The sequence below is a fragment of the Stenella coeruleoalba genome, assembly GCF_951394435.1.
Source record: "Stenella coeruleoalba genome assembly, chromosome: 5".
Taxonomy (NCBI): Eukaryota; Metazoa; Chordata; class Mammalia; order Artiodactyla; family Delphinidae; genus Stenella; species Stenella coeruleoalba.
In genome coordinates this window covers 27641192-27695892 of record NC_137150.1, presented here as the reverse complement: position 1 = coordinate 27695892, position 54701 = coordinate 27641192, and the positions used below count along the sequence as shown (strand labels likewise).

The 54701-nt window shown below is 46.3% G+C and overlaps 1 protein-coding gene across 1 annotated transcript; it reads right to left on the bottom strand.

Moving 5' to 3' along the window:
- Positions 1-30400: 30400 nt before the first annotated feature.
- On the bottom strand, positions 30401-54450 carry RBP1 (retinol binding protein 1). The gene is made up of 4 exons (XM_079922490.1): positions 53986-54450; positions 53276-53454; positions 33309-33410; positions 30401-30637 (listed from the first exon to the last, which is right to left on the bottom strand). Exons 1-4 carry the CDS (start codon positions 54056-54058, stop codon positions 30584-30586), a joined length of 408 nt encoding a protein of 135 aa, XP_079778616.1. The 5' UTR covers positions 54059-54450; the 3' UTR covers positions 30401-30583.
- Positions 54451-54701: the final 251 nt, after the last annotated feature.

Sequence of the window (54701 nt, the reverse complement as noted above, 5' to 3'; positions counted from 1 at the left end):
TGCAGATGACATGATACTACACATAGAGAATCCTAAAGATGCTACCAGAAAGCTACTAGAGCTAATCAATGAATTTGGTAAAGTAGCAGGATACAAAATTAATGCACAGAAATCTCCAGCATTCCTATATACTAATGTTGAAAAATCTGAAAGAGAAACACTCCCATTTACCATTGCAACAAAAAGAATAAAATACCTAGGAATAAACCTACCTAGGGAGACAAAAGACCTGTATGCAGAAAACTATAAAACACTGATGAAAGAAATTAAAGATGGTACAAACAGATGGAGAGATATACCATGTTCTTGGATTGGAAGAATCAACAGTGTGCAAATGACTCTACTACCCAAAGCAATCTACAGATTCAATGCAATCCCTATCAAGCTACCAATGACATTTTTCACAGAACTAGAACACAAATTTCACAATTTGTATGGAAACACAAAAGACCCTGAATAGTCAAAGCAATCTTGAGAAAGAAAAATGGAGCTGGAGGAATCAGGCTCCCTGACTTCAGACTATACTACAAAGCTACAGTAATCAAGACAGTATGGTACTGGCACAAAAACAGAAATATAGATCAATGGAACAGGATAGCAAGCCCAGAGATAAACCCACGCACATATGGTCACCTTATCATTGATAAAGGAGGCAAGAGTATACAATGGCGAAAAGACATCCTCTTCAATAAGTGGTGCTGGGAAAACTGGACAGCTACACAAAAGAATGAAATTAGAACACTTTCTAACACCATATACAGAAATAAACTCAAAATGGATTAAAGACCTAAATGTAAGGCCAGATACTATAAAACTCTTAGAAGAAAACAGAGACAGAATACTCTATGACATAAATCACAGCAAGATCCTTTTTGACACACCTCCTAGAGAAATGGAAATAAAAACAAAAATAAACAAATGGGGCCTAATGAAACTTAAAGGCTTTTGCACAGCAAAGGAAACCATAAACAAGATGAAAAGACAACCCTCAGAATGGGAGAAAATATTTGCAAATGAAGCAACTGACAAAGGATTAATCTCCAAAATTTACAAGCAGCTCATGCAGCTCAATATCAAAAAAACAAACAACCCAATCCAAAAATGGGCAGAAGACCTAAATAGACTTTTCTCCAAAGAAGATATACAGACTGCCAATAAACACATGAAAGGATGCTCAACATCACTAATCATTAGAGAAACGCAAATTAAAACTACCATGAGGGGCTTCCCTGGTGGCGCAGTGGTTGAGAGTGTGCCTGCCGATGCAGGGGACACGGGTTCGTGCCCCGGTCCGGGAAGATCCCACATGCCGCGGAGCCACTGGGCCCGTGAGCCGTGGACGCTGAGCCTGCGTGTCCAGAGCCTGTGCTCCTCAACGGGAGAGGCCACAACAGTGAGAGGCCCATGTACTGCAAAAAAAAAAACACAACAAAACAAACAAACAAAAAACTACAATGAGGTATCACCTCACACCAGTCAGAATGACCGTCATCAAAAAATTTACAAACAATAAGTGCAGGAGAGTGTGTGGAGAAAAGAGAACCCTCTTGCACTATTGGTGGGAATGTAAATTGGTACAGCTACTATGGAGAACAGTATGGAGGTTCCTTAAAAGACTAAAAATAGAACTACCCTACGAGCCAGCAATCCCGCTACTGGGCATATACCCTGAGAAAACTGTAAGTCAAAAAGAGTCATGTACCACAATGTTCATTACAGCACTATTTACAATAGCCAGGACATGGAAGCAACCTAAGTGTGCATCGACAGATGAATGGATAAAGAAGATGTGGCACATATATACAATGGAATATATACACATATACTCAGCCATAAAAAGAAACGAAGTTGAGTTATTTGTAGTGGATGGACCTAGAGTCCGTCATACAAAGTGAAGTAAGTCAGAAAGAGAAAAACAAATACCGTATGCTAACACATATATATGGAATCTAAAAAAAAAAAACGGTTCTGAAGAACCTAGGGGCAGGACAGGAATAAAGACGCAGACGTAGAGCATGGACTTGAGCACACGGGGAGGGAAGGGTAAGCTGGGAGAAAGTGAGAGAGTGGCATGGACATATATACACTATCAAATGTAAAGTAGATAGCTAGTGGGAAGCAGCCACATAGCACAGGGAGATCAGCTCTGTGCTTTGTGACCACCTAGAGAGGTGGGTTAGGGACAGTAGAAGGTAGACGCAAGAGGGAGGAGATTTAGGGATGTATGTATATGTATAGCTGATTCACTTTGTTATAGAGCAGAAACTAACACACCATTGTAAAGCAATTATACTCCAATAAAGATGTTAAAAATAAAAGAAATGTAAGTTTAAATATCTTAAAAACTTCTGAGAAACCTGTACAGCAGTGGTTCTCAAACTCTAACAAGCATTATATTCATTTGGGGGGCTTATGAAAACAGAGATTGTTGGATACTACACCTAGAATTTGATTTAAAGGGTCTGGGGTGGGACTGAAGAATTTACATTTCTAATAAGTTCCCTGGTGGCGATAATGTTGCTGGTCCACGACCATGATTTGAGAACTACTGTCAGAGAGTAATGGAAATAAAAAAGGAAACCAATGGAAAAATAAAATCTTAAAAAAATTTTGGAGCTGGACACACGCAGTTTTGAATCCAGTTTCACTACTTCCTAGCAGTGGGATCCTTGGACACCTATCTTGTTTGAGTTTCAGATTCAGTTTTGGAGTCTTGGGGTCTTGGTAGGGATTAAAGGAGATCACAAACATGAAGCTGTTGGCAGAGTCCCTGACCCAGAGCACACATTTATTCCAAGGTAGCGGCAGTGGTAGGTGTCGTAGCTCAGGCTCCTAGCGATGCTTGACATATGTCCTCAACAGAACACAGCTTTGGCACACTCTTCCATCTCAGATCGTGTGTGTAGAGGGTGGCGTGGGCAGGGGAGGGCTCTAAGGGGAAAAAGTGAGGGACAGTGGATGAAAGAAGACAATTGTCACTCAACAACTCAGCCAGTATTGTCCCCTACACCTTCTATTCAAGGAGGACCACTCATTTTAGAATTGGCAGCAAGAGCCCAAGTTTCAAAAGTTCTGTCCTAGGGCCCCTTAACTCTCCACTCGTACTAACAAATCGCATGCCAAATGTTCCATTTTCTCAGGCACCTGGTGTCTCCACTTCTGAATTTATGTACCTGACTCTTTGTGGAATCCCTCAGGTGACTCTTAAGACTGGGAAAACTCATCGGTCATAAACTAAATCTTTCTAGGTTGCAAGAAGCTTTCTGGAGACCACACTAAAAACTGAAGATGTGGACCTGTCAAGAAGCTTGGGTCTGAGATAGATCAGTCAGCTAAGAGCAAACACAACCAAGATCCCGAGGCGTTTACCGGAGGTCCTGTGGACCATCTGACTGTGGTCAGCTGGGCTCCTGGAAACCAGACGACCCCTCCAGCCCAGGCCTGCTTAGCTCCGCCCTCTCTCCTTCTCTTGAGGTGAGAAGGCGATTCCTTAGAAGACAAATGGCATCAGTTGGGTACTCACTGAGCTTCTCTGCATGGCCCACTCCTTCCCTTCCCATTGAGCAACGCCCTTTCGACTTGCATATCTGGTCCAACTGAATGTGCTTGTTATGGGAACTAGACATTCCATAAATTTGTCTTCATCTGGAGACCCAGGAGGAAGGGGACCTGGGACTTTCTCCAGCCACCATGCAGCACTGGGCCTTGATTTAGTTTTATGTAAATTGTGCTGCTTTTCCACTTTTGCCCCCAGAAGAGAGTAGGAGGTCACAAGCCCTCATCCCTCTCTTGGCCACAGGGATCAAATTGCTCTGGCCCAGGAAGGGGTCCATTTGCGATCCTCTTCTCCTCCACCCTCCCCACAGCCCGGAGGAGGTAAGGAGCTGGCCGGGGTCACCCCCAGACCACCTCTTCCCAAGGGGGCTGTTCCTGCCTTTCCTCCGAGGATTCTTGGACTGCCCTTGGCAGTCACACCTGGTAGAAACTTGTTCCCACTGACCTTTTCTTCCACCAGACCTAAGGAATGTCTCACATTTCCCAGGTTAGGCACAATCTGTTTATTTACTGTTTCTCTCCCTGAGACTAGGGGTCATTTTCTCTTTGGTTCACCACCATATCCCCAGTGCCTGGCACGTGGCAGATGAGAAATAAACAAATGTTTGTGGAGTGAACACTGCTTGTCTTGAGTGTGAGTAGGGGAGGGTCTTTCCACAGCAGAAAGCCCCAATTGTCTGCATATTCTGTGGAAGGAAGGGCAGAAAGACTTTGACTACCAGTGGTGCTATGAGCTACTAGCAATCTTTCTTTTCAAGACTTCAAATTAAATGAAAGCATTGGTGAGTTAATCGATAATATATTGGTCCATATACTCTCCCATCATTTATCAAATGCCATTTGATGTGTTAAAAACAATGAAGATGTACCCATTCAAAAACTGTTATTACATAGTGTTTTGTTTCCAATAAGTGGTTTGAGCCATGATTAGAAAAAGAGTGTGACTTTTCGTTGTGAGTGCTGAGCACTTGTCCCGGCTTGTTTCTTTTAACTCTCTTAGCAACCCTTTAAGAGAGGGGGATGTTACTGTAAGGACGACGAAGATGAGGTTCAGAGAGGTTAGGTGCCTTCCCAATGGTCACACAGCTAGTAAGAAGACAGTGGATTTGAACCCAGACACTTTTCTATCTGGCCTATTAGGTCTTATTTTCTAATTGAGGAACATAGTAGTTACCTCTTAAAGCAGGGTTGGGGCTTAAATTAGATGTCTGAAAGATTTAGTGCAGTGGTTCTCCAACTTTGGTCCTATCGGAATCACCTGGTGAACTTGGTGAACACACAGAGGTCAGGCCCTATGCTACTTTAAGGATCCTGAGCCTCTGTGTGCCTTATTCCTCCCCCAGGTGAGTCTGATACCTGCCAAAGTGGGAGAACCATTGATAGAGTACATTATATACACTAAAACACGGGGAGAGAGAGAAAACAAACAAGCAAATATAAAATTCCCAAGAGGTCAGGTATAAAGAGAAAAGAGGGTAGCCAAAGATGTTGGGCCAGAAAAACCACCAGATTTTGATAGTCCCCTCAGTGCCCTGCTTTCTGGAGGCTCTGCCCCCTGGACTTGGGAGAGCCAGGCCTCAGGAACAGGTATTGGTAATGGCTATGGCCATGGCCGCGGCCATCCTTGTGCCCACAGTGTCCTCAAGACAGCCACTGGGAGCATGGAAGTGTGTTTGGATCAATGCTGGGCTGGTGAGGAGAATCTCGTCATGCTGCCCTTGGCTGGGCAGACTGCCCACCTCAGCCATGGACGTGAATCAGATCGAATGTTTCCCGAAGAAGCCACTGGATTTGTCTTCACCTGGAGACCCAGGAGGAAGGGGACCTGGGACTTCCTTCAGCCACCAGGCAGCAGTGGGCCTTGCTTTAGTTTTATATAAATTGTGCTGCTTCTCCACTTTTGCTCCCAGAAGGCAGGACAGGAGAGCAGGAGTCATAAAGCCTCATTTTGGGATCAGATTTCTCTGACCCAGGAAGGGACCCATTTGCAGTTCTCTTGTCCTCCACCCTCCCCATCCCCTTACTCAGGAGGAGGTAGAGAGCTGGCAGGGGTCACCCTAGACCACCTTTTCCCAGGGGGACTCTTCCTGCCTCTCGAGGAATCCCTGAACTGCCCTTGGCAGTCACACCTGATGGAAACTTCTTCCCACTGACCTTTCCTTCCACCAGACCTAAGGAGTATCTGACATTTCCATTTAATATATCTTGGAAATCTTTTCAAATCAGCACATGTGATCTACTTCATTCTTATTTATTTATCTATTCATATTTTATTGAATTTTTGAACAGGTAACATTCACATGGTTAGAAATTCAAGTAGTATGAAAAAATATATCAAAAAAGTGAAAATTCTGGGTCACCTGTGTTCAGGTCCCACTGCTGCTACTGCCAAATACGAAACCATTTGTATTAATTGCTTGTGTATCTTTTCAGGGTTTCTTTATGCACAGAAAGCCAATTTTCTCCCTCTTTCCTGTTTATCCAGAAAGGAAAATACAACAAACTTGGATCTGCATTTTTCCCTTTACTTATCTTGGCAAACTTTCCATATCAATACAGAGACTTTTCTCATTCTTTCTGACTGTCGTATAGTATCCTATTGATTACAAGCACCATAATTAATTTAGCCTGTCCTGAGTTGAAGGTCATTGTGTTGTTACCATTACTTGCAATTACAAACTGTGCTGTTCTGATCTATCGTGTACATATGTTTTTGTGCAAATTATAGAAAATGTCAAAGTGGTTTTCAAGTAGGTTGTCCCAGTGTATGAGAGTTCTTATTTCATCACATTCTTGGCAACCCAGTGTATGAGCAAATAATTTTAAAAAACTTTGTCATTCAGATAGATTTTTAAAAATGTATTTTGTTGTTTTAAAATAGATTCTTGGGCTTCCCTGGTGGGGCAGTGGTTGAGAGTCCGCCTGCCGATGCTGGGGACATGGGTTCGCGCCCCGGTCTGGGAAGATCCCACAGGCCAAGGAGCGGCTGGGCCCGTGAGCCATGGCCGCTGAGCCTGCGCGTCCGGAGCCTGTGCTCTGCAACGGGAGACGCCACAACAGTGAGAGGCCCACGTACCGCAGAAAAAAAAAGAAAAAATAGACTCTTTATTATAAGTACAGTTGAACGTATTTTCAAATATTTGTGAACCTTTTTTCTTTTTCTATGAGCTGCCTTTTCATGTCCTTTGTTCATTTTAAATTTGGTTGTTAGTCTTTTTTATTGATTTAAAGAGTTTTTTGTATATTAATGAAATTAATCTTATTATATAACTGTTACAATTATTTCTCTCAGTTGCTTTTACCTTTGTTGCACCGTTTTTTTTATTTTCTACTTTTCTCAAAACAGTGCATGCAGATATTACAAAAATCAAACTAGTACAAGGCTTATAATAAATGGAGAAGTTTTTCATATGACTCAGTAATTCCACTCCTGGGTATATGTCCAAAAAAACCAAAATCACTAATTCAGAAAGATACATGCATCCTAATGTTCATAGCCTCATTATTTTCAATTGCCAAGATATGGAAGCAACATAAGTGTCCATCAACAAATGAATGAATAAAGTAGATGTGGTATATATATATATAATGGAATATTACTCAGCCATCAAAAAGAATGAAATTTTGCTATTTGCAGCAACATGGATGGACTTACAGTGTATTATGCTTAGTGAAATAAGTCAGACAGAGAAAGAAAATTATGTATGATATCACTTATATGTGGAATCTAAAAAATAAAGCAGACTAGTGAACATAACAGAAAAGAAACAGACTTGAAGATGTAGAGAACAAGCTAGTGGTTACCAGTGGGGAGAGGAAAAGGAGAGGGGCAAGATAGCAGTAGGGAATTGAGATATAAACTACTGTGTATAAAATAAGCTACAATGATATGGTATACAGCACAGAGAATATAGTCAATATATTATAATAACTATAAATGAAGTATAACTTTAAAAATTGTGAATCACTGTGTTGTACACCTGAAAGTTATATAATATTGTACATCATCTATACCTCAATAAAAAAAATTTTTTTAAACATAGAAGTCTTTTATCCCATCCCTACTCACTAACTTCCTACTTCCCAGAAGCAACCCTTTTACCACTTTTAGCTGTTTTGCTGGCCCTTGCCTCTGCATTTCTAAAGAAAATTACATCACTTTAAAAATTATATCAATTTTAAACATTTTCTATTGACTTCTGTCAATGGATGTTGAAGAGGTAGCACTCACACCAGCTCCTCCTTCCCTTCCCACATATACATTTATGTCCTCTATTTGCTCTGTCTCTTTTATATATATATATATATATATATATATATATATATATATATATATAGTCCAGTAGAGAATATAAATCTCTGTAAGTCAAATCCTCATTTGAACCAGTTGCAACATCTTACTGTTTCCCTCATTAATTAATGAGTTAATTTAAAATCTTTGCTAAGTGTTCATTTTATGTTTGCATGAGAGTTATGATTTCATCTTTTTAAAAAATCATCTTTTAACAGTTTTGGAGTTCTTACTGAGATGCACAATACATTCACCTTGACAGAGTCAGGTAGTCTCTGTGCCCAGAGAATCCTTCATGAACAGCTGAAGCCACAGCATAGTTTTTTCTTGGCTCCTAGAGATGAGTCCCAAGTGTCAATAGAACTTTAACTTCGCCAACTCTATATTCTCTGGGTTTTTTCCAACTCTCAATTAATTTTCTGTGTTGGTTTGGGTTTACTTAGAGCCCATAAGTTATACCTCATTGGTGACAGCAATGACTGGGAATTTGGTTTAACGGTCTGACCGTTTGGGGATTTCTGTAGATGAATGATAGGTATCTATTCTCTGCTGGGTGAGCGATAACAGAGAACCTGGCTATTTATTTATGTTTGCTTATGTGTTTGACTACAAATTAGTTAAAAAATTCACGCCCACTGGGAAAGAGAACAGTTCTTTTGGATATATGAAATGGTAAAAAAATTTTTTTGACTAAAATTAAAGCTGTAAGCTCTCTGTCTATAATTTGGAAAGGCCTTACCTTTCTTCTTTTTTAAAAAAATATTTATTATTTATTTATTTGGCTGCGTTGGGTCTTTGCTGCTGCCTGCGGGCTTTTCTCTAGTTGTTGCGAGCAGGGGCTACATTTCGTTGCGGTGCGCGGGCTTCTCATTGCAGCGGCTTCTCTTGTTGCGGAGCACGGGCTCTAGGCACGCGGGCTTCTGTAGTTGTGGCACGTGGGCTCAGTAGTTGTGGCTCACGGGCTCTAGAGCGCAGGCTCAGTAGTTGTGGCACACGGGCTTAGTTGCTCCGCGGCATGTGGGATCTTCCTGGACCGGGGTCGAACCCGTGTCCCCTGAACCGGCAGACGGATTCTTAACCACTGCGCCACCAGGGAAGTCTGGAAAGGCCTTTACCTTTCAATGTGTGTGTGTGTATTTTCCTATCTCTGGAGGGTGTAAATGAATTAAATTACAAAGTCTTTTAAATTAAAGGAGCTATGTCCTGATTGGTTTATGGAATAAATAAGTGCTAACATAAAATCCTGAAAAATAAGATAAGTAAACTTCTAATACTTTAAATGTGCTATAAAAATGTGCCCAGAATTGTTCTTTGTGCAGCTCACTCAGAAACATTTTAAGAATCCAAATTCACATAATTAAAGTAAATGTTCGGCAAACAAGACCAGTTTACTAATGTGGGTTTAACGAAAACAACTTTGTCTTCCTCTAATTTATCACTGTGAAGTATACAGCTGATCCTTGAACAACACAGGTTTGAATTGTGTGGATCCACTTATACACAGATGTTTTCACTAAATAATTTTTTTCGTTACACAATCCACAATTGGTTGACTCCACAGATGCTGAACTGTGGACAGGAAGAGCTGATTGTAAAGTTCCATGGGGATTTTCAGTTGTGTGGAGGCTTGGTGCTCCTAACCTTCCTGCTGTTCAAGGGTCAACTGTAATATAAGCAAACAGTTTTTTCTAATTGGGTATATTTTCCCCAAACATTATAACAGGTTTGCTGATTGAATTAGCTCGCTTTACTCCTCCATAATGTTTAAGATGATGAAAAATGTAAATTTATGTCTGACTCAATCGAATCTTGATTCTGACAAACTTAATTTCAACAGTAATTGTGTTTTGTAGTATGTCAGCTTGAAGATCATTTGCAAGATCTCTTGGTAACTTAAAATTTTAAGCTGATATTAAATTAAATTAATCATGTAATCAATGGATATCTAGGCACTTTCTAAGTAGCCTGGAACACCGACACATTGATTACTAAGCCTAATTTTTCTTATTTGTATGTGCTATAAGTAATAACCACAAGTCATGTTAGTGAATGTGCTCATTTTTGCCACACAGGAATGCGTGTGACTGTAAAAAGTTATATTATAAACTTCGCTAATCTGCTAAAATGCTTCAGTGTGACAGAAAGTTCTCAGTGATCTGCTCTCTAGTTTTCTCTGTGAAATAGAAGTTAATTACTTTAGTGAAAAGTCATAATTAATGTGAGTGGTTGCAACTGCAATAATCAGAGAAATACAACTGAGAATATGCTTTTGCTTTTCCATAAGCAGTGGTTCTTGGGATTTTTGTTCTTCAAACTACTTCGCACGTATCGAGGGACACAAAGAGTTTTTATTTATGTGGTTACAACTATTTGTGTTTACTCTATTAAAAATCAAAACTAAGAAATACTTAGAATATTCATTTATCCATTTGAAGATGGCCATAATGAATGCATAGCATGCTAATGGAAATAGCATCTAAATACTGTTATGAAATTAGAGTTGAACATGTGGACCCCTTGAGATCTGTGTTAGAATAAAAGTGTCACCAGAGTATAAAAGAGGATAAAATAGTATAATAGAGGATAAAAAGTATAATAGTATAATAGAGGATAAAAAAAGTATAATAGAGGATAAAAAAAAGTATAATAGAGGATAAAACTTGGATTTGTCCTGAGTCAAACAAGTGAATTTTACTTGTCCTGGTTTATAATACTAAATCTCACAAGCTACTAAATGTGTTAAAATTTTTGCAAAGTTCTCAATCTTGATGGACTTGTTCCCTTGGTTTTCTGATTAATGTCTTCAGCTACAGTGTGAATGGTTACTCTTTCTAGGGTGATCCACCTTTCTGATTGGCCTGGGACTATGGGGTTTCCGGGGATGTGGAATTTTCAGTGCTAAAACCAGGAGAGTCTTGGGGGAACCAAGTGGATGGTTACCTTATTTACTCTCTGTGTAATCTGCCTACAAAGCAAAGATTCTGTGATTTACCCGAATAATTTTGCATGCTGTATGTTGATTTTACACTCTTAAATATAAAAAAGACGAGGAGGAGGAGGAAAAAGAGGAGGAAAAAGATTCCTTGTTTATGAAAATATTAAGGTTCTTGTTTATTTTTAAATGTTTTATTCTCCCTTTGATTCAATAAGTAACCAAGTATTGTTTCACAGGTACTCATGAGCCTGTCTTAATCAAGTGTCCAAATCTCCTCTGACAACACTTTTGATTTTTGCCTTCCAAAAATCAGGTCTGCAAAATAGAAGAAAATAAAACTTGCCAGACATCTTATACACCTAAAATAGTCTTAGAGATTTCCCATAGGGTTCCTGGAAAAAAATCAGGAAAATGTGTCTTTTTACCTTACAAAAAGGGATGCTAGAAGTAATCAGGTTTGGTGAGTTGCATGGGAAGAGTTGTCAAATCAGAAGAGATGCTCACCCTTCCATAGGTTAAATTTGTATAGGTAAGATGTTATTAATAAAAACATTTCAGAAACTTTATGCTTTATGGGAAGCCCCTGGAGATTTTTCAATGCCTCACTTTCTGTATATGTTTTAATTTCAAGGAAAACACATTGAAAGTCTTATAAAATTGTTCTGTTGAATTTCCCCCTATTTATCTGAGCCCTGGTAGTGTTTTACCTGATGATATTGAGCAACAATATATTTCAATTATTATTTAAAATGTTGATTGCCACTCTTTTTTCTTTTTTTTTTTTTTTTTTTTTTTTTTTTTTTTTGCGGTACACGGGCCTCTCACTGTTGTGGCCTCTCCCATTGCGGGGCACAGGCTCCGGACGCGCAGGCTCAGCGGCCATGGCTCACGGGCCCAGCCGCTCCGCGGCATGTGGGATCCTCCCGGACCGGGGCACGAACCCGTGTCCCCTGCATCGGCAGGCGGACTCTCAACCGCTGCGCCACCAGGGAAGCCCTCTTTTTTCTTTTTTAAAAGACTTTGAACCAAGTCATTTTTAGGCCAGTGGTTCTCAATGCATATCAGACCTAATCATGAAGTTTTACAGCAATACAGATATCTAGGCCCTACTTCAGATTTATTGATTCTCTTTACTCAATAGTCTAGGTATATTATATACATATCACATCAAAGGATTATCATGTTATATCTCAAGATTCTTTTCCTCTATAAAATCCAACTTTATAAATCAGATGCAGCATTCACTGGCTTCTTAGAAAGTAGACTTCATCATTGAGCTAAGAGACATTTGTTTAAAATTTTTTCTTGGAGAATGGGTTTATTATCTTTGTTTTGCATGTCACCAACCAAACACCCATATATCCTTGTCAGTTGTATTATTCTTGCATTATATTTATTATAAACTCTCATCAGTCCTTCCACACTTGAAATTTTTCAGTAATAAAATAACCACAGCTTTGTCATTTATAAATAGTTTGTGTTTTACTCTAATGCCTGCTGAGGTCTCTCTTAGCAACAGCAAGCCAGAGTTTGTGTCTTCAAAAAGAAGGAAAATTTCAGAGCCTTGTGGAAAGAGGTACTTCAAAATATTGACCTTTCAAAGAATCAAGCCTTGGATAGAAGTATCTGAGCTGGAATCACTTAGGCAACTTTCAGACCATATCAGTGGACTGATTTAGGATTTCCAGAACTCTTTTTAGTTGAGAAACAGATGGCTTCATGAGACTACTAACGCAAGATCCAGTGGAACAAGAATTAATTATATAGAACTGAATGAATCAATGAGCAAAATTTTATCGTGGTTATTTAGTTGGAATATTGCTAATGTTGTTTTGATGTACTATTTTCTAGATCTATAAGGAAGCCCTTTCTGTTTCTTCTCATGCTCTCTGTAACCTATAGCAATTTGGTGGACTCTGCTTTTTTAAGCTAAAGTGAAACATTTAAAAGTGATATCTAGTTGTACCAACTCCCTAGAGTTCAGAAACTCTGAGTCTCCTTTTCATGGCAATATAATTATTTGCATAAGTTGAATAAGAATCTGTCTTTCTACCAGAACATAATTAAACGAACTGATTAAACATCCAGGGCCTTCCTGCAGTATCATATTTGAGTACGATGCTCTTTTAATCAGGCTTGACAAGTCACACTTAAGGAACAAAGTCTGGTAGTACTTAAAGAGACATTGCGTATTATGACCTCCCAGGACAACTGGCCTGGGTGCCTCGTTTACAGGGTCCAGTCTCACAGGTAGTAAGGGAGGTCACTTCCTGGTGGACCAAGAGACCTAAGTTATTTTGGGAACCTTGAGAAAAGAAGAATTCATCGAACTTTGCAAGTAGAATCTGGTAGAGAGAGTTTCTTGGGCTTATTTCTTAGCCTTGGGATGACAAATAATAGACGTTTTCATTTTATTTATTTATTTATTTATTTATTTATTGGCTGCGTTGGGTCTTCGTTGCTGCATGCAGGCTTTTTCTCTCTAGTTGTGGAGAGCAGGGGCTATTCTTCATTGTGGTGTGCAGGCTTCTCATTGCGGTGGCTTCTCTTGTTGTGGAACACGGGCTCTAGGCGTGTGGGCTTAGTAGTTGTGGCACACGGGCTCAGTAGTTGTGGCTTGTGGGCTTAGTTGCTCCACAGCATGTGGGATCTTCCCAGACCAGGGATCGAACCCGTGTCCCCTGCATTGGCAGGCGGATTCTTAACCACTGCGCCACCAGGGAAGTCCCAATAGACTTTTGTTTTTGTTTTTGTTTTTTGCGGTACGCGGGCCTCTCATTGTTGTGGCCTCTCTCATTGCGGAGCACAGGCTCCGGACGCGCAGGCTCTAGCGGTTGTGGCTCACGGGCCCAGCCGCCCCGCGGCATGTGGGATCTTCGAACCCGTGTCCCCTGCATCGGCAGGCGGACTCTCAACCACTGCGCCACCAGGGAAGCCCCCGATAGACTTTTTAAAAGTTCAGTGAGTTGCCTTATGAAGATTTTCAGGTGGAAGTTAATTTTGTAATTGTTCAAACTTGTTTTGCCGTTGGTATCACAAAGCAAATTTGAAGAGACCTGTATGAACACTCTCCCTGCACCTATGTAAATAATCAGGCCAAACCTTATGAGAAGAGTGTTATTTTGTCACCAAGAATAATCTTTCTTGAGATTATTATGATTACAAGTGGGGGAGACTATCAGGAAAATTGCAAAAGATTTTGAAATGGTCAAAAAATGTTAATGAGTGTCCTGTCTAGCCTACCCATTCAAGTTATCCTTGGTTGTCTTTGACTAGGCTGTTTTCCAACTCTGCAGGGATAGAAATTAACTTGTAGGACTAGTAATAATGAAAATGCTTCCAGTCTACAGCTATGCAAAGGACTCCTGAACAGGGCAATGTGAACAGATTCTGTTAGGTGGGGAATAGAAATCCGTAAGCCAAAGCTTCCTTTGTAAGAATTGTAACATCTTTCCGGTTCCCTCATTAATTAATAAGTTAAATAAAATCGTTGTCAAGTGTATATGTTTGTATGAGGGTCATGATTTCATCTTCTTTAAAAATTTTTTTTCTTCAACACTTTGTCATTTTAGTGAAATTTGGGGAAAGAGCAGTGATAAACTCATGTATTCAATCCACATTTTTAAACTGAGAGTTCTGTGCAGACATTTTAATTTATAAGTACTTAAAGATATCAAACTTACTCCACTGGTTCTGAAGTTTGTGTTTTAGACTAGCCTTCCCTACCTTAAGATTAATTTTAAAAATACAAACAAAAACCTCTCGTTTACTTCTAGAACCTTTACTTATAAACTTTGGTTCAGTTTATTTCCCCAAATGTGTGATTGATTATCTAGCACCATTTCAAATCATTTCCTCACTCATGTAAAATTCCATTTTGTTCTGAAAATGTGGAAATTTTCATATTCAATTTATATATTAATTTAGGAAGAAAGGACATTTTTATAAGGTTGAGTTCTCCTATACAAGAACAGGGTAGGGCGTTCCATTAATCCAAATCTTATTTTATATGAAGACTTGAGTTTAAAGCTTTTTGTGACTATATCTTTCATATTTTTTATTAGTTATTTCTAAAGATTTGGTCAGTTGTTACCACTATAAATGGAATATTTTCTCCCACTCTATTTTCTAATTGCTTCTTGTTTGTAGCTACTGACTGACATGAGCATATTTTGTGACCAATTACCTTTAGGAATTTTCTTATTATCTGTAATAGTTTTTTAGTTGATTTGCTTGTATTCTTGTATTTTCATGAATATAATATCATCTACAAATAATGATAGTTTTGCGTCCTTATTTCCAATTTTTATACTTTTACTCCTTTCGATTGTCCAGCAGCAATGTCTAATCCTTCCACAAAAATATTAGTGGTATCTATAGCTTATTCTTGACTTCAGTAGAAATGCTTTTAATGTCTTGCTAATAGGACTGATTAGTTTTTAGTCTAATATATCTTGTTAAGAAGTCAGTCATCTATGTCTGTTTTACTAAGCTTTTATTTTTAAGTTAGTCAGAATTGGATGTTCATCATCTAAGAAGATGATCATATAATTTTCTCCTTTGACATATTAATGTGATGAATTACATCAAACCTACTTTACTTTCTAGGAATTAACACCATTTTTCTGGGTGAATTGTTCTTTTAATGTACTTTTTTATTATTTTTATTTAGGATGTTTACATAGATATTTATGAATTAGGTTAATATGTAGTTTTCTTTGTTTAGACTATCTTGTCTGCTTTGGGTAAAAATACTGCACTAGTTTGTAAAACGAATTTGGAAGCTTTTCTTCTTTTCCTCTCTGCTCTTGACTGCTTTATATAAGCAGTGTAGGGACTGGAAGACTTAAAACTGTCATTATTTGAGGTGATATAATCATTTACCTAGGAAAAATCAGAATCAACACACAATTTGTTGGAACTGATAAGAGATTTCAGAACCTGCCAGGTGTAAGAGCAAACTACAAAAATCAATAGCATTGCCTTATGCCAGCCATAACTTACTAGAAAATATAATAGAAAAGAAGAAATTTTTCACAAGGGCAGGAAATCTACAAAGAGTATAGGAATTAACAAAAGTGAAAACATACACAATCTCTCTGGAGAAATCTTGAAACCTCTATTAAAGGACACATAAGATGATTGAATAAAAGAAGAGATGTGCTATACTCTTGGATTAGATAATTTAACATTCTGAAGGCTTCTATTCCCCACAAATTCATCTATAAATTCAATATATTCCCAAACAAAATTCTAGGCAGAAATTTTTAGTGGGGGAACATGATAAAATTGCTCTGAAATTTATATGGAGGAATAAAGGTCCATGAATAGCTTAGTTTAAAAGATTGAAGTGTGGGGATTTGTCTTAACAATATTAAGATATACTACAATGCCCAAGTAATAAATACACTATGGTATTAACACAAGTAGGGACAGATAGGCCAAAGGAGCAGAATAGAGATCTCAGAGACAGACCCCTCTGTGTACGGGAAGTTAATGTATAATAGAAGTGACACCACAAATCAATGGGAAAGGGACAGAGAGTGAGCAAACTGATTCATTATACAGAGAAAAACAAAACCATATATCTCCCTGATTCCCCATGCAAACGTGTGTTCTAAGCGAACTAAAGACCTCAGTGCGAATGGTAAAACTATAACATTTTTGGAAGAAAATGTAGGGGACTGTATATGGGCCTAAGGGCAAGGAAAGACTTCTTACAATTTCAGAAGCGCAAACCATACGGCAAAACAATGATTACATTTATTACCTATAAAATGAGGATTTTTATTCAACAGATACCATTGACAAGTTTAATTTACAACAGGATGGAAGAAGACAGTTGCAATATCTAAAACCAACAAGTAAATAATATCTAGAATATTCAAGGAATTCCTGCAAATCCATGAAAAAAAGACAGCCATCCTAATTTTTAAAAAATTATCAAAAGACACATACTAGCACTAGTACCGGTACAGAAGAGAAAGCTCAAAACTCTAACAAACATGTGAAATGATGTGTAAACTCATTAGGACAGCTGGATTTTTTTTAGTCTTTGGCTATTACACATAAAGCAGCTATGAACGTCCACACACGGGTTTTGGTGTGAATATAAGGTTTCATTTCTCTGGGGAAAATAGCCGGGAGTGTGATTGCTGGGTCGTATGATACGTGTACATTTAATTTTTTAAAGAAACTGCCAGACTCATTTCCAGGGTGTCCCTACCGTTTTATATTCCCATAAAAAATGTATGAATGAGCTAGTATCTCTGCAGCCTTGCTAATACTTGGTATTATCAGATTTTAAATGTAGCCATTCTATGGCAGAAAATATTTGCAAACGATGTGACTGACAAGGGATTAATTTTCAAAATATATAGACAGCTCATACAACTCAATATCAAAAAAACAAACAACTCAATCAAACGATGGGCAGAATATCTAAATAGACATTTCTCCAAGGAAGGCATACAGATGGCCAACAGGCGCGTAAAAAATTATCAACATTGCTAGTTATTAGAGAAATGCAAATTAAAACTACAGTGAGGTATCACCTCACACCAGTCAGAATGGCCACCAACAAAAAATCTACAAATGATAAATGCCAGAGAGGGTGTGGAGAAAAAGGAACCCTCCTGCATTATTGGTGAGACTGTAAATTGGTACAGCCACTATGGGAAACAGTATGGAGGTTCCTTAAAAAAATAAAAATAGAGTTATCATATGATCCAGGTATCCCACTCCTGGGCATATATCCAGAGAAAACTATAATTTGAAAAGATACATGCAGCCCAATGTTCATTGCAGCACTATTTACAATAACCAAGACATGGAAGCAACCTAAAGGTCCATTGATAGATGAATGGATGAAGAAGATGTGGTACATATATACAATGGAATATTACTCAGCCATAAAAAAGAACGAAATAATGCCATTTGCAGCAACATGAGTGGATTTAGAGATTATCATACTAAGTGAAGTAAGTCAGACAGAGAAAGACAAATATCATATATCACTTATATGTGGAATCTTAAAAAAAAAGGATACAAAAGAACTTATTTACAAAACAGAAACAGACTCACAGACACAGAAAACAAATTTATGGTTACCAAAGGGGAAAGGTGGTTGGGGGAGGGATAAATTAGGAGTTTGGGAGTAACATATACACACTACTATATATAAAATAGATAACCGGCAAAGACTTACTGTATAGCACAGGGTACTATAATCAGTATTTTGTAACAACTTATAAGGGAAAAGAATCTGAAAAACAATGTGTGTATATATATATATATATATATATATACACACACACACACACACACACACACACACACACACACACATATGACTGAATCACTGTGCTGTAACTAACACAACATTGCAAACCAACTATACTTCAATTAAAAAATATAAATAAATAAATTAGCCATTCTAACAAGTGCATCAAGGTATGTATTGTGATTTAATTTGCATTTTTCCAATGATAATGATTAGTGAACATCTTTTAACCTTTTTACTTGCTATCCTTATATTTTCATTGAAGAAGTATCTAATCTGGTCTTTCACCCATTTTTTAACTGGATTCTTTGTTTTCTTACTGTTAAATTTATAGCGTTCTTTACATATTTCATATATGTGTCCTTTGCCAGATATGTGATTTTCAAATATTTTCTCCCATGTAGTCTTTTTATGATTAATTTCTAACTATTTTTCAATTTCAGTTTTGATTTACTCTTTGATCCAAAATTTTCTTAAGTGAGTTAATGGGCCACAAATAAGAATGGAACTTAATAATAATACAATGTGGGTGTAGAGAGGGGTCATCCAGGGCTGATGGGAAATGTGTCTTGCTTAGGCAGGGCCTTTATCTGAGTCTTGAAGAATAAGTAGGGCTTGGGGAAAAAGTCTGTAGTGATTACAGCAACCTTGAAAGTTATCAATTAGGGGCTATAAAGTGGTAAGAGTCCCAAAGTACAAAACAGCAGAGACTTTTTCTTAAGACATCCCCAGGCATTATCTTGATACCCCAGATTAGGTGATGCAATGCTCACTTCATCTGAAGAGCAGCATCCCCTCAGACGTGGCCTTTTTTGTGGGCCAAAGGTCCCCACCTACTGCTGCGTGGCAGGAAAATTTCTTAACATGGTCTGGAGGTCTCCTTAGAAGGGCCATAAATGAAAGTGTGGCTAAGGTTGGGCTGATAACCACAGTGTATGAAGTTCGGTCTATTCATTAACTTACTTGCACAGTCCAGTCGTTCAGAGAACACAGGGCGAAGTGATGAGGGAGAGCAGAATGGCAGGAGACCAGGTCCTGCCTGGCTGGAGAAAGCCTGATGGAGGTCATGCAGGGATCGACAAGAGAGAGCTCCTAGATGGGAAGCCTGGCTGTCGCTTCTCTGCCAAGGTCACAGCAGCACCAAACCAATCAAAACTGAGTGGGATTTTTAGGAAAGAGTCAGTAAAAGAAGTCTTCTTGGAGAGGGAGGGACTTTTTTTTTAAATTGAAGTATAGTTAATATATTTACAATGTTGTATTAGGTTCAGGTGTACAGCAAAGTGATTCATACATATATATGTCTGATTCATTTCAGATTCTTTTCCATTATAGTTAATTACAAGATATTGAATATAGTTCCCTGTGCTACACAGTAGGTCCTTGTTGTTTATCTATTTTATATATAGTTTGCTTTTTTTTTTCTTTTTTTTTTTTTTGCGGTACGCAGGCCTCTCACTGTTGTGGCCTCTCCCGTTGCAGAGCACAGGCTCTGGACGCGCAGGCTCAGCGGCCATGGCTCACGGGCCCAGCCGCTCCGCGGCATGTGGGATCTTCCCGGACCGGGGCACGAACCCGTGTCCCCTGCATCGGCAGGCGGACTCTCAACCACTGCGCCACCAGGGAAGCCCCATAGTTTGCTTTTTGCTTTTGTTTTTTTGGCCACGCCTCATGACATGTGGGATCTTAGTTCCTTGACCAGGGGTCGAACACGTGCTTCCAGCAGTGGAAGCGTAGAGTCTTAACCACTGGACTCCAGGGAAGTAGTGTGTATCTGCTAATTCCAAACTCTTAATTTAATCCTTCCCCCCACCTTTCCCTTTTGGTAACCATTTAGGAAACATAGGAAAAGTTTGTTTCCTATGTCTGTGAGTTTGTTTCTGTTTTGTAAATAAGTTCATTTGTATCATTTTTTTAGATTCCCCATATAAGTGGTATCGTATGATATTTGTCTCTGCCTGACTTACTTCACTTAGTATGATAATCTGTAGGTCCATCCATGTTCCTGCAAATGGCAATATTTCATTCTTTTTTATGGCTGAGTAGTATTCTACTGTGTATATATACCACATCTCCTTTATCCATTCATCTGTCAATAGACATTTAGGTTGCTTCCATGTCTTGGTTATTGTAAATAGTGCTCCAATGAACATTGGGGTGCATATATCTTTTTGAATAAGAGTTTTCTCTGGATATATGCCCAGGAGTGGAATTGCTGAATCATGTGTAACTTTATTTTTAGTTTTTTAAGGAACCTCCATACTGTTTTCCATAGTGGTTGCACCAGTTTACATTCCCACCAACAGTGTAGGAGGGTTCCCTTTTCTCCACAGGAGGAGAGACTTTTTGAGCAAATTCATAAGAATTTTCTAGAAAGGGAAGAACTAGGCATTTTTCAGGGGGAACAGGAAGAACACTAGTGTGGGGCAGGAATCGTCACATCACTTCAGGAGACAAGCCTGGTTCAAACAGAGAGGGTGTGTCCCGGAGCTTCAGGGGAGGGACTTCTGAAGGGGGCCGTGAACATCAGAATGAGGAGACAGGTGCTATAGTGCAGGAGTTAATATGCCCCTTGTCCCTCTGGTTTTCCACCCACATGATGGACCAGCCCAGAGTGCATCACCTGGGGCTGCATCTCTGTGCCTGCTAGAAATTTCCTGCCTCTCACCTTTCCAAATACCTACCCAACTTGCTCACTCCACCCCCTGCAGGTGGCGTCTTTCTAGATCCTGTACTCCACCCTGCTCTCTATATGCCAGCGAGCTCCTATAGCACGGTCCGTCTGAGGAGTTCATTTGGCCCCTGGCCCTGATGTAAAGTTTCCAATGTGAACGCTCCAGACATGGCCCTGGCACTGATCAGGTGATCAGTGTACATTTACAGAGGAATGAAAGACATCAGGGGACATCCCAATCCAGTAAGGCCATTTTGAAACTGGTATCTGTTATTGCCCCACTATTTATTTAATATCATTGGCAGGGGTTTTGATTTTGGATTTTTTGGGGTTTGTTTTTGTTTGGCTTAAAATAACAGAAATTTAGTCTCTCACTTTGGGAAGCCAGAAGTCCAAAATCCAGTTACTGACAGGGTTGGTTCCTTTTGGAGTTTCTGAGCAAGAATCAGCTGAGTGCCTCTCTCCTCACTTCTAGTGGTTACTAGCAATCATGGCATGCTTTGGTGTGTAGACACATCACTCCAATTTCTGCCTCTATATTCAAATTGACCTCTTCTCTGTGTGTCCCTTTCTGTCCCGTATAAGGATAGACTTGTTAGATTTTAGGGCCCCCCCTAATCCAATATGCTTTCATCTTGATCTCTACCCTAATCACATCTCCACTGGGTTTTAAATAATTAAATTAATAAGAGAAGCACCGGGACTTCCCTGGTGGCGCAGTGGTTGAGAGTCCGCCTGCCGATGCAGGGGACACAGGTTCGTGCCCCGGTCCGGGAAGATCCCACATGTCGCGGGGCGGCTGGGCCCGTGAGCCATGGCCGCTGAGCCTGCACGTCCAGAGCCTGTGCTCCGCAATGGGAGAGGCCATGACAGTAAGAGGCCCGCGTACTGCAAAAAATAAATAAATAAAAAAAATAAAAAAAGAATCCACCTACCGACGCAGGGGACACGGGTTCGAGCCCTGGTCTGGGAAGATCCCACAGGCCACGGAGCAACTAAGCCCGTGTGCCACAACTACTGAGCCTGTGCTCTAGAGCCCGCAAGCCACAACTACTGAGCCCGTGAGCCACAACTACTGAAGCCTGCGCACCTAGAGCCCGTGCTCTGCAACAAGAGAAGCCACCGCAATGAGGAGCCTGCACACCGCAACGAAGAGTAGCCCCCGCTCGCAGCAACTAGAGGAAGCCCGTGCGCAGCAACGAAGACTCAACACAGCCAAAAATATAAATAAATAAATAAATTAATTAATTAATATAAGAGAAGCACCATCTTATTCTGTCCTCTAATTCTTGGCCTCTGTCAGATTCAAAGGAACAACCTGAGGTTTCTCAGCTCTTCTTTCCTGCTCTTCCAGCTCCTTGACATCCAGACTCTGAAATATGGCCCTATGGAAAGGCACAGTCTTTGGCATCAGAAAGACCCAGGTGCCAACCCCAGCGCTGCCTCTGGGTTCTGCCTAGAAAGCCCTACAGAGAAGAAAGGAAGTCTTGCCATTGGCGGATATGTCGTACTCATGGGGTTCAGAGGACAAGGCATAGCTGTCGGTTATGGTTTCCACTGAGATACTGTCAGTCCACACAGAGGCCACCCTGACTGTATCAGACAGTTTCTGTATTAGTTATTAATTGCTGTGTAACAAATTACCCCCAAAACTTAGCGGCTTAAAACAACATAAACATTTATTATCTCGCAGTTTCTGTGGGGGTCAGGAGTTTGAGAACAGCTTAGCTGGACTGGAGGATCTGTTCTGGAAGGTGGCTCACAGGTTGTTGGTGAGAGGCCTCCACTGCTCTCCCTGTGGACAAGGGCTGCTCAAGTGTCCTCATGACGTGGTGACTAGCTTCCCTCAGACTGAATGATTGTAGAGTGAGCAAGGAGGAAGTTGTATTCTTCCATGACCTGGCCTTGGAAGTCACGCACCATTACTTCTGCCATCAGTCCACGTTCAAGGGCTGGGTTGGGGGGGTGGTCCAGGGACAGTGAGGTTTCACCTTTCGAAAGAAGGCATGTCAAAGAATTGGCCAAAATATTTTAAAACACCACAGCTCTCTTCTGCACTAGGTCTCCACCCTTCTTCTACTCTGTCTTCAGCGACTTGGTCTAATTACTATTCTGTTCATCTCCACCTTCTCTCCCAGAGCCCCAGGGTCCAGGGTCTCTGCCAGAGTGGGGTGTATATGTGTGTGGTGCTGATGGGGTGCTGCATTTGCTCACAAAAATCTCTTCCTGTTCTGTATGCCAAAGAACCTTCTCAATAAAAGGAGAGGACAGACAGAAAGGGGCTGGGGGAAGAAAACATCCTATTTGACACATGAAAGTGTGTAATTTTAAGCAATTTCACTGACTTGTCAGAGATTCCGTTTTTTCATCAGGAGGTTGGGGATGGTAAGATTTATCACACAAGATTGATATATTAGGACTGTTTTAGTCACAGGTAATGGAACTCTGACTCACACTAGTTAAGGAAAAGTAAAGGAGCTAATTGGCTCATAAGTCAACAGCCCTGTGTTAGGGTTGGCGTCAGGCAGGGCTGGATCCTGATGCTTAAATAATGAAGCATCTCTTCATCTCTTGCCTCTGCTTTCCTCCGTGAAGACTTCAGTCCAATAAGGCTCTCTCCACGTGATGGCTCTCAGAAGTCCCAAGCTGACATTCTACCCTTTCAGCATCCCAAATGATAGAGAGTATCTCTTTCCCAGTGGTTTAAACTGAAAACCCAAGATTATGTGCCAGGGCCAGTGACCCTGGGGCTGATTAGCCAGGCTGGTGTTCTGTGTCCAACCCTGGAACTGGCTGGGGGCAAGGGAGTTAAGTCCTGTTTGAACCATATGGACCAGAAGAAAGGGGACCAGACTTGGAACAAGCAAACTGTCAGTGGTCTACTACACTGAGGGTGAAGGTTGAAGGAGATAAAGGGAATAAACTGCCTGGCACTTTATGGGGAATGTTTTTTTCTAGATTCTTCTCTTTTCCTCTCTCTCCAAATTTAATCATTTGATAAATCAATGGATTCTCTGTTAGGTTTGTTGCTTGCAACCGTCCCTCCTCTCCATCCCACTGTCTTGCTATGGCCTCTCACTGCCACTCTCCTGGACCATTGTTGGAGGACCACTTCACTGACCCCACTCCAGCTCTCTCAGAGCACCTAAACCAGAATCTGGCTCTGAGAGTTCCATCACCTCCATACACTTTCCAATGTCCCCTCGGCTACAGAGGTCCATATGGATGGTTTATGGCAGAGAAAGCTGGCTGCAGTTGGGTGACAGTTAGCTAGCTGGGATGGAGTAGAGATGCATGGTAGCCACGGAGCTGGGCGCCACAGTTCCCATTGCAGCCCCGGAAATCGGAGCATATATGAGCTGAGGGAGACCAGATGGCCAGAGTGTACTACAGATTCTCAGCCTCCATCTCCAAGTAGCTCCACCCTCCATCTCCCCAAGGAGAGAAGAAATTGCTTCCCATGCTTTGATCTAAAACGGAGAGTGCCTGGCTGACCCAGCCCATCAGTTCTGTAAGGGCGTTCGTAGTTAAGCCAGATGGAGTTCGATTGAATGCAGAATCATCTATTTATTTTAAATTTTATTTATTTTCACTGGTTTTTAAAAACGTTTTTATCGTGGAATATTTCAAACATCTACACAAGCAGACAAGATAGTTTAATGAATTCCATACACCCATCATCTAGCTCTGACATTTATAAAGTCATGGCCAGTGATATTTCATCTCTATTCCTTCTGCTCTTCCCCTCCATAATTATCTTGAAACAAATCCCAGACAGTATGCTATAAATATTTCAGTGTGTTATCTCTAAAAGATAAGAATTCTTAAAATACATGACCATAATGCCATTATCACACCTAAAAATTGAACAGTATTTCTGGTAATATTATCAAACGTTGCCAGTGTACAAATTTCACTGTTTATCTCCTGTCCTGTGTGATTCGTTTTAGCTTTTGTTTTTGTAGTTCATTTGTGTGAATTAGGATTCAAATAAAGGCTAAATAGTATGATTACTTGATATGTCTCCTGAGTCTCTTTTAGTCTATAGGTTCCCTGTCTGTATCTTTTTTTGTCCCCTGCAATTCATTTGTTGAAGAAACCAAGTTGTTTGTCCTCTAGTTTCTCATTGCTGATCGAATTCCTGAAATGACCTTTAACATGTCCTTGTGCCCCTGTGTTGCTTGTAAATATGTAGTTAGATTGGAGACTTGACCAGATTCAAAGTTGAATTTTTGGAGAGACCACTCAGAGGTGGCGTGTGTAGGAAGCACACAGGTCTGGTGGCCTCTCTCGCTTTTGCATCCACTGCCAGTGTAGATAGCAACCATGACACTGGACACCAGGAACCGTAAGCTCTGCCACTGGTGCCATCCCAAAGCCAATCCCTGTGGATTCCCAAAGGATCCAATCAGCATTATCCACCTCACATAGTTCTTTTTCCAAATCTTTTCTGTTGGGGGCATATAAGTGAGGGCACCTCGGTCTTACACCTGGAGCCTGGGTGCAGGTAGGCTGGGAAAGCTAGTTCTCCCTTCTATTAATACCCTGAAGAGATGGAATTCCTAATGAAGGAAGCTCCTTAAACATGGGAGAATTGCTCACAAGATGGCAGACAGCCATAAATGTGACAAATGTCCACTAGGGTGTCTGAAACAATGGTAGGACTGAGAGTTAAGTGCTAGGAGTTGAAATAGGGCCTCCAGTGGGAGCCTGCGGTGTTGGGGAAAGGGACTCATTGGCCCAGACATCACATTCATGAGGGGCTCTTCAACTTTTGACATTATCACCAAAGGAAGTTACACATGAAGGTCACAGAGAGACAGTAATGAAGTTCATTCTCCACCTTTAAACTTGTGAACCATTATTGGACCAGACTGCCTCAGGGACACTATGAATTCACTAATTTTACAAATTGTGTAATGATCTTGGAATTAGCACAGCATAATTATATTACACTGTATTTTTGTCTGCTAAACTATTGGTTACATGCAACCATTTAAAATAAACAACAGGGCTTCCCTGGTGGCGCAGTGGTTGAGAGTCTGCCTGCCGATGCAGGCGACGCGGGTTCGTGCCCCGGTCTGGGAAGATCCCACATACCGCGGAGCGGCTAGGCCTGTGAACCATGGCCGCTGAGCCTGCGTGTCCGGAGCCTGTGCTCCACAACGGGAGAGGCCACAACAGTGAGAGGCCCGCGTACAGAAAAAAAAATAATAAAATAAACAATAATTTTGTCATTCTGATCTGGTATTTCTTTATTGAGATCACCTCAAAAAGGGGAAATGGCCAGGATCACCCTTGAGAGGATGAGAACTCAAAGAAGCAGGGGTTGTGGGCTGTGGAGAAGGGAAAAGAGGACCCCAAAATTGTCTCTGAAGGATGGGTTGGGTTTTGGTTATTGGAGGGGAAATGGGAGAAGTCATGATTGGTAAGTATCCTTCCCAGAGCAAAACAAGTCCTTTTTTCCAAAGAGACAGCCATCCCTTTCCTTGTCCCAACTCTGCCTGAGAGGAAACCCATTCCTGTGACGTGGGTGATTAGCAGGTCCCCGCCACCTCTGTTGACTCAGCTCTGCAGGTCTGCAGGTCCCCAGCTCAGGGCGGGATATGGGGCTGGGGGTGAGTGGGTGAAGGCCCTGGAGACTCAGTTCTGCAGGTGGGGTCGGGTAGCGTGGATAAGGGATATTTCAGAGAATTAAGCAGAGTTGAATTGCAATGCAGCATAGAGCTGTTTAATTTGCACCTGAAAGGAACGGTAGTGGTGTCCTAATTAACCGAGACAGAGGTTATATATTTGGGCGTCCAGAGAGGTCCTTGGGGTTCACGTGTTAGAGTTTTCTTGTGGGAAGGTTTGGGAAGCTGCCCAGAGAATGACATTTTAGGGGCCTTAGGGGTTTCATGTCAGAAGTCCATCCTCCTGCCAGCCCTGTGATGGAGGGTCACTGTGTCTGCATCAGAAGCTCTGGGGTCCCTGTCAGTATCCTTTGGGGGTGTGGTGGCAGACAACCTGCACTGGGGTCTGCACCCCCAGGAGGTTGGAGAGAGGCTCTGCACGAGCCTCCTCCACCACCCCCACCACTGAGGCAGCCTGGGGGCTTCCGGCCCTAGAAACCCACCCCTCCTGATTTCTGTTAACTGCTTCCCGGCTGCCCTGACCTTGGCTTCTCCCGCTCTTCTGTCACCCACACCGTGTTGTGTTGTGTCTGCAGTGAGTTATGTTGCTTCTACTCTGAAGTGCCTCTCAGATCTCTGATTTTTTTTTTTTTTTTTTTTTGCGGTACGAGGGCCTCTCACTGTTGTGGCCTCTCCCGTTGCAGAGCTCAGGCTCCGGACGCACGGGCTCAGCGGCCATGGCTCATGGGCCCAGCCGCTCCACGGCATGTGGGATCTTCCCGGAAATGGGGCACGAACCCGTGTCCCCTGCATCGGCAGGCGGACTCTCAACCACTGCGCCACCAGGGAAGCCCCTGATTGATTTTTTTTTTTTTTTTACCCATACATAAATTGGCTTGTTATACAACAGGCACTGTTCAAATCTCTTTGCAGATAAAATATACATCTGCTCTAAGTTGCTTACATAGATTAATTTAATCCTCACAAAAAGTCTATGAGGAATTATGAGTCCCAATTTACAGATGAGCAAACTGAGGCACAGAGAGGTTGCATGACTTGCCTTAATCTCACAGAGCTAGGAAGTAGCAGAGATGGGACTCGAACCCGGGCCACGTGGCCAGAGCTTAGCCACTCAGCCACTTCACCCCGAGTTCCCAGTAAGGGCCTTCCACTGCCCGAAGCCCAGCCTCAGCCCTCCCACCTGAGTTGCTGCACATGGCAGTCCTGGTTTTTTGGGGTTTTTAAAATTCTTTTATTTTTTAAATTTTTTGGCCACACCATGCAGCATGAGGGATCATAGTTCCCTGACCAGGGATCGAACCCGTGCCCCCTGCGGTGGAAGGATGGAGTCTTAACCACTGGACAATTAGGGAAGTACCCTTAGGTTTTGAATATTTGAAATTATGTGATGTAAATACTTTAATAAGGTCTCACTTCAGGTGTATTTTGAAATAATGTAACCCTTCCATTTGAAAAATGTGAAAAAAACAGCAAAAATTTCCAAGTTGGCAGGTCCAGGGATTTGCGAGATGGAGTGACACAATTTCCACAGCCTCGTGGCACCAGGTGAGCTGGAAACTAGGCAAACTCCATCATTTGTCATCCTGTGGGCATCACAGTATTTTTGCCATGCTTTGGAAATTCAGTAAGTGAATCCATTCCTAGTGCCCAGTTATGTGATCAGTCACTGTGGTTAGAACTGAAAATCGTTTTTATAACCTGTAACAATGGTATCCAAGTGTCAGTTAAGTGGCGGAGCTTGCGGTAGTGTTCCCGAAATGGAGCCAACGTCAATAGCTTTGCGCTGGAAGTCAGAAGTGCTAAAATGCCTCAAAGAGGGCTGAACAAGCACCACGGTACATACAGCTGCCAATTTAGGAGAAGCCTTTTCCAAGCCATTGGAAATGAGCTGAGAAAATGGAAAGCAGCGGTTAAAAGCCCAAAGCCTGCTTCCCTGGTTACAGATTTATGTACAAAAAGAAGCATCCCTTCCATTTGACCTGTACTTCTCTGAGAAGATTAATCTCATATGAAGTGAATTTCAATTAAATGTGACTGCCCTGTGCTAAACTCCAACTGGACTCCTCACCTTTTCTTACTATGGAGAGAACGGCCACCAGATTAGTTCTGCTGAAAGGTGGGTCATGTCACTCTCCCGCTCAAAAACCTCCTGTGGCTCCCACTGCCCACTGAAATAGGTCCTAGTATTCAAGCTATTCAATCAGAGTGAGGAGTCTCCCCTGGGTACCAGAGGCTCCCAAGGGTGGGGTCAGGACCCCTACATCACATGCACACTCACACCAGCAGGGCCACACCATTGAGACCCCCATCAGAACCTGACTGTTGGGTTGAGGTCTTTATGTATTGGGAGTGGAAGTCTGATGGGGTCTCAGTACCTGGGATGGGATGGGAACGCCTGGATCCCCAACAGGTGTGGTGTTCAGTCAGTGCCCGGCACACAGTAGGCCTTCATTAAACATTCGTGTGGTGAATGAACGAACGGTCTTTACACGAATCGTTGCCTTTGAGTTCTCTACCCTCAGGGACAAAAAGACCAAGGCCACAAACGTGAAGGGGGTCTCCAGGATCTTAGGCCATTCTGGGATTTCACCTCCTTGGTGTAGGCTAGGGACATGACCTCGGTAATCAAAAAGTTTAAACATTTCTTATGTTTGTCTAGGGCAGGGTTTCTCAACCTTGACATACGGGGCTGGATGATTCTTTGTGGTGGGAGCTGTCCTGGGCATTGAAGGCTATTTAGCTGCATCCCTGGCCGCTACCCAACTAGATGCCAGGAGCGCCACCCCCCAGCCCAAGGTGTGAAATCAAGGATATCGCCAGACTTTGCCAAATGCCCCTGGGCGGGGGCTGGATTACCCCCAGGTTAGAAACACTGGTCTAGGGCAGTGATTCTCACCTCCAGTGGCATACTAGAATCACCTGGGGAGCTTGGAAAAAAAAAAACTGATACCTGGGTCCCACCTTAAGACATTCTGATGTAATTGGTCCTGGGTAGCGGCCTGGGTCCACGGAATTTTAAAAGCTCCCCAGGTAGTTCTAAGATTTAGCTAAGTCTGAGAGCCACTGATTTAGCACTGGGCAGCCTACAAGTTTTATATGCATGACAAACCTCACGAACCTATCTGTGTAGGAAGGGAGCGGGATTATTACTGTGAGTTTCTGACTAGAGACGTGAGGTCCAGAGCGGTGTGGTAGCCCTGTGAGTGGTGGTGTTGGGATTCCATCCCAGCACATCTGACTCCTAACCCAGCGCTCTTCCCAAAGGGCGGGGCCCAGCCTGGGCAGGTTTGGTGTTCAGGGTCCTCAATGTGAGTCTTTCCTTTCCCAGGGGTTCTTCCTACCCATGGTGTCCCCCCTCCTCGCTCAGTGTCCCCATTTCTTTAGGCAAAGGCACAGCTAGCAGTCATTTACACTTTAGTGAGAACATGAGGCTGCTTTTCTTCTTCCAGGGGGATTGGCAAGTTATGCCTCATCCGTAACAGTGAAGAGGAAGGCTTTACATAAGCCCATAGATGGGGTGCGGATGGTTTTGGGGTGATGAGGTGTGTATTCATGACATCTCTGAAATTAAATCCAATTGGCAATTGTCTTTCATTAATGTTCACCTCATTCCAGCTTTGAGTTTAAAATTCTATCCAGTTCCATTTCGCTTACAAACAACTTTTGGAGCATCTCTTGTGCACTTGTAAGTGCAGTCATGAAGTCACTGTTGGTCTGACCTTAAGAAGACTCTAAGTTCCGAGGTAGAGGGCATCCTGGCCTGCTTCCGGCACTCGCTACACCTGGGCCCTGACTGGACATATGATACGGTAGGTACTTAAAACACAGATGGCTGAATGTCAGGCCACAGACCCGCGACCCAGGCCTGTGCCCTGGAGAGAGACCGTACAGGTGTAACATCAGGACCAAATCTGCAGGCGTGTGGCTGAATCTCTCCCATCTGCTCAGGGCTGGCGTCAAGAGCACAGCTTCAGAAGCCTTCAGAGAAAATGTGAGCACAGTGGGGTTTCAAAGCTTTTCCAAAATAGACATATCGAGCAGAGACCACTTTTATTGGGATGGCTTCGTTTGAAGAAAAGGGAAAGAGACAAAGCCGGGAGAGACAGACTCTGCTAACAGATGCAGGCTGGCTCTCTGCCCCATGCTGAGCAGAGAGGGGGGACCCTGCCCCCCCTTCCATGCCACTCATTCCTCGAGACTAAGGTATGTTCAGGCTTCAGTTCACCTTTTTGAATACTTGCTTGCAGACCACACCCTGCACTCTCATCTCCTGAAACGAAAACAGATTCTTGTTATTGGCCAAAGCAAGGTCACACTTGGGGCTCAGAGGATCCAGGGGCAGGGACTTGGAAAATACTCCGTGACTGTTATTTCTCCCCAAGAGTTGGTCTGAACTAGACAATTCCTTGGCGAGTCAGTTGAACTGGATCAGTGGACATCGGTCTTGGCTATGCACTCTAGACAGAGCTGGCTGGAGGCAGATGTGGCTCAGAGCTGACTGACAGGACTCTCAGATGCCTCCCTCCGTCTACTACCCTCGACAAGCCAAAGGCTTTAAGAACGTCAGGCCTGAGCCCAGGTCAGAGTCTGTGTGCAGGGCTGCAAGAAATCAGGGCCAGACACAAGGCTCAACCCCCAAAGGGGTCACTGCAGACCAGGGTTGCAAACCAGTATGGTGGTTCCAAGCTTCAGCTGCACATTAGAGTTACTGGGGGAGTTTGAAAAATGCCTGGGTTCTAGGCTACACTGGTATCAGTATCTCAGAGGGTGAGGTCCTGGAATTGCTATTTTTAAAAGCTCCAGGGTAGTGCTAAATGCAGCTAAGAAAGCCCATGCTCTGCCTCCAGGGCAACCCCTGCTGAGTGTTGCCAGCAAGAATGACAGCACAGTGTCCCACACCTGCGAAGCTTTTTGTTTGTTTGTTCTGGTAGGAGTCTAGAAATCTGAATATTTATGTGACATCTCCCAATTTTTAAATTACTAGCTGAAGAAATTTGAAGCCCACGGATGGCCAAATAAAAGAGGCCTGTGGCCCGCACTTTGCAACCTCTGGCAAAAAGCCACAGAACTACTGAGCTGACAGGGCCAGTGGAGATCACATAACCTACCCTCATTGCTCTGCAGTTGAGGAAGCAGAGGCCCAGGAGGGAGAAAGGCTCAAGGTCAGACATTGCAGCCCAGGCTCTACACGAGCCGACGCTGCCTCTGAATATGATGTGTCTCCTCTCAGCGCTCACATGTCCCAAAGCTCCTGCAGACCCTGACCTTGGCAGGAGCCCTATGGACTAGGATGGCGTTTTGCAGATGAGGTTGAGGGAAGAAAGGCACCTCCCCAAAAGTACGCGGTGAGTCAGAATAGACCCCAGGTCACCTGGACGAGGCTCCTTTCTCAGAAGGAAAGTAGCTGGGGAGTTCCAAGGCGGCAGAAGGAATGACAGGGGGTCTCTGCTCAGACGGCAGGTGTTATTTTTAGCCCCCCAGAGGCTAAGGCCCCTACTCTGGATTTGGATATGCTTTTTCCAGACAATGGATAGAGTAGAAGTGGCTTTGACGAGCGATCCCAAGGCTGGAGGACAGGGTGAGTGGGGCCCACACCTGAGCCGAGAAAGGCTTCTCCTCCTCCAACCTAGATTGTACAGATTGTAAGCAGATAGGGTAGGGAGTGCCCGGACATAAAGAAGCCATTTTTGGCCTGAGCCATTTTGTGATCTAAGCCTGGCTACAGTGCTTGCCCTTGAACAGGTCTCAGTAATTACTGATCTTAAGGGAAGTGAAGAACTGCAGGAACCAAGGAAAAGCAGTCAAGTTCAGGGACTTGTTTATCACAGTTTATCACAGTTCAGTGATAAAACAGAGGCTTGGTTCTTCCTCAAGGAATACACATAACCAGCTTTGAGCTCCTCGGGAACTAAGGCCTCCACCCAGGTGGAGGATGGGATTATGATGTGGACCTTTTCTGACCCTCATGACTTCAATCAATTAAAGCTTGGGGCTTCCCTGGTGGCACAGTGGTTGAGAGTCCGCCTGCCGATGCAGGGGACACGGGTTCGACACGGGTTCGTGACCCGGTCCGGGAGGATCCCACATGCCGCGGAGCGGCTGGGCCCATGAGCCATGGCCGCTGAGCCTGTGCGTCCGGAGCCTGTGCTCCGCAACGGGAGAGGCCACAACAGTGAGAGGCCCAAGTACCGCAAAAAAAAAAAAAAAAAAAGAAGCTTGGACTCTGTTGACCTTTGCCTCATTTCAATGCTGAATTCTCTGCTCAAGCCCCTTCATGAATACACATGTGCCCTTGGTTTAGAACTTCCCCAATTTTGCTGTTCAGGGAGACACAGCTTTGGGAAAGGTCCCCGGTGTTCTCCTCACTTGATCCAAGTAATAAACCCTTCCTTCTCCGGATCGCTGGCTCGCTTGTATCTTTTGGCTCGACACCCACCAAGAGGTGAACCCAATTTTCAGGTAACAAGATCATGTCTTGAGAAGCTTAGAGAACTCGCCTGGCTCTGGCTAGCCACAATTTGACATCGTGAAAACAGGTATCATTTGGGAGCAAATGTAAGTTCTGCTATCTTCTGGCTGTGTTACTTGGATGTGAGCCTCTGTGTCCTCATCTCCAAAATAAGAACCTTAACAGTACCTGGCCCATTGAGCTGCTGAGACAATGGAAAGAGATACAGAATGCTCCACATCTCATGCTTAGCAGATGCATCTCCTCACCTCCTCCCTCTGATTGGACAAGTGGGTCAGCCTAGACCTTGAAAACACATTGCTCAGTTTTTAAAGTCACTCAAGCATCTTCCCCAGGGCCTTGGAAGTGAAGCTTCAGAGCAGAACCAAGGTCCACCCATGGCGCATACTTCCAAAGTCCATCCAGACCCCAACATGACCAGGCCCTCTGGGGCCCAGCTTGGCTTACCTACCCCCGTACCCCCGGAACCTACCAGGTGCAGCTCGTCACCCTCAATCCACTGGGTCCAGCCACGTCCCTCCTTCTCGCCCTTCTGCACACACTCGAGCTTGTCCCCGTCCCAGCTCACCGTGGTCTGTGGAGCCAAAAACCACAGTTGTCAGTCTGGAGCCAGCAGCCCCTGGGCGCTGGGGGAGGGGCAGCCCCAACCTTGAGAATCCAGGGTGCGCTCAAGTCAATTTCATTTCAGAAAATCTGCAGCCTCATACTCCTTGTCCATGACGTGCTCTTATTAAAGCAGGCAAATCGGTTTTTTTTTTTTTTTTTTTTTTTTTCGGTACGCGGGCCTCTTATTGCTGTGGCCTGTCCCGTTGCGGAGCAACAGGCTCCGGACGCGCAGGCTCAGCGGCCATGGCTCACGGGCCCAGCCGCTCCGCGGCATGTGAGATCTTCCCGGACCGGGTCACGAACCCGTGTCCCCTGCATCGGCAGGCGGACTCTCAACCACTGTGCCACCAGGGAAGCCCGCAAATCGGTTTTAAAATTCACAAAAACCTTCATAAATTTCATTTAAATGGATAATTAGGGGAGAAAAAGTCACTGGGGCAGGAGCTGTCAGTGCAAAGGCTGAGAATGGGGCTGGGAAGGGAGGAGGGGTTTCTGAGGGTTGAGCGCACACGGGGTTTGGGGGTGCGTGAGGGCTGCTGGCCTGCATCTCGGTGGTGAGAGGTAGACTTCTTAGAATATCCTGCTCATCCCCAGACATTCATTCATTCATTCATTCATTCATTCACTGTTTCAACCTTTGCAAGGTCTTGGGACACCAAAAAAGAGGCCCCCCTACCCGTCTCAAACATCTTTTCACTGCCTGGAGAATGACCTTAGATATACATCACCCTCTGCGGGGACAAACGGCAGCTCTTCCAGGCACTCTCGGCGCTGACTGGATCCTCATGATGTCCACGTGGAGCATGGGCTAGCAGCTCTGCTCTACAGATCAGGCTACGGTGCTTGCCAAGTCCCCCCAGGTGTCAATGGCAGAGCGAGATCAGAACACGGATCTGTGATGTTCAGAGGTTCCCCTCCCCGCTGGACTACGCTGCCTCCCTAGGTGCCCAGCGTCACCAGAGTTACAGACCAGAGGCTGCGGGAGCCCAGAGGAGACTCAGGGAAGGGAGGCGCTGGCAGGAGAAGGCACCAGGCTGGGCTTTGAAAGACAGGAGAGCGAAGCGGAAGCAGAGACAAGCAGGCGCTGGGAGAGAGCGTTTCTCCGCGGACCACGACCAGACGAAGGCACAGAGACTGAACAGCGCGGGGCGTGCTCAGGAAGCTCCTCAGGCAGGTTCCACATTCCAGGGGACCGTGGGGGAAAGAGGAGGAAGCCCCCGGTCTGCCCGCCCGTCTGGCCTCCACCCCTGCCTCCGGCCCCACCTTTGAGCGCTCACATCTTCCCTGAGCCCCGCGTGCCCCGCCAAGTACTGGGCGTGCTGAAGGGCAGACAGACAGCAGGAGGAGGCCCAGCCTGTGCACATGGACCCACCCAGAAATACAGGGCTCGAAGTGCTGGAATGTAGAGGGGAGATGGTCCAGGAGCTCACACAGGTCTAGACTAGGACCTGTGTGCAGTGGGCATCTCCCATATCTGCAGCTACCCACCTCCCATCCACATGGGCCCCGCCTCCCCCTGTAGAGGTTAGAACCTCATTTGCCCCTTCACTGTGTGGCTCTGAGCAAGTTCATCACTGCTCTGGCCCCCCCTCACCCATCTGTCATGTGAGGTGTCAGAGGCCATGAACTCAGAGGCCTTGGCTTTACAGAGGTAAGGTTCTAGGATTCTTCTGTTCCTGCCATGCTCAGCTGAGAGAACAGGCAGCTAGAGCCTGATAAAGATTTAGGAGAGAAAGAAGAATCTGGGAAATGGGTGTGGAGTGAGTGGGCCTCTCCCTAGGGAGCACCACCTCCCCCTTCCTCCCCAACCCCCAGTCTCACGCCTGAGCTTGTGGATCTCTACCGCCCTCTACTGTTGGGATGAAGAATGCAATGAGAGGCGGGCACAAGGGGGACAGGTGGAGCCAGTGTGCCCCCAGCTCTGCACAGGCATCAATCTGCCCTCTGCTCCTGGAGCCCAGAGGGAGAGGGGCACAGGAGGACCTGGTGGGGGGCAGGCGGTTCCTCTCCCTGGTGCACAGATCACTCGGGGCACATGTCCAGCCCCAAGCCGGAAAGAAGGTCCCACCTCCAAGTCAGGATAGAATGAAGTGAATGTCTGACGAGGTGGGTCGAGGGTAAAGGCCACTAACGACCTCAGGCCACCGACAAGATGCCCATTCACTGGGTGCCTTGTCCATGCCCAGACTGTGAAGGGAGGTGGGGACTGAAATCAGACGGTCCTCAACTTCAAGGAGCTCGTAAGAACACTTGGCCTCCTCATCCACTGAGCTTCTCTTCATGAGTTTATCCAGAAGTCTACCCTGCACACTGAGGGCTCCAGACGCTATCAGAGGCCAAGAGAGACTCACTGGTGCTCAGTTATAATAGATACACTTCTGTCTCTACCGGAAATATTAGAGTCTATGAGCATGTTCATACCCTCTGTCCTGGAAAACTCGAGAAAAGCTCAAAAAAGAATAGAGTAGTAACAAGAATACCTAAAATCTTGCTTCTTCAGAGATAATTAGATTTTGGTGTATTTCTGTCCAGTCTTTATATGTGTGTGCGTGTGTGTGTGTACACACACACGCACACACATATTTTTGTTTTTAAAAAGTTCGGATTTCATCATTTATGGTTTTGCACTCTAGTTTCTTCACTTAATAGAAGCAATTTTCCACTTCAACAGATATTCTTCATAAGCATTATTTTAATTGTTATATAATATTTAGGAAATGGCTATGTAATTTGTAGTGCCCACCTAGCACAAAATGAAAATGAAGCCTCCTTTTTAAAAAACGATTAAGAATTTTAAGACAGTGACAGCAGAGCATTAAACCAAGTGAGGGGCCCTTCTGGGCACAGAAGCCTCTGGGACTGTACTGGTCACAGGCCCATGAGGACAATTCTGGTAGTATTTCATTGTACATACATACTTATTTAGCCCATTACCCATTCTTGGACTTTTAGGTTATTTATAATTCTGTGCTACTACAAAGAAGACTTCCTTGTATACAGTTTTGAGCACAACGTTTCTTTAGAATAAATTTCCGGAGGAAAAATTGTCGCATGAAAGAGTGAGCGTATTTTTAAGGCTTTTGATAAGGATCACCACCTTGATCTCCAAAAGGCTCACACCTGCTTCCCTTCCAAAGTCAATGTCAGAGAACGAGCATGAAAGAGATGTTCATTAATAGTAAAGCAGGTTAGGTGCTTCCCTGGTGGTGCAGTGGTTAAGAATCTGCCTGCCAATGCAGGGGACATGGGTTCGAGCCCTGGTCTGGTAAGATCTCACATGCCGTGGAGCAGCTAAGTCCGTGCACCACAACTACTGAGCCCACGTGCCACAACTACTGAAGCCTGTGCACCTAGAGCCTGTGCTCTGCAACAAGAGACGCCATCACAAGGAAAAGCCTGCTTACTGCAACAAAGAGTAGCCCCCACTCACCGCAGCAATAGAAGCCCGCGTGCAGCAACGAAGACCCAACACAGACAAAAATAAATTTAAAAAAAAATCTAAAAAAAAAAATAGTAAGGCAGGCTAGGGAGATTGGGATTGACATATATACACTTACATGTATAAAATAGATAACTAATAAGACCCTGCTGTATATAAAAAAATTTTAATTTAATTTAAAAAAACCCAGTAAAGCAGGCTTTGCTCCTGTGCTAACATGTTACACTTTCGGATTCATTTAGCATCTTTTAACAAGGACCGTTTGGATGTAGATAATCAAAATACCTCACCAAAAGAATGATGGATGGTGCCATTTCAGGCTTCATGATAGATCGAGGGATTCAGGGAGCGGAAGGCTCTTTGAGCATAGAGAACCCTTTCTTAGAGCCCAACAAATCAGACCCTCAAAGAGAGGGGTCCTTAATGCACCAATGCTATGTCAGTGTCCAGAGCAGGCACTTTCTCAAGCCCCGAGTTCCCGCTGACCCTTGACCCAGAGTGAGTGGGACAGAAAAGAGACTATTCTCGTCTGTATTGGATATACAGAGGAGGCTGAGCTCAGAGAGGTTAGGTGACTTTCTCGGTGTCACCCAGCTAATGAGGAAAACAATTTGGGCTGGAACATGGGCCTTGCGTGACTCAGTGCCCCCTTGTTTCCCAGGCCAGGCTATGCACCCAACCGATGTCTGCTCAGTTTTTGGGGGGTGCAGAGAAAACATGGGCATTATGCTAAGACTGAGCAGCCCCGGGAGGAACACACTTCAGTTTAGCCCAACCATTGCTGGGTGTGGGGTGCTGGGAGCCAGAGTCCTGAAGGCCCCTGGGCTAATAGATCACCGAAGAGACGGGCAGACAGAGAATTGCCAGGCAGTTACGGCTCAGTGTGGTAGGTGCTGCCATCAGGGGAAGCACAGGGGCTGCAGTGCCCAGGAGGGCCCCTCATTCTCAGAGGAAACACAGCTAGGTTTTTAAAGTGGGAAGGCATCCCAGACAGAGTGAATAACGACAAGCAGATCAGTGCTGAAGGAGGGGCAAGTACGAGGCTGGGGGGTAGACAGGGCCATAGCGCCAGACTATAACTGGGACTGTGGCCTGGAGCATGTTTTCAATGCCCCCCAATGCTGCCTGCGCCCTCACATAGCCCCGTGGCTCTGATCTGCTGGGTGGAACACTCCCCAGTGGGCCAGGGAGTCTGCTGGGCTGTCCTTTGGGAAGCTCAGCTGTAATTTACCCTGGGCTTCAGGTACCTGCCGCCCTCCCACCCTGTATCAGGTTGACCCAGTGTTGACAGCATCGTCAACAGACCTGGGTCCTCTGTCCCTAACTGTGTGGAATGACCTTGGGCAATAGGATGAACCTCTCTGAGCCTCAGTGCCCTCATCCACAAAAGGGGGATTCAGGGTACCTGCTATGGCAGACTCTTCCATCGGGGCTCCCAATGGGTCACATGACATTCACGCCCTTGTGAGGCCCCGCCCACACTGATTCTGACCTTGGCTTCGCGACTCGCTCTGGCCAACAGGACAGCAGCCAGCGTGGGGTAAGAGGCGCCTTCAAAAGCCCTTGTGCGCTGGGGGCTCGTCCTCTCGGGACCCTCGCCTCTTGGAACCGAGCTGCTGTGCTTTAAGGAAGTGAAGGCTATTCTATTAGAGTGAAAGCCCACATGATAAGCCCCAGATGATGAGAAAGCAGTCACTGCCAGAGGCTGTGACAGTCTGTTGGTCGCCCCAACCGAGCCTTTAGCTGAAGGTAGTCACACGGAGCCGTGGACACTGAATCAACCTACAGCATCCTGAGAGCACGTGGCGGCTGTTTTAACGTATCGCGTTTTGCGGTGGTTTGTTATGTGGCTTTGGATAACTGCAAGACCTACTTTACCAGTGTATGCGGAGGAGGAGAGAAAATATACATGAAATGCATAGGGCTGGCACAGGGGGCCCGAGGTCATGGTAATCACGATGTCCAGAGCTTAGATAAGGCGGGGGGGGGATTTGCCTATAGAAGCTGAACAATAACTAGAGCCTTTCTTTTCTAAGTCGGAGATTTGTGAAGAAGTGACGGACAAGCCATTCACCATGGCTAAATGTTTCAGGAGCTCCTTCTTTTCCGGGAGACTTGGATCCAGGAGGAGACCCTGCAGGGGCTGCCTGCTGAGCCGGGTGCCCAGGAGCCCCGCGATGTCCGCTTCCCCTAAATTTAATTAGTCTTTGTTTAAGCAGAAGATCTATTTGGAGACTCCCCACTGACAGCCGCGATGGTTCTGAAAATGCGATTTAGTTCTCCCACGTTGCTGTTCCACGTTCACATGGGGTGGGCGTGGATTTTCCTTTCTAAGCTTTGTACCCTGTGGGAATAAGCCAGCCATTTCCCAGAGGATCAGATTTGTCCTAAGAACAGAAAAGGGGGGCGGGGAGTCAGGGAGGAGGACCATCACCTACAAACAAATGAGAGGAAAGAAGCAAAAGAAAGAACGTTGGGAGGGGGATATAGCAAACAATCGTCACTTGTTTTCTTGTGACACAAAACATAGCTTCTGATAACGAGGACTCCTTCTGTGACCTCCCTCTGTGGTGAGCGGCCACCTCTGCCACACCAGGCAAAGTCTGGGACGAGGCTCAGCTTGCCCCGTGAATGCAGATCTGAAAGGGTCCTTAAGAGGTCATTCAATTCGGTTGCCCAGCTTGGACACTCACCATTGCTTAATCCATTTAATCAGGGTCTAGTGGGGGAGTTTCAGGCAAGAAGATGTTTCTGGTGCTTTTCAAGTGACACAGGAAGGCAGATGCCAGTGCGGGCTGAGGTGGGCATGGTACCAACCACGGGGATAGGCAGAGCTGCCCAGCACCCCACTTCTGGGAACTCCATCTTGGAAATGAAGTCCAGACAAACCCAAGAACAAGGGGAAAGTATGGCCACCTTCAACTCCCCTCCCAACGGTAATTCTCACTGCCTAGACCATCTGAAGTCTGCAAAAGAGCTGGTGCCCAGGGCAGCTGGTTCTAAAGCAAAGCCGGTCTCACTTTTCTATTAAAAACGAATAACCTCCAACACTTTGGCCTTGTCAGCAGCTCTCCCGGAGATACATGCACCAAAAGGTGAGTGAAGACAGCTTTGTATTACTCTGACAGGGGACTGTCACTTCAAAAGCCGTTATCCAGCTCCCCTGACCACTTAGAAACTCGAGCTGGCCCTGGGGTGACATAGAAAACTCAGCTCCCGCAGGCAGCCTGGGGAAGCTGGCTCCAGGGAAGCCTCGAGGCCCCTCACCCTGTATGAGTGACCTATACTGGGAGTGACAGACCATTCCCACTAAATGGACCCATCTCTTGGCAGTGACCTGGCATGAACCACAAATAGTGGGATTCAACTTGGCTGCCAAGAATTTGTGACGTTCCTTAAAGCTCCCGCGTGCCCCAAACATCCACTCTCGTGAGCAGGGGGAAAATGGATCAGCGGTCCCCACAACTCGCCCGCCCAGCTCTGGGAGGCCCTCTGCTTACAGAGCCGCTTCCCAGAGGGCTGGGACTGGACCTTACTGTCTCTGTGGTTCCAGAGCCAGGTCCTCAGAGGGGAGGTCTTGTCCATGGTGGTTCTCCTTGCAAAGGGCAGAGCCAGGACTGACCCAGGTCTGACTCCCAAGCCTGTGCTCTTTAAATTTAAGGGGAAAATTGAAAAACCAGACAGTGACTAGACACTTTCTAGCATGACGTGAATCGCTAAAAGATACAAACTGGCCATTCCTCCTGGAGCTTGATGTTACAGTGTGCTTCACCCTTTGAGGGTTTCTGGAATAACGAGAAGGTTCTCAGCCTCCGGTGCCTGTGAAATACGTGGGTGGGCGGGAAGGGCAGGGAAGGTAACTGAGGACCTGCCAAGTGCCAGGTATGGTGCTGGGGGCTTTCCACCTCAGGATTTAGAGCCAATCAAAATTAGCCTTGTTAAGTAACCAGCCCAAGCCTCCTTGGGGTTAGGGCTTGAGCCATCATTTGAACCCAGTTCTTTCTGGCTGAGTCCCTGAGCTGCCCTGCCTGGGAGGTCAGGTTGGGTGAGCCGCTGATCCTTTCCCAGGGGAATGGCAATGACCTAAAATCAGCACATTCGGGGGAAAAGCCGATTCATTCTGTAAGCATATTAAAACCAGATTAATGAGGCCTTAAAACACGAACGAGTAACTAGGCACATAAAAGCCATTAGAAGCAACAGCTACAGACCAGTAAAGCCACAGCAGGCCTTCGTGCGCATGGGCAAATGTGATTCCAACACCATGAAGAAGCGGACAGCAAATGATAACACGATTCTTAGGACAAACTAAATGATAAAATGTTAAGACTCATGTTGACATGAAATATTTTAAATTCCTTAAACATTCCAGAAAGCGCCCAGGCTTAATTTTAAAACAACAAACCGTCAGAGAGCTCAAGGCCCCATGAGGCCAAGGTTCTGGATGCGGGGGGTGGGGGGGAAGTGAGGCTGGAGAAGGTCACAGGGATCCTGTGGGACTGGGCTCAGTCATTGCAGGGGCCCAGCACTGAGGGTGGCCCTAAGGCTGGGCTGGACCCAAGCTCTGCCGTGGAGCAGCTCAGGCTGGAGGGAAGACACGCATGTAAACTGGCATCAACAGCACCTGTGTGTGGTGTGCTGGGTACTTCCCGGTGTAAGTAATAACAGCACTGTCATTATCACCATCACCGTCATCACCCTAAAACCATCTATTTAACACTCACTATGTGCTGGGCAGGGTATTAAAGCGTGGGTCATATCAAGTTGATTCTTTAAACCTCCTGGAGCAGTTATGCTTCTCCCCATTTTACAGATGTGGAGACTGAGGCTTTAAGGTCACCCAGCCATGAAGTACAGAGATGAGGTTTGACTCTACAGCCCATGCTCTTGGCTACTGAGCTCTGCGGTTCCCTGGTCTAAGCTGACCCTTGAATGAGCAGTAAGACTTTGCATCTTGGTTCTGCGTAAGGAAGCATCATTCAGCAAATGCGGGTGCCACACCTGCACACCAGCCTCGTGTGCTAGAGAGAGAGGCAGGGAAGGTGAGGATTCTGTTCTCAGGAGCTCACAGACTATTGAAGACAAGCAGACAGAGAATTCCAGCAAAACGGCAAGTGCTGGCTAGAGGCAGGTGATGGTGATTTTGGAAGTGGGAAGGCACCTCATCCGCCTCTGAAGTAGAGACAGAGGTCCATCAGGGAAGGCTTCCCGGAGGAGGTAACGCTGGAACCGACACCAAAACACGTCAAGAGAGTTAGGTGAAGAAGTAGAAACTGGAAAAGAGGAACGAGGGAATCCCAGGCAGAGGGGACAGCCTGCACAGATGCAGGGAGGTCAGGGGCTGCATGAGTGAGGCTTCTGAATGGGCTTTGCCAGGCTGGACACTCCCCAGGGAGTGTGATCCTGCACCTCCGACCCTAGAAGTTACCAGCATCTCTTCTTCCTCACTTCACACCTATGTGGCTCCAACCGGCCAAACCTGGTACAATGGAAAAATCCAAATATTTGCTCAGCTGGCGGGCGGAGCTGGCTCTGCTGCTTGGGCAAGTGTAAGAAATCGGCCTATTCTCAGGTTCACCTGCAGTGGGGGTGGAATAAAGGAGGGGCCGTCCTGCCAGAAGGTGCTCAGAGGGGCTCAGGGGGGCAGAGCCCACCCAAGGCCTCATCTCTTCCACGAGAGCCTCTGGCCCCTATCTTTTATCTTTCAAGGCGAACAGAAACAAACAGTTCCCAGAAGATAAAAGATGGTTGCTCAGTAACCAGGGAAGCGGGAGCAGGTCAGGATCTCTTGACCAAGAGTTCTCTGGGCTCTGGAATCCTTTTATTCACTGTAGGATACCAGCCCCTACCTTAGAGTCTATGGCAGAGAAAATGCACATTACCACTTGTTGAATCAACAGAATGAATGATTCTGTTGGCAGAAAACATTCTAGGGGTACTCTTGTAATTTACACCTTTTTTTAAATGACAAAATATCCCAGGCATATGTTTCTTCGTCCATAGATTAGTCTTATATACACAAGTTAACCACTGGAGTGACATTAGCCCCGAGTTTCTGAGGCCTGGAGTGCTTAGTCATCATGCCAGGAAGAGCATGAATCATGGTTTCAACCCCCTTCTCCCCAGCTCTGAACCCATATCCTGCCTACTGCTCCCACATGAACATCTTGCTGCCCTGGATGCCACTGCCATTGAACCTGGCAGGCTGTGGGGCTCGTCTGGCCAGCAGACAGCAGCTTGCCTGACTGAGCTGGGCGTTCAGGAGGGACCTGAAGATGGCCTTGGATAGAGGCGGGCCTGAGCTCCAATCCATCCCCACCTCTTTCTAGCTGGGTGACCCCAGCAATTTACCTTTTGAGCCTCCATTTTTTCATCTGCAAAATGGGGCTAATGAGTCCCACCACAGAACAGAGCCACCAGGATGAAATGAAACAAGGGGTTGCAAGGACCTGTTGCAGCTCTGGACTCTCAGTAAGCACTGGTTTCCCCTCTGCTCTTGGCCTTGCGGCCCACCCCACTGCCCCGCACCGTCCTCCATCAGGGTGGAGAGAAAAGTGCCCTTTCAGGCCAGCCTCTGCACATGTAACCCCGCTAGCTCTTCCCTGGATGGCCAGCTGTCCCTTCACACATCGCCACCTCCAGAATTTGTCTTCTGGAGCACACAGTTTACACGGCGAGAGAATTACTAATAACAGCTCGGATTGATGGAGCAGTTGACTGCAGGCTTTCTTGCGTCTAATCCTCATCGTGAAGTAGCTTGTGAAGTAGATCCCTTACTTGATAATAACCCCCATCTCACAGACAAGTGAAGGCACAGGGAGGTGAAGTAACTTGCTTAATGCCACCCAGTTTGTAACTGGCGGAGATGGGATTCCAAAGATGACAGTCTGGTTCATGGACTGAACCGGTTATGACACAGCCGGACTGCCAGGTCTTGCCTCAGAGGGAGATGGGCTGTGAACAAGTAAGAGCTTAGAGGAGGGCCAGGAACAGCTGCCCTCAGCCCGGAAGCCGCAGGTCTCGTCCAGCAGCGCCAAGCCTGGCACATAGTAAGCATGAGAGACATTAACTGTTATTATTATTACAGGCAAGAGATATTCAGAAGATGGGGAAAGGGGAGAGAGAGATTAAGAAGCAGAATCTACGGAACTTGTGGACTGATTGCCCATAAACACTTTCCATTTATCTTCACAGCGATCACTTTCATGGCTACCTAGTGGTCTACGGAATTAAAAACCCACAGTCACTCTAATGGCCTGTGGTTCCTGGGCACTTAGGGACACCAGCAGAAGGCAGTCTGTTCTGTAAACCACACAAAGTTGGGAGTCAGAGAGATCTGAAGTTCAGTCCCTGGGCTGTAGTGAACTGGGAGTGCGACCCTGGCAGGACCTCAGGTCCCTGTCTGTTAAATGGGAGAGTAGCCCCTCTGTGCTAGGATTGTTGGAGGGCTGAATACATAACATATATCAAGTACTTTTGGAGGTGGGTGCAGGGCTGAAGGTGAAGGCCTGCACCACTCCCAACACTCTGAGGCCATCCTTTCCCCCTTCAACTCACACGCCAGCCTCCCGTGCAGGGCCTGCCTTGGGTGGCAGGCAGCCCAGGGAGGTGGAGTTCTCACCCTGCCTGCAGAGGCCCAGCTCCAGGCACCACATACCTTCTCCCACCCCCACGGAGTCCTTGTGGGCTCTGCTGCTACTTGAGACCAGCCAGAAACGAGAGCCCAGCCCTGACAGACCTGCAAACTTCAGCCAGAGAATAATATTCCAACTCCCACTGTGTACTCACTGGACATCAGGCACTGTGGTCACAGCTTAGTTTGCATAGAGCACACTGAACTTTTCTAAAGTATCTTCCACCCGACGTGCTCCCCCACTGAGATGTGGAGTCCATGTCCCCTTCCTTGGGAAGACGGGTGGGCCTTTGTGACTGCTTCAACCAACAGAGTATGGCAAAATCCTTGCTATATGACTTCAGAGGCTAAGTAGATTATAAGAATGTCATACACTCTGCCTTGTTCTCTTGGCCCTCTCGTTCTTAGAACCCGACTGCCATGTTGTAAGGAAGCTCAATCAGCCAGTAGAGAGTGAGTATGAGTGAGCCACCTGGAAAGTGGACCCTCCAACGCCTCACGGACATGGCATGCCACAGGGACAAGTCATCCCCTTTGAGCCCTGCCCTAACTGCAGATTCATGAAGAAAATAAACAACTGTTATTGTTTCGGAGCACTAAGTTTTGAAGTGGTTTGTTACATAGCAATAGAAATTTGAAATAATTCATCACCACATTTAATTTTCACAACATCCCATCAGTGGTGCTACCTCTGGTTCCTTTTCACAAATGAGGACACTGAAGTCCAGAGGGATAGAGTACCTTCCCCAAGGAAACACAGTTGGAGAGTGGACCCAGGATTCAAATCCAGGTTCATCTCAAAGCCAAGGCTCCCCGTTGCTCTGCTGTATCCCACGCTTGTCCAGCTGAACACACTACTGGTATCACTTACTCGGACACTCAGTTGCAAACCATCATGGGCTGCTGCAAGTTTGGTGTCCCCAGGCAGACTCCATCCACAGGGACTGCATCCCTTCACTCTCATTCATCCCCCATAACTGGGCACCCTTAACCCCAGCACAGGCTTATTACACTGAATCATGACGAGAATATCACTGGAACCCGGGTGTGGGCCAGCCCACTCCCTCATTTCTCTTTCTTAGTAGTTATCACAAGCACGATCTTTGAACCCACGGCATCGGCATTAGTCAGGAACTTGTTAGAAAAGTTCTTGGTCCCTACTCTAGACCTTCTGAATCAGAAACTCTGGATGTGGGGCAAGTTCAAGTCTGAGAACTACTGCTTTAACTACTTACGTGGTTTTTAACCTATGATCTGGGGGCTCTGTATGTCATAGGATGTTTCTAGGTGCAAGTGACAGGAAACCAGTTCAAATAGTTTCAGGGGAAAGAAAGGGCATGTATTTGCTGGTTCAAGTACAGACGAAAAGTCTCAGAATGGCATTAAGTGTCAGGAGTTCCAGCAACCCTCCGATGCTGAGGTTTCTCTCTCTCTCTCTCTCATTTCTGCTTATCTACCAGCCTCATCTTATTTTTTCCTTCTGTTGGATTTCTGCATGCAGCCATGGAGGGTGGCAGGAAACGTACGACTGGCCCAGTGCAGGTCAAACGCACAGTCATGGGACAGGCCACGGGATACTGTCATGGCCCTGGTTTAAGGTGCTCATCCCGGGAGACACAATGTACTGGGATTTGCAGCTTCACCAGAACCCACAGGTAAGTAGGGGTCATTCCCACCAAATAAGGGGAGCAATGACGGTCAGGAAAACAAACAGCTGTAATCCTCCAGTAAACATCTGGCCAACACAAGTTCGCTTTGCCTGCAGTCTAGGGTATCAGAAGGGCTTTGCCCACTTATCGCACATAGTTTTGTGGCTTCACCAGGCCCTGTCTTCTGTGCTATCACCATGGTCCTCAGAATTTGCTGTGAGCCAGGTGAAGCAGCAATCATGGTACCCATTTTGCAGATGTGAAAACAGAGGCAGCGGGTCCAGTCATTTAAGGTCACTTTGTTAACTAAGTAATAGAGGAGGATTTAAAACCAGATGTCTGACTCCACTACCAGCACTCCTTCTCCACACCCCCAAGCCTTGTCAGTACTGTCTGTGCTCACCTCCAGGTTGCGATGAGCCTCACAGTAAGGAACTCAGCAGAGCTCCATAGGAGACCTCGTAATAGCTTTATAAGTAAACTAGTTAGAACCCTTCCTCTGCCACCAGCTGGCTGGATGACCTTGGGCTGAAAAGGTTCCTCAGCTCGGAGCCTCAGATTCCCGTCTGTAAAATGGGCATCATGATACTCACTGAACAGCATTTGCTGTGGGGACCAAAAGAGAACAAGTGCTACAATCATCTGGGACAAGCATGGCACTCAGTCAGGATTTAGCGCGTTATTTTCCTTTGCTCCTGCCTAACAAAAAACAAAACCTGACAAACAAGTGTGATTCTTGAAAGTTACTTTGTGCATTTTATTTGGGTTGCTTTAATTCTTCCCTTTGTAATCCTCAAAAGTATGCTGCTGACACCGATTTCAAAGGTCGAAGAACTTTAGCTCAGACATGAAAGAGACTCTGTGTTTCCTTCCTGGAAAAGACCCTGCCAAATGCTGGGGGCCTGATCTGAGCAGGGGCGGCTCTCAGAAGGCTTCCAAATCCAATGGCATTCTCAGCTCTGCAGCCCAGGGAGTGAATTCTGCCTTTGGCATCGTGTTTTTTAAAATAAGAACCAAAAAAAAAAAAAAAAAACAAACCTCTTTAATGAATCAAGAATAGGATCAGAAGAAAGCTGGCAAAAGAATTTAAACCAAAGCATTAACAGCAGTTTGGTAGATATCATGTATTACCATACTTAGATGAATGGATGGATGGAGGAAGGTAAGTCAGGGAGGGACGGGAAGGAAACATGTAAGTGCTGATATGGAAAGATGCCTAAGAAATATCATCGAGTGAGAAAACAATGTGCTAAGAAGTAGATTTTTTTTCTTTCTTTCTTCTTTCCTTCCTTCCTCCCTTTCTTCTTTCTCTCTCTCTCTCTGTCTCTCCCTCTTTCTGTCTTTTTCGGCTTTAGATACAAATACTGACAAATCACCTTCTCAATAACTACATGGCTGGATGGCTTCTATATTCGAGGAAGATTTCTGCACAGATCCACCAGAAACAGTAACAGTGATGACCTCTGGGGGGTGGGAATGAGGCCAAGTAAGGGAAGGGGTCCTTTCCTTTTCAGTCCCCTTTCTCCTGTGCCATTTGAATTCTTTTTTTCCTTTTACAGTGAAAACAAAGCAACAGAGGGCTGGAAGTGGAAGGCAGGCTCTGTGGAAGGGGTCATCCTGAGTTCAAGGCTGGAGATGAAGCCAAGGCCTCAGCCTGGGAGGAGGTGAACATAGCTGCCTCCCCCAGGGAAAACCTGACCTGGTGTCCACAGGGACGACAAATGGCCCTTCTGCCCCCACCATGCAGAGCCAGGCTCCCGGCTGGGAATCCTGCCGACGCTCGTCTTCTCCCACAAAAGCTGCTTGTGCCGGGGGAGCTGGGAACCAGGAACCCGATCATTCCTTGTGCCGAAGGGCTCCCTGGCCCCGGCGTGGGGAACGGTATTTGAAGCCAAGGAGCATCTCCTTTTTGGAAGGTCCCCACCCTGCCAAAGCCTCCATCTGCTAGATTCGATAAATAATACTGGTTTCAAACTGGGCCTGAGATTTCATTTTAATGGGTAAAGGCGCGCAGGAGGCGGCGGAGAAAAGCTGAGTCCAGTCTTGATACACTTCTACCAAAACCACAGCCCTGGCTACTTGTGGTCATGTAAAGACCTGAAGAGAAAAGACTGCAAATGGGAGCTGAGCGATCCCGGCTACACGGATCTGAGCCCCTCAACCCATCAGCCTGGGGAGAAACCGCAGAGCCATTTCAGGTGGTTCTGGGCATGGACTACCATGTCCACAGGGGTCCAGCGACGGACTAAGCCAGCATGGGGCCCTCTACACCTGAGTGCCTAAGAAACATCATGAGTGTTGTCCACTTTTTACAGAGACACAGGTACAGAGAGGTTTCTTTTCTCCAAAGCGGTGGTTCTCAAGGTTTAGTTGCACCAGAACCACCTGATGGGCTTATTGAAACCCAGATTGCTGGCCCCGCTCCCAGAGTTTCTGATCCACCAGGGGTCTGGCTGGAGAATCTGTGTTTCTAACAAGTTCTCACGCTGCTGCTGCTGCCGCCGCCAGTCTCAGCTTCGGGAACCACTGCTCTAAGGAACACACGGTGCAAACAATGACGTGCGGCTGTTTGATCCTTGACTTTAGGTACCAGGGTGGGGGGAGGGCTGCGGAAGAGTGGAGAAGGTCCCATCTTAAAGAAGGAGCTGCGACAGTGTCCTGGGCATCCACAGGGTGCAGGAATAAAAGGGCACCCAGCATTTTCAGCAGTCTTGATTTTACTGGGGTACAAACAGCCGGAAATATGGATTTTTCTATGACATCTTACAATCTTTGGCAATCATTGGCAACTGGCTCTTAAATTTGTCAAACATTGTGTGAGCCAAACAAAACACATCTGCAGGCCAGATTTCATCCTCTGGCTGCTGTTCCAGAAGACAGATAAGGTTCCCACGGAAAGAGGCAGGAGCAGAGCTCTCTGAGCCTCCGGGCCCTTTGCGGAGGATGGCAGCCTGACCACGCCTCTCCCAGAAGGCTCCCTGGGGCCTGTCGGGGCCACATCCAGGCTCCCCACTGGGTCCTCAGCACTGCCCTCTTCCCCAGCCACACCCCGCACTCTGGTCACATGAAGTCTTTGCAGACTGCACCTCTGTCCCGGATGAAACCCCTTCCAGCCAGGCCTTTTCTGACCTCTGGGCCTTTGTGCACGTGGTTCCCTTCACCTGAAATGCACTCCACATCCGCCCTAATTCTTACTTGTCCTTCAAGGCCCCCTCAGCCGTCACCTCCTCCTGGGAGCCCTCCCTGACCACTGCCTGTCCCCCATTCCCCCATCCCTGCCCTCCTAGCCTGCTGTGCTTCCATCACTGCACTGGGCTGTAATGGCCTGAGGCTGTGTCTGTCTCCTCCACTGGCCTGGGTGCTCCAGGAGGCCTTGCTGCCTCTGTGACCCCGGGCTTGAGCCCAGGGCTGGTGTGGGACAGGTCTGAAATAGCACCTACCAAGTGCTGTTCTCTTGGCCTTGGCCTTCCTCTCGTCCCCTTTCTGTTTGCCTAATTCCTGCCTATCCGTCAAGCCACTACTCAGACTCTACTTCCTGTGGGAACAGCCCCTGACCTCCCAGACCCGGGGGGCCCTTCTCTGCCTGTCCTTCCCCATCAACACACCATCTCAGTATGAGTGACTGCTTTGGTCTGCTGCCCCCACTACACTGAACTCCACGAGGGCGGGACTCTTGTGCGATTCATCTTAGTAACACAAGGGCCGCAAAGACAGAGTGAGCACCACAAAATGCTTATAGGACCAAGAAAGGAATGAACACAACAGGTGAGCAATGAGATCCTTGTAATGTGCTGGGAAGTACATGTTAGAATGAGGCCAACCTGATGCTGAGAGCTGGCTTCCTCCGGCCACTGCTCCCGGCTGGTGGCTGCAGAGCACGGGGAGCAGAAGGGGTAGTGGTGCATTCTCTTTGGCAACCACCTTGCCCAGGACCCCGCGAGGGGGGTCCCCGAGGACCCTCCAGGCCTTGGCCATGTGGTCTATTGCAGGCAGCTCCCCTTCATTCACAAGCACGAGGCTGGACAGTTGCCATCATTCTATTAACCTAGGCTCTCCCCCAGCCGTGCTCTTCCCTGTGGCCCCCCTCCAGCTGGGCAGCAGGGGAGAAGGGCTTCTCTGCAGTGCAAGGGCCAAGGGAAGGCCAGAGCAGAGGGCCGTCCATCCTCCCAACAGGCAACAGCACGGTTAGCTCATGCCATCTATAATACTTGGGAGGGGGCTGCCCTGAGTTCTGGGACAGCAAAGGTGACCACGAGTCCTCATACAATGTCATTGAGTTTGCCCAGCTGCTGGGCTCCCTGATCTGTTCACCTACCACTGTCCTAATGCTTAATGGCCAAAAAAAGAGGGGGGCCGTGTGCCCCTTCCTTTGTGTCCAAACCCATCCCTTCCACCACTTTTTTTTTTTTGTGGTACGCGGGTCTCTCACTGTTGTGGCCTCTCCCGTTGTGGAGCACAGGCTCCGGATGTGCAGACTCAGCGGCCATGGCTCACGGGCCCAGCCGCTCCGCGGCATGTGGGATCTTCCCGGACCGGGGCACGAACCCGTGTCCCCTGCATCGGCAGGCGGACTCTCAACCACTGCGCCACCAGGGAAGCCCCCCACCTCTTTTTTGTTACAAGTAAGTGGAGAAGTCACCACCTCCAGAATTCCTTCCAAGCTGCCCTCCTCTGGAGCTTCCCTTTGTCACCACTGATCACACTGTGTTCTGACTGTGTGTGCGTCTGTCTCTACCACAAAGACTGTGAGTTCCTGGACATCAGAGATTGTGACATGTTCCGCTGGGTCAGACCGCATTCAAATCCTCCCTCTGCCACTTCCTTAACCTCCCAAGGTCACCCAACAAGAAATCCTGCCTTGGTTTTCTTATCTGTAAAATGGGGTTGAAACCAGCATTGTGAAGATTCACTGAGTTAAAATAAAATGGGAAAGGTACTTCAGCACTTGAAGAGTACAGGCATACCTTGTTTTACTGCACTTCAAAGATATTGTGCTTTTTACAAATTAAAGGTTTGTGGCAACTTTCATCAAGCAAGTCTGTTGGTACCGTCTTCCCAACAGCATTTGCTCACTTTGGGTCTCTGTGTCACATTTTGGTAATTCCCGCAGTATTTCAAACTTTTTCGTTATTTGTTATGGTGATCTGTGATCAGTGATCTTTGACATTACTATTGCAAAAAGATTACGACTTGCCAAAGGCTCAGATGATGGTGAGCATTTTTTTAGCTATAAAGGAGTTTTTCTTTTTTTTTTTTTGGCCGTGCCACCTGTGGGATCTTAGTTCCCCGACCAGGGCTCGAACCCGTGCCTCCTGGTTTAGAGGTGTGGGGTATAAACTACTGGACCGCCAGGGAAGTCCCTAAAGTAGTTTTTAAGTAAGGTATATACACTGCTGTTTACACAGAATACTACTGCACGCTTAATAGACCACAGTATAGTGTAACCGTAAGTTTGATATGCACTGGGAAACAGAAAACTTCGTGTCACTTGCTTTATTGGGATGTTCGTTTTATTGCGGGGGTCTGGGGCTGAACCTGCAATATCTCCGAGGTCTGCCTATATTAACTAGTGTTACTAGGTGATCAATAAATGTTTCATACAGTAATGGATGAGGGTGGGAATGAAACAGCGAAGGCAGTTAGCCAAGTAAGTACAGGCCAGCACATTCCACAGGTGGCAGTGACCCAAAATACATAGAGATGTGTGCTGTGCCCTGCAAGTACCTCAAGAGTGGGCTGGCACAACCTGACATTTCCCTACAACAGTAGTGTTTTGTCCCCGCGGTGGCCTCTCCAAGGATCCTCCCTGGCGGCCACCCCCTCTTCCGCCACCATTCCGAGCGCAGACTCAGACACTAACTCAGATCCCCTTCAGATGAATCAACAAGTAGGGGGGTGAGTCATCCTGGCCCGGGGTTCCTCATCCCCAGACACCGGCACTCCTTCAACCACAGCCCTGACAAACCCCAGACACCTGGTTTCTGCAAAGGGTAGCCACAGAGGAGCCTGGCCCCGAGCGGGAGTGTGGGCCTCAAAGTGCGGTCTCTGGAATCTCCTCTGGGAGCCTCAGTCATTGTAAAATATGGGATTACTAACCCCTCCCTCACGGGGCTGTGGTGGAAAACAGCCGGCACAGTGCAGGGCACGGAGCAGACTCTCAGTAAAGGGTAGGAGGGGGAGGGGAAGAGGCGTCGGGGAGAAGCTTATCAGTAAGCAAAGCAGCTCCCTGGGGGTGGGAGTGAGCTAGCTCTGGACCCAAGACTGGGAAAGGGAGACCCGGAGCACCCTGACCTCCCAGCGACCCCAAGAATGTTGACGGAGGCCCCGGGCTGACCTTCCGGAGGCTGCTGTGGTGGCGCTAATTGGGGTCTCCGGGTCACCAGCTTCCCACCCTTGGGGGCAGGGGGCTCACTCCCTTCCCCCACTGTTGCCTCCTCTGGCCTGGGCTGCTGCGGCACTGACCTACTGAGTAGGTTGTTGGCTGCAAGCTTCAAAGGAAGCTCGGGGCAGTGGAGGACAGGGTAGGGAAGGGGGTGGCCAGGAGCCACACCCCACTTTGGGGATGAAGAGGGGCAGGTCAGAAGGCAGGGTCCCGGTGCCCCCTGCTTCCTAGAGTGGCTTCGTGCTAGGTCCTGTAGGAAGTTTACACTTCAGAAGGGTTGCCTGTGTTTCATCTTGCTTTCCTCCCTTCTCTCCTTCCTCCCCCAGCCTACAGTTCAGCCAGAGAAGACAGTCAACAGATTTGCCTGGAATTCCTGCCCAGCCCCTCCCTAGCTGGGTTACTCTGAGCATGTTGCTTCGTCTCTTTGAGACTGTTTCTTCATCTGTAAAATGGGCGTACTGAGACCTCCTTCAGAGGTTGTTATGAGGATTAGATGAAGGCAAGTGTATAAAGCACCCATGCCAGGACAGAGCAGAGACTCAACAAACCACAGCTTTCATTTCGGAGGGTATGCTTGGTAAGTCGAGAGCTGCCTACCTTGGGGGCTGGGAGTGTGAAGATCTTGGACCCCTAAGAACACAAAGGCGCTTGCTCCCCTCTCAGACGAACTAGCCCTGCCTTCGGTCAGGACCCCTGGGCAACAGATGCCCAGGTGTGCGCGAAGCCTCACCATGCACTTGCGGTCGTCTATGCCCGTCAGATCCTCCTCAAACTCCTCCCCGACCTGGAAGTCCATGATGTAGTTCCTAAAAGTGCTCAGCGTCCGGATGATCATGTGGTCGCCGTCCTGCACGATCTCTTTGTCTGGCTTCAGCAAGTTGGCGATTTTGCGCAAGGCCACATTGACATCTGCAGGGAGTGTCGGGGCAGAAAGGAGCAGAGAGTTGACTGGAAAATGCAGAGGACTGTTGCCAAGGTAGCGGGCCCTAGGAGCCCGCTTCTCCCACCCCCACTCCCCTAAGAAAACCATCGGGGTCCTCTGCTCGATTAGCAAGGCCTCTGCGTGCAGCTAGCTGGTCTGTCTTTTTCTTTCTTTTTTTCTTTGCTTTGTTTTGCTTTTTTTTTTTCAACAAAGTTTTCTACCCTTATGCTAACGTTTTGAAAACTGAAGCTAGCCAGCCAAGCCCAGCTTTCCTAATGAAATTATCCACTTCGAGAGCCAACCATCAGACATTGACCACCATGAACCCTAATAACCCCCGTCCTCCAATTCGCACTTGCTGTACCCCTGGAGACGCCCCTTCCCCGGTCGGGGTGCTCAGGACGGCGGCTTGGCCGGCGGAGGCAGGCGGGTGGGCGGCCGGCTCGGGAGGGCGCCGGGATCCCACCCCCAGCTGCCCGGCCGGGCGCCCCGGGCAGAGCGCGGCGGGCAGCGCTTACCCAGCGCGCGCAGGTACTCCTCGAAATTCTCGTTGGCCAGCATCTTCCAGTACCCGGTAAAGTCGACCGGCATTTCAGGGGGCGACTTGGGCCGGACCGGGACTGAGCGGGTGGGAGCAGATCTGGGCTCGCGGTGCGATCCGGGTGGTGGGCGGCCCGGAAATGTGCGCCCTCGGGGGGCAGGGGCTCGTGGGGCGGCGACAGCTGGATTGCAAGCGTGCACAAAGCCAGCGGGAGGATCCACCGTAGCTGTCGCTCCTCCCCCCTCAGCGGGGCGGGGCCGGGATGTCGGAGGGCCAGGTTGTCCCAGGCCCGCCTCCGCCTAGTTCAGACCTTCAGTTTCCTTCCCTAGGAAGGAAAAGGAGATGGCGGTGGAGGTGAGGGGTGTTTTATTGTTTCCAACTTTTCGGTACCTGCGGGATTCCTTCAAACGCCTTGAACTTCTCACATTCAGCGGCCACTTGAGGGTGGGGAAACATTCTCCTGCGTTTGCTGGAGTAATTAGGGAAAGAGACCACTTACAGGCTTACAGCGCGGGTGGCCGGTGGGGATCCAGGATCCAGAAAGCTGGGCAGTTCAACTCCGGGAAAGAAAAGTGGGGCACTCCCCACATCCCTCCCCCAAATAAAGCAAGGCCGGGGGACTTCCCTGGTGGCACAGTGGTTAAGAATCCGCCTGCCAGTGCAGGGGACACATGTTCGATCCCTGGTCCGGGA

What these genes read in the sequence shown, in the direction of transcription:
- RBP1 (XM_079922490.1), bottom strand. Translation starts at nt 54,058, where the DNA reads ATGCCGGTCGACTTTACCGGGTACTGGAAGATGCTGGCCAACGAGAAT. An exon ending in GGAGTACCTGCGCGCGCTGG is followed by an intron (nt 53,455 to 53,985) that starts GTAAGCGCTGCC and finishes CACTCCCTGCAG; the next exon opens with ATGTCAATGTGGCCTTGCGC. An exon ending in TAGACGACCGCAAGTGCATG is followed by an intron (nt 33,411 to 53,275) that starts GTGAGGCTTCGC and finishes TTGGCTCCACAG; the next exon opens with ACCACGGTGAGCTGGGACGG.